Consider the following 72089-nt stretch of genomic DNA (forward strand, 5'->3'; position numbering starts at 1 on the left):
GAATCACTTATTCTTTCCTTTAACCAAAGAAAAAATAGATCACTTAATTCTTTCACCACAATGATCATCATCATTTTTTCTCTCGTCTTCTATTGTTCAAAGACAATTTAAAAGTCAATGCAGTAGGAAATTTTCTTCAGTTAAAATTTTGTGTGAAGCCGAAGTTTGAATCATTAAAATTTTACACAATTTAGATCCCTAAATAGAAGAGAAAGGCCGACTTTATAAAAAAAAATCGTGTCAAACTTGATGGCAAATCGTAATAATGCGGCACACCAAGTTTTTCTCCTTTTGATTTTTCACTAGTTCCTGTTAAACTCACTTCCCTTGTTTTACAAGAGATAAAAATACTGAAAGACAACTGAAAATGGAAACTTTTTTGTTAAATTTTAACCCCCAATACCCCAATAAATGGAATACATATTCACCAAATTTGAATCCTAACCAGACTGCCAAATGGCTGCTATAAAGGATTTGGTAAAAATAATCACTACATCTTGAATATAAAATAAAGGGAGAAAGAACGCCACCTGGTCATGCTTACGCCATAACACAGGGATGTACGAAATGACCGCCACACCCCTGGCCATTTCCAGGGTTGCAAAGGGGGTGGCATCGCACTTCTATGTCAGGGTGCAGCAGCGCTGTTCGCTGCGCGACCGGGTGGCATTCTCTCCCATAAAATAATAAAAAGGTCCCTACTCGATGCAACCCTAAAAAAATGTTTTCCACATGCAACCAACATACTCATTGAATGTTGAGTCCACTCAGTTGACCTTCTGCGTGAAGATCCAATATTAATGTCATGAAAATCTGAAGAATGATTTAAAAGGGTGTAATCATGCCTTAACAGCGCCCCCCCCCCCCCCCTCTCCCCCAACACAAATATCATGCCTTAAACCATCCTCCCCCCCCCCCCTCTCCCCAACAAACCCAGCGGTGTATATCATGCCTCAAACCACACCCCCCCACCCCAAAACCCAAAAAAAAAAAAAACTCAGAGATAACAAAACTAGATTTCTTCAAGGAAAGACAAATAATTCCACCTACTAGACAAATTCATATATTTCTGTGAAAATATTGAAGAAAGAGAGAAATGAGACAATTAGCAGTTAATTCACAAAAACTAAAGTAATTATTCCAGATTGAGGTGAGACACTTAACTTGGTTTCAGGTCTTCTTAGCACCATAGAGAAATGACCAAAGTATCATTCTGTATGCTAGATAAGCAAACAGCCAAATAATGGAAAGGATCCATCAATCAGACTTTAGAAATAGAGAAAAAATTATACTTGAAACTCAAATACCGAGGTGGTTGAAATAAAGCTCGAAGACCATATCTGCTTGAAACATAAGAGTGGCTGTTATGCTACATGACTAATAAGAAGTATTAGTGGCCACAAGGGTACAATGGCCCTGAATTACTAAGCTTTCAACTTCCCACTAACCCCACGCCTTGTATGCCAGACTCTCCTATCACCATTGATTTGGTTCTTCTTGGCAGCAACTGAACATTGATCAGCTCGGCCTCCCTTGGTGTTCATTTCAGTTTGGATTTTTCGCCTCCTCATCCGATTTTCTAACCGAATGCCCTTTAATGCTCGAACCCTCTGTTCAATTTCCAAGGCTTGCGAGAAGTTCCACACCCTGACTACGCCTTCATCACCACCACATACAATGCGATCAGCACCTATGTCCACTGAAAACAGATTGCAACCAAACCCATGTAGCATCCTTTGTGGAGCCTCCACACTTTCCACAGCCGGCCTGTTAATTTTTCGGGGATTTCCCGACCAAGAGCGCTTGCTTGCCTTTAGTAACTTTCTCACATCAATCAGTGAAAGCTTTCCATCACTAGAAGCCGAAACCAGCCAGGGGAACTCAAATGTGAGGGAGTGAACAGGACCAGAGTGAGGGATCCAAGTCGCAACTTTAGTAGCATTAGTATCCATGCAGTGGCTTTTGATCTCAAACATGTGTATTGCCCCATCATCTCCTCCAGTGAACAGAAGATCCCCCATGTTACTACGTGCCAAGGCACTAGTGTTACCAGCATGAACACTTTGAATTATGGTAAGCTGATCCCCACCATCAATGTCCCAGATGTAAACATCCCTGCCTGCCGTGCTTGCGATATTGGATCCACGAGGAACAAGGCTCCAAACCCAATCCCCATGCCTTAAGACTTTCACACACTTCAAGAGAGATCGGTCCCAGACACGAACAGTCATGTCCCATGAACCACTGTAAATCCTCATAGGATCTAATGCAAGGCAAGTTACAGGCCCTTCATGTTCCCACAGACGAAACTCAGAATTATGATTCTGAGAACCTGTAATGTCAAACAAATGAGGAAGACCTTCCAGTGCTCTCCAACACTGGAGGAAGCCATCAGTTCCCCCTGCCACCAAAAGTTTGGTATCTGCGGCAACTGCCCGGATGGTGCAACCCAAGGGACGGGAAGATGCAATTGACAACCCTTCCTCCATGTCCCACATGCGAATAATGGAGTCGTAACCTCCAGTAAATATAAGATTTGCAGAGGTCAAGAGGAAAACCGCACGGACTGCTTCAGTGTGGCCATAGAGAACATCAATACTATAACGACCCATGAAGGTCTTGCTTCTGTACTCCCTCTCTACAAAAAGCTCCTTCCACGATTTCTCATCTGGAAATCCTGAACATGCTGAACCCAATGGCAGACCCCATCTTTCACAATATAACTCCTTCCACCCATAGTGGTTAGATGCAAGCTGGTAGAGGAATGTCGACACACAAGAAACAATACCAAGCTCTTTAGCATCAAGGCAGTGGAGGATTTCTGATAACAAGGCCGGCGGAAGATCGGTAATATTACGTAGTCCATTAGAAGCAGTGCCATCTGATAGAGGAAGTTTCAGACTACCAGAAAATGCAATTCCCTTCGTGGGATGAAATTCAGAACTGGGTTCCGGAATTACAAATTCATGGTTTTCTTTTCTGGAAACAAATCCTGATATAACACAAGGAATAGAGGATCTGAACTGAGTAGGTGCAACCTCCTCGTCCCAAGGATTATTGTCTATAAAATCCAGAGAATCCTTCGAATTTCCAGTCCCCTGGCATTCCAATGCCATAAAAAAGAACAGGTAAAAAATGCCGCTAGAGACAACTACTCCCTTTAAATCAAACAAATATACAATATAACGAAAGACCTAAGTCCCTTTCCTTCGCAAAAATTTCAGAAAACTGAAATCCCTAAGCGTCCTATCTAAAAAGGTAGATACCCAGAAATAAACGCCCCAACTGGTCCCTGCGTCAATAGTGCTAAATACGATCCTCTGCAAGTAATTTCGTTAGGAGTCTCGTCAGAAACATACAAACCCTAAATGCTCTATTAGACCAAAGATAGAATAAAACCCAGAAATTCCGAGAAAGAACCCGATGTACAACTAACCAAAGATCCTCCAAGATGCCCCAAAACCTACAGAAGAGGAGAAGAAACCTAGAATTCAACTCCCCAAAATTATACCCAAAAAGAATCTCCAAAGAGGGGAAAAAATTATGTGCAAGAGTAATTAAATCCACCTGAATCGGAGAAAAGGGGGAAAAAATGGAAAAGAAAGGGAAATCTGTTCCTTTGAAGACCCAATGAAAGAAGAATTACGATTCAATAAAGAAACCCTAGAAACCAATTCTCACATTCAAAGGAACGATCATCGATTTGAAGAGAAATACTGTTTTATGCACCGTACCTCCGAACTTTCCCAGCGATCTTGTAGTTGGATTGCAAAGTTCCCCCACCCTTCCAGCGGTTGGAACTTCGAACTTAGAACTTAAGAAGACAAAATGGAAAACAAAGGAATTGAAAAAAGGGAAGTAGAGAACATTGGTGAAGCAACGAAGGACTTGCTGTTTCAGGCCGTATTATGCCAAAACCAAAAAAATTATGAATTTCAATTCCTTTTAAAGATTAAGCTCTAGATCCCAAACAGGTGGCGTAGATGAGTCTCCACTTTCCCTACGTTCGTTAAGAGATGAACGGTTTATATGCTGGTGGGGTCTTCCTAAACTAAATCTGGACCGTTGAAACTGGATACGATAGGTGAATCGGAAGTGCAATCTTCTCTCACGCTGTCTCATCAAGCCATCAACTAATCAAGTTGTCGGACCGGTTCTGGGTTGAACCTGGAAAGAAAGAGTTGGTTGGACCAGTTATAGCGGTGGATTTACCCAAAGAGGCTAGGGGCTGTCACGTGGAATCGTTATCCTCTCCTGTCCGCTGCCCGGACAGGACCATGCTGTTCCCTCACATGGGGGCACAAAATGACAACCTAACCCCCTGCCCGAACACACTGCCCGGACAAGATTAAGTCGTCATTTCACACCCCCATGTGAGGGGACAGCATGGTCCTGTCCGGACAACGGACAGGAGAGGAAAAAAATTCCTGTCACGTGGGCATAATAAGCAAGCGGCCTTTGGACATGAGTATAGAGTATGGCGGTAAAATAGTGACTAGGCTGGCTTGCCTGGCTCAACCCAAATATTCGTTAGGGTTCACCCAATTTAAGTCTATCTACAAGGGCCCAAAGTGCAGTTCGGGCTTGGCCTGGGCTGGAATCACCCTAAGCCAAGCCGGCTCAATGAATATCAACAGGACCTCACCCATTTATTTTCCAAGAGGGATGATTTGTTTTTTTTTTTTTCTGGGTAAGAGATTGTTGTCTAGTCGTGTAGCGTCTGCACTAGCACGAGAGCCAATAAGAGTACGTGTAAGAGCATTTGATTGGATGAGATTTTTTAGTTCTGGAGCGTAAGTGGTTATTTCGCGTAGTCCTATTTTTGGGCGCAAGAACCACATAACTAATTAGCATTCTTTTTTCTTTTTTTTTTGGGAGGGGGGGTTGGGGTGGAGAGGGTTCGCAAGTGAGGAGTGTACCAACCTGGGCTTGGGCAGTTCATCAATTTAGATACAGATACGAATTAAAATCCTCTGCAATACTAGCGGGGCAGCAGTGCACATCCAACGGCACAGTAGAGGCCAGGTGGCACACATGGCACACATGGCCTCTATTGTGCCGTCGGATGTGCACTGCCGCCCCGCCAGTACTGCAGAGGATCCTGGTCTGGAGCAAGGAGAGAGATAGAGATAGGAGCTGTGGGCATAGACCACACTAGTAGCTCATTAACCACGAATCTCCTTTGGCCGAAGTCTAAATCTCAAGGATTGCAGTCGGTGAGTTAAAAAATGTTTGGTTCCTTGAAAATCCCACCTTCTCATAAGGGAATCAAAATCAAATCGAATCGAACCATTTAAATCGGAACCAGTAAACCGTTTATTAATTGGTGTGATCTATTTAAAAATAAACCGTTAACCCCGTGAGCTTGCTCGGTTGGTTTAGGATGGTGTGCTTCAATTACGGGTTCCAAGTTCGAATCACCATAAATGAAACATTACACGGGGTAAGGGGAGGCTTCGTATAACCGGGGTTTTCCCTTGGGCCTGAACTATAAAGCTTGGTAGGTTCAAGGGTTTCCTCGTTAGTGAAAAAGAAAAAAAAAAAACTGAGCTCCTAGTATGGAATTCCATTTTAGAAATGTGTCTATCCATTTTCAATGCTACCTATCTTAGTGTCTTGGATTTACATTGGACGAGTTTTCTCACATTTTCCAAGTCCTCTTCAACGTTGGTGCCTCTCTAGGGCACAAAAACGGTTGGAGAGGCATAATGTGCACCCAAGCACACATCCCGGTGCACATCATCCCTCTCCAGCTGTAGGACATGCGCTAGAGAGGATATGGATCTTATAAATTTTGTTACTGATTTTGATGCTTCAAGTAAAACAGCAGGTTGGGCAACTCTTATAATTTATCGGAGCAAGTTTATTATTTAGGGGCTTGACTTTGGTGTGGCAGAAGTTGAGGGGAAGTAGATGCCAGAGCAATTTGGATCCTCTACTATCGAGCTGCCTGGCAGGATCGTGCTACCCGGACACGGTGTTGCGTTCAATGGCCGCCTTACCCCCACTCGGGCAAGGCGCTCGGGCTAGGGTAAGGTAGATATTGCACGCAGCACAGTGTCTAGGCAGCACGATCCTGTCGGGAAGTTCGATAGTAAAGGAACTGGATCCGATGCCACGGGGCTCTTTAAAGGGATTGAGGTATGTTGGAAAATGGGCTTCGAATCCGTAGAGGTTTGGACGGCTTCCAAGTTGTTGACTAAATACTTTCCATTGAAGAAGGATGTGATGTGGCTTTGGGAGTTCTTTAAACTATTGCTAGATATTTATTTGGGTTGTACTGTAATTCAATGGCAAAAGTTTTCATGCACGGTTGTGTATGTACACGACCTACATTAAAATGTAGTTAGATTGGCATAAATGCCAATTTGAAATGTCAAAAAATCCTTAGATCCCTTATTTGATGGACTTGATGAGAGAATCTCCCATGTATGAATACCTTCTCCTAATTCTATAATGGGGCTTGTGGGGTAACTTGCTCGGGAGGCAAGGGTTTGGGATTAGAGATATGATGTAATATTCGAGTGTTGGTGACCATCTGTATTCCCTTTTTTTTTTTTGTAAGGCCAAGAAATCCATATGAGGTGGTTAGTGGATGCCCCATCTCTCAATTATAAACAATGTTCGTTGGGAATTGGGACATATTTTATAATGCATAAGGATTCGATTCTCCTTTAAATGAAAATGGAGAAGGAACATTGTTAATTAAGATGTTAATGTATGTTATTGTTTGATTAACTTTTATTAATTGCACCATACATATATATGCTTAACGTACATAGTTTATATAGGCATTTGAATGGGTTGTTTATTTGAGTAGGTATGTGAACCATCTAAACCGCAACCACTAATGATGGGATGGGGAAAGAACTCCTTGCCGTCAGATTGGTTCTCTCTCTTCAATTAGGGGAGGTTGATAAGAAATCGTATCAGATGTTATTCCCCGCTCATTCATTGGAGAGAGAAACTATCCTAATTGAGCTTTAACCTCTCAATTCAAAAAGAGCTCGGAGATAAAAGGGGACTAAGAGATTAACAACATATAAATGTTTTCCAAATGAATCATGGGAATCTAGGGTTTTGCGAGGTAGGCCAGAAAAGAGGCAAGTCTGTACAAAGTTTTAGGGAAAAGAATGGGTATGTTAGTAGTATACTGTAAACTAGTACCTTATGTGTCTATCTCTCTCTTTCTCCCTTCGAGGAATAAGAGAGTCATTTTAAACCAATCATATAGATGGGACCACCACCCTAGATAAAACTATATTGAGTTTGGTACCATTTCTACTATAAGACTTGCTATATTTAGATTTTTACATTTGTTTTTTTAGTAGTTGAAACAAAATTTTCATAAATTTTAAAATATTAATTTGTTGATTAATTTTTGAATAATTTACATAATTGTTTGAGAGAGTGAATTGAGCAAAACTCTCTACAGTGATAGAATGATGATGCGAACAACATCTCTACAAAACATGAACACCAACGATTATGCAACACAGAAAATATAGTGGGGTCAGGTCATGTTGAATAGTCTCTCCACACGAAGCTGTGAAAATAATTTTTTCTAATGAGGACAAAAATGATATTTGATCAAATTTGAGTTGGCAAAGGAAATATTTCCGGATGCATTTAACAAACCAATAGTATCCCTTTGGTTTATTTTGTTCATATGGGCAGTGATGTCTCTTCTTATGTTTAGCTAATGAATTTTTTCGTTTCATACAAAAAAGAAAAGAAACTAGTATCCCTTTGGTGTCAGTCGTATCAGGTGGTTTTGCCTTCAAAGATACCAATAATGTAGGGACTTTAATCCGTTGTTGTAACTGCAGAGCTGCTGTACTCATCGTCCGGCGCTGCAGGTGCCATGTGTGTCATGTGGGGCCCATTGTGCAGACATGGCACCTGCAGCACTGCACGATGAGACAGCAGCGGATAAAAATTCATAATGTAGGGTATTCAATATGAATCGACTGATCTAAGCCAACACTTAAAACTATAACGTAATCTCATGTGAATAGGAAACCTAGAGCCCACCTACTCACAAGATTATAGCTCCATCTAATTTGTCACGTGACAACAAGAAGCTTGGCTGTATAATACTGGGCTGAAATTTTAGCCAGCACCCTAAGTAGGGGTGCAAATTTGACCCTGACGGCTCGAACTCGTCCTGGCCCGCCCTGAGCCCGAATAGGACCTGGGTTGAGATACCTTGGCCCTGAGAGCGGGTTAGGGTCAGGAATTCCCGACCCTGAGTCAGGGTCGGGCTGGGTCAGGGTTGAGGCCTCTGGTTGAGCCCGGCCTGTCCCAACCCGACCCTATCTTCTTCTTTTTTTTTTTTTTCCTCTTCTTCTTCTTCTTCCTAGCCTGGCTAGCCCATGCATCCCCCTTTCCCAAGCCCATTCACCTGCTTTTCCCAAGCCCAATCATCTCTCTTTCTCAAATTCTCCAACCCTTGCATCTCCCTTCCCCCAGATCAGAGCCAATCAAGGTCAGCCCGCCCTGAAGTTGAGGGTGGGTTAGGGTTCAATTTTCCTGGCCCTGAGTTAGGGCTGAGTCTGGCCTGGGCCCTGCTAATGGGACTCAAGGTTGGGCTAGGGTTTTAAAAGGCCCGGCCCAACCCGATCCTGTTGCAGCCCTACCCTCAAGGAGGAGGCTGGCTGTAAGGGTGTCAATTTGGGTCCAAAATTTGGAACTGTCCTGTTAAAACCCGAAAATGATCCGTTCTATTACTAAATGGGATGGTTTTGAGAGTTAGTTTTGGGACTGATTATTAAATGGGATAGGATAGTTTTGAGATGTGTTTCTCAACGGGTCCAAAACCGAAAACCCAATAAGGAACCGGTTAGAGTCGTAACCGTTCAATATGCCTAAATTATTTATATAGGATTAGTTAATATTTAATGGTTATAACTTATATAAGAGTTAAATTGTAATTAGAAAGAAAAACAAAGGAATTGAATATCAATTATTTTGGATTTAGTTGAGTGTTTGTATTCTTATGAATTGATGTTTGATTATTGGGAGAATATTCTTTGTGCCGCAGTGCAGCCTGCGCCAAGGCACATGGGGGCAACCTGTGCAGGGGGCAGGGTGGTCACTGCGCCCACCCCCATGTGCCTGGGCATAGGCTGTGTTGCAGCACAGAGAACAACGTCCCTTGATTATTTTATACTTGAGAATATATTCAATTATTTGTATACTATAAAATTTATTTGTATTGTTAAGAATTTTGTACATATTTGATTGTTCGAAACTTTGAATGCTTGAACCCTTAAGGAAACAAAACCGGACTGTTTCATTATTATACGAGACCGAATCCTAGTTTTGGGATTGACCTTTTTGGGACCAAAACCGATAAAAAACCATCCCAATTCCCCAAAACTGTCTGGTTTGATACCCTTAGTTGGTTGACTATCTTCCTATTTTCATGGATTTTCATTATCTCAAGTGCGGTGCATCCCTCGGTATACCTTTAAAGTACATCGGACGATATACTTCACTTGTTCACTTTTAAAGGTGAACCATCCAATGCACTTTATAGGCGGTGCACCACACTTGAGAGGATAAAATTTCATTTTTCATGATATGCATAGGTTGCTACTTTGTTTTTTTTTTTTTTTTGGGTCGAGGAAAGAAAGATTTCATTTAGGAAAACGAATTACACTCCTGCCGTATATCACATGAGGGGTAACTAAACAGGGATCGGAATTAGGCCAAACAATCCTATCTGTCACGGATTGGGCCCTATTGGCAAGGGTATGTGCTGCTGCTTATAGGGACGGGAAGGGTGAAAATTCATCCTCCCACTAATCATGCTTCCGACACGACTCGAACCGCTAGCTCAGCATTTTGCGAAGGTATATATGCCAATGGAGAAATGCAGTAAAAACTAGACTAGAGACAAGGACCTCTTCTCAACGTAAATATTGGCAACGAAACTCAGAACCCCAAATCCAACTAATAATAACTATACATAAAAGGAAGGGACTTTTCTTTTTTCAGTCGGTGTTGGTGATCCATGGGATAAGATAAATGGATTTCGTATTCGAATCCCAACTTATACTTTAATTTACTTCATTTGCTTCCTTAGAAATTAATATTCTCTCTGTTACATGCCGTGTTCTCTGATTTTTTCGACTTTAATGTCAAAATTGGAGGAGCCGGTGGGGTAGAAACTGGTTTTGGTTTCTGGGTATCAATCAGAAATCTCAGCAGGAGGTCTTGTTCTAGCTGTCGTTGCGAAGAATTCTTTGTATTCTTGTCTTCGCCTTCGGTAAGAATGTTTCTTCGTCTTATTTTGATTTCTTTAATTAAATTTTCTTTATATCTTATTGCTATTCTTATATATTGTTCAAGCTTGATTCCGTCTTTTGTGGTTAGTTTTTAGGATTTCGAAATGGGAATCTTGGTGCTGCAAATATGCTTACATTGTGATTTTTTTGGGATTTGATTTTAAGGGTCGGTCGGAGATGGTTTTGTTAAAATTAGTAGGGCAATAGAATGTGGGTTTGATGGCAATTGGTTCATGTGATTGTGTTCCTTCGGATAGGAGTTTTGGATATGGTTGTTGAGGGGAAAATTGGTTCTTTATATTTTTTCCACACTGTGGTGGGGGTAGACAATGGATGGGGCTTCATTGGGGTTAGTAGTCTGATGTTTAACAGGTTTAAATTTATAGACAAACTATGGAGAGATGGAAGGTAAGTTGTCTGTTAACTCCAGTTTCTGCTCCAGCCCATGGAATTCAAGCAGTTCGTCTGGGGTTTGCAACACTTAAAGAGTTATATATGTTCATGTTCAACTTGTAGTAGTTCATCTTCCAAGGGGAATGGGGAACTTTTTTGCCTCATAAATCATAATAATTCCTAAAATGCTTGTCCGGTTGCAATCATTCTCTTCTTATTTTTGAAACGATCTAATAGCCATTCGCTTGGTTGTTGATGATTCCCTCTTTCTCTGCTACACCCAGATTACAATCCTGCTTGTACTGGGAGGAAGAAGTGCATGTTTCTGTACTTCTCTCCAAGAGTTTTCTCATATCTTGCAAAGCCTAGGTTCTTAATATTCCTTTCTCTAGGTTCTTGCAAACTTAACAAGGATTTTGTCAGCTCCCTCACCACACCCCCCCTCCCAAAAAAAAAAGAGGGCTTTTGTCTGACTCACACCTCCATCATTTTTCCCCCATGACAAAACACACAGTCAACTTTTCTTCTTCAGTTCTTCCTATCCTTTGCCATTTTATTTTCAAAAGTATCTATCACATGCAACAGCAGCCCAGCTCCGGCTAATATCAACACACCTCCTTCAATTTATTCTCTGGTCACGTCCGGGAATATGCCCTAATTTTTCAATAATTTGTGATTTCGGAGTAGAATCTTTTGCTGAGTTTCACAATTCCATCGACTAATAGGCTCATCAAATGAATCGTTCGTACAATTGAATGATCGATAAAAATATGAGTTAATATATGTTTGAATGTTGAAAATATCATAAAAAATCTTAAAACTTCTTTCGTAGGAATAATTTAACGCATAAGACAAAAATGAATTGTTACAAAATCTCCGCCCAAGAGCGCACTTGAAAGACCAATATGTTGACTTTGGTGGATTGTGCTGATCTAAGGGGCCACTAGCTACGCTTGTGGAATTGGTTTGCCCAATAACGAAGGTCATCAATGATAAAACGGGAATGTACCGGTCCTTTGAGTGCCCAGAAAAACCTTTCTTTGAATGAGAAAGCAAAACAAGGCTTGTTCCCGGTCACAAAGGAAAAAAGAAGATGATGTTGGTAGTCTTAAAATAGCCTCACATTAGGAAAGTGGGGGAAAATATATAATTTTGAGTTTTGATTGAATAAAGTATGCCAAGTTGTATGATGGGTTAATGTATAGAAGAGGAGCTCTAATGCATTACTTTGACCTAAGGTTTAAAATTTTGAATTTTTTTATATTGTTTGTGCTTTTTCCATTGGAAGTTTAAAAAGTTCAAGGAAATTTGTTCAGGATGTTTAGAAATAATTGAAAAATTGGGGAAATTGGGAATTATTGGAAAGAGGCAGAATTTTTAATGAAACTCTTTGGCACATGGACTTAAGCATCGTTATTTTTTTCCTCTCTCTCTCTCTCTCTCTTTTGATAGGTATTAACTTAAGAATGATTGCACTCTTTAACTCTTAAGACTCACGAAATATCGAAAGCATCAGTAGGAATGGACGAGGACTTGCACATTTATTGTCTTGTTTAGTTTCTTTGAAGAAGATATGATATATGACAAGGAAATGTACTTTATATTTTTCTTAGTTCAAATAGTTATACTGTACATAACATGCTAAAACACTTGCATCATGGTATCTATAAAACGTTGTTTTTTCTTGACTCTGGAGTATAGGTCATCATTCTTTAATATTGGGACTTATACCATGGGAAACATTGCTGTTATTCATACCAATAGGTTGTACTTCAAGGAATCATCACCATTTAAAATATTCTGTCTGTTAATATGGATGTGGTTGTGTATTTCTCTATCCAGGATTTGCTTATGATATTGATTGCTTATATTTATTTTGTATTCTCAGATGGTATATTGGGTACTAGAATAATATCGTAAAGTTATAAAACATATGACTACAGAAAGTCTCTTTCTTTTCATTACTAATAATTTTTAGAGCAAATTACATGCACCCCCCTGGTGTTTGAAACAATAACAGAACACCCCCCGTAGTTTCACCTTTTACGTATAACCCCCTGATGGCTCATGGTGTTAGTGAGCTGTTAGTTTTGAAAGTGAAAAAGACAGTTTTACCCTTTTACTTTAGTGACTTATTTTAAGACCATTTTACCCTTATTCCCATTCTTCTCCAACAAACGTGAAAACCCTAAATCAAAGCTGGTGTTCTTCTCTTCAGATGTTCAAGCCGTTTAGCTCCTTCAAAACATGGTACCATTGAAAACCAGTCTGTAATTCGATTTGCATCTCCATATTTCTCACATTGGGTCTCCAAAACCAGACCCCTTTATCAAAGCCCTAGATTTTTCTCTCTTGAGTCATCATCTAATAGTCGTGATTCCAGTGACGAAGCTCATGGTTCATTAGATGCTTCATCACCTACTGACAGAGGTGCTGTTCTTCATGAAAAAACTGGTTTTGTTTCGCAAGAATCAGAGTCTTCTTCAGTCCTGGGAATGCAGTGTTCAATTCGGTCATCAGTATGCTTTCTAAAGCCAGGGAAATGGAGGAGGCCATGGAACTGTTGAAAGTGATGGAGAGTAGGGGGCTAAGACCTGATGTGTACACTTATAATGTGAATGAGTGGTTACGCACAGGGTGGTCATATGGAAGAAGTGTGTAGAGTTCTATCAGAAGCGAAAAAGAAGCATTGCAAGCTGACCCCTGTAACTTACCATATACTAATTCAGTAATTCGTGGGACGTGGGTATTGCAAACTTGAGGAATTCGATAAGGCTCTGAAGTTGCTGAGTGAGATGAAGGAATTTGGTGTAACTAGCTTCAAATTCTGATGAGTATAATAAGTTGATTCAGTCTCTTTGCCTCAAATCCTTAGACTGGAAGACATTAGAGAAGCTCTTGAATTTGTTTATCTATCTTTCTTTTTCATGGTAGCATCCTATACGAGGTCAAATATATATTAATATGATTTAAGTCCTGAATGTAGCTTTTGGTGAAGCTGGGTAAAGAAATTCGAGTAGTTTTTTTTTTTTCTTTTCCATCTCTTTATGCTTTTTATTTCTTCGTTTTTTTGGTTTAGTTTGGATAGAAGGCAAAGTAACTTGATCAAGTGGACATAAAGGTACCTTTTTTACCATGACTTCCAACTCTATCTTGTTTAATAAACCCAATAGCAGCAGCATCAGCACCGGCGATGATAAAGATACTTCGCAGTTTGCCAGAGAAGAAAGGGATAGAGGGAGATGGGTTTGGGCTATGATTATGTTCTATAAAGGTAAAATTGTCCATGGCAAAAATTGAAGGGTAATATAGCCATTTTCAAATATTTAACTACACCTAACGGTTTAAACTTAACGTAAGGGCTTATTTGTAAGCCTCCCAATCATCCAGGGGGGTGCACGTAAAAGGTGAAACTACGGGGGGTGTTCTGTTATTGTTTCAAACACCAGGGGGTGCATGTTATTTGCTCTAATTTTTATTGCATCAATAACTCAAAAAGAGATAATTAATATATTTAGTGCTTACACACCCCAAATAGGATTAGATGAAAGCACTAAGAAACAATTTGGGAACAAATGGATGATATAATTCAAGGAATTAGTCGAAATGAAAAGATTATAATAGGAGGAGATCTAAATGGGCATGTTGGAAGGGATAATAGAGGCTATGAAAGAATTCATGGAGAGTTTGGTTTCAGAATTAGGAATGAGGAGGGGTCTTCAATTTTAGTTTTCGTTGTGGCTTATGATTTAGCCATTGTAAACACATGTTTCGAAAGAGAGAAGTGAATCTAATAACCTTCAAAAGTGGACAATATAGTAGCCAAATAGACTTCTTTTTAACTAGACGAGCTGATAAGTTATCATGTAAAGATTGTAAGATTATAACAGGGGAAAGCTTAGCCACGCAACATAGATTAATCACCTTAGATATGTGTTTTAAAAACCCCAAATTGTAGGAGATGTGGGATTATTTGCCCTAGGATAAGATGGTGGAACTTAAAGGGTGAAAACTTAAAGACATTTATTGATAAATTAGTATCACATGAAAGGTGGAATTTAGATGATGACCCTAATATAATGTGGAACAAGATGGCTGCTTATATTCGAAATACAGCTAGAGATGTTCTAGATGAGTCTAAAGGAATATGAAACTCATCTAGGGAGACTTGGTGGTGGGGTGAGGAAGTTCAAACAATCGCCAATTATCGCTAAGAAATCCAGTTTTAAAACTTGGCAAAGGACAAAAGATGAAGAGGATTTCAAAAGGTTTAAATCTAATAGAAACAAAGTTAAGAAGATAATTGGGAAAGCAAGGGCTATGAAATATGAGGATCTCTATAACAAGTTAGGCACAAAGGAAGGGGAACAAGATATCTATAAATGAGCTAACTGAGGGAAAGGAAGAGTAGGGATTTCTACCATATTAGATGTATTAAAAGTGAGGATGGTAATATTTTATTAAACAGTGAGGATATTAAAGGGAGATGGACTAATTATTTCTAGAGTTTACTAAATGAAAATAATACAAGTAATAGTCTCTTACAAGGGTATAATAACCATCAAACAACTACAAATCATAGATATATATGTGAGATTAGGGTAGCTGAAGTAAAAGAAGCCTTGGAAAAGACAAAAATAGGTAAAGTAGTAGGTCCAGAGGGTGGACCTTGGTGCAACGGTTAGCCTGCTCCATTGTGACCAAGTGGTCACGGGTTCGAGTCTCTAGAAACAGCCTCTCTACGAAGTAGGGGTAAGGCTGTGTACACTATGACCCTCCCTAGACCCCGCAGTGGCGGGAGCCTCGTGCACTGGGTACACCCTTTTTAGTAGGTCCAGATGGTACCCCAATTTAGGTTTGGAAGGGTCTAGGATTTTGTGGATTATCGTGGCTAACCAGGTTATGTAATAAGATTTTGAGCACAAGGAAAATGCCGGATGAATGGAGAAGAAGTATTGTGGTGCCGATTTATAAAAATAAATGTGATATTAAAAGCTGTAATAATTATAGAGGAATTAGACTCATGAGCCATTGTATGAATTATGGGAGAAAGTAATTGAAGCTCGGCTGAGACAAGTGATGAATATTTCGGATAACCAATTTGGTTTTATGCCAGGGAGATCAGCCACGGAAGCTTTTTATTTACTTGGGAGACTAATGGAAAGATTTAGAGCATATAGGAAAGATGTACATATGGTCTTTATTGATTTGGAACAATCATATGATAGAGTTCCTAGGGAGTTAATTTGGCAAGTTTTAGAGAAAAAAAATTCTTCGAGTAAATATGTGGACATAATTAAAGATATATATCATGATGTAGTGACTAGCGTAAGAACTGTGAGGGGACAGGGTAGTGAATTCCCAATAACGGTTGGATAACACCAAGATTCAGCTCTAAGCCTGTATTTGTTTGCATTAATCATGGATGAGTTGACTAGAGACATTCAAGATCAGATCCTTTGGTGTATGCTTTTTGCAGATGATATTTTTTTGGTGGATGAAACAAATGCTGGGATAAAATTCAAAGTGGGGCTTATGGAGATCAACCTTGGATAAAAAAGTTTTAAGATAATTAGAACAAAAACAGAATATTTGATATGTAACTTTAGTAGCAATGAGCTGAGTGTGGGATGGTGAAAATTGATGATAGGGAGTTACCGTAAAGTGATAACTTTAGATACCTAGATTCAATCATGAATAAAGAAGAGAAATAGATAATATTATACAAAGAATTGGAATAGGGTGGATAAAATGGAGAGGTGCATCCGGAGTGTTGTGTGGTCGTCATATTCCTTTAAAACTCAAATGGAAATTTTATAGAACGGTTATATGATCAGCAAGCATGGTTCGAAATCTCGATCGCAACATGCAGTTTCGGCCGAGATATCTTGGTTTTGCAAGAAACTGAGACGAAACCCACGTGCAATACGATTTTGAACCTGGTTTCGACATGTTTTGATATGTTTCAACTTAATTTTGGACATTTTCGCAAGTTTCGACCTGAACTTGAGTTAACCATTTATATAAATTCAGGAACCCCCATCGAAACTTGATGAAACTTGAGCTCGAAATGGTATCGAACTAGGTTTGGCACTGTTAGAATAATTAGTTCTACCCGATAGGGGTATACTTGTCTTTTTTTTATGTTTATTCTCCCTTAGCTGATTCTTATTTAGGTATTCCTAGTCTGAATTGGCAAGGGTAGCTTTCCTATTCCTAGTAGGATTAGGAAAGCTTTCCTATTCCTAGTAGGATTATTCTAACTCTTTGAATATAAATAAAGGGGCTTGGTGATCCATATTGATCACTCAAGCATTCAGTTCTACAGGGCTTCTAACATGGTATCAGAGCAAAATCTGATCTAGGAAGGAGTTCTCAAAGTTTTTTTTTTATTTTTTTCTTCCCCCCTCCCACTGTTTCTGGTTTCTCCCTTCTCCACCACTCTCAGCTCCTCTCTTTCACTCAGGGCAGCACCTATGAGGTGATCTAATGGAGATTTAGATGCTGCCCTCAACTTCACCTCATTGAAGACTGAAGATTACAGGTGTGACCTACTGCCGGCAGATTCCCTCCACCATTGGAGATCGTGTTCTTCCCCCAAAAGCTGAAGATCGATTTCTATTTTTTCCTAGAGATTGGTTCCTGCTATTCCTGGTACACACCCCTTCCTGTTTGAAGACTGCAGCATTGGATCAAGTCAAAGACAGATTCAGCTCTGCGATTTCTCTCCAAAAAGTTTTTTGGCCCAATTTGCTGAAAATAGGGCTTCTTATTGGCTCATCAGAATCAGCTCATATTTTGAGGACTTGTTCTCTACTACAAGAGGGAACCTCGACCTCAGTTTCAGCCTAGTCTGACGGCTGGAATTTCTGGAAATTCAAAACCTAGTTCTCTGCTCGATTCTGACAACTGCCTTGCAAGGATTTTTTATTTACTCATCAGAAGTTGCTGATTTTTTGAGGACTTATTCCATAATACCTGCAGAGAATTCGATCTAAGTTTGAGCCTATTCTGACGGTTCAATTTGTGGGAATTTCAAAACCCGTGTCTTCTACACTTTCGACATCATGTCTGATCTTATTTTAGCTGACTCAGATGGATCTGCTCGTCCAAAGTACCTTCCTTTTGCTTCTCCCACTAAACTAGATGGGACTAATTATTTGATGTGGTCAAGGTCTACCTACCTTACTATTGCTGGCCGTGGCTATATAGGACACCTTACAGGCAGCCTTCCCAAACCAGTTGAAGAAGGACCTGCCCTGACTCGGTGGTTATCTAATGACTCTATGGTAATGTTCTATCTTATACATTCTATGCATTCTTCCATTACACCCGGTTCTCTTCTCCTTGACACTGCTGCCCAGATATGGAAGGCCACAAAGGATACCTATTCCAAGATTGGGAATGATGTTCAGGTATATGAGTTAAGGAAAAAAATTCATGACACTAAACAAAATGAGTTAACTATCTCTCAATACTATGCTGAACTTCGCAAGTGCTGGCAAGAACTTGATCATTACTCTGATTATCAGCCCACTACTGCCAATGACATTGCTGCGTACAGGAAGCATGTTGATAAAATTAGGGTTTATGATTTTTTAGCTGGCCTTAATGTTGAATTCGATCCAATTAGGGTTCAGATTCTCAGCAAGGATCCCTTCCCTACACTGGAACAGTCCTATGCATTGGTTCATATTGAAGATCGACGATGTGCAGCTATGCTTAATACTATACCTCCGGATCGATCAGCTCTACACATTGGGACTAGTTCTACTCCTCCTATTGCTGGAAATTCTAAGTCTGAAAAGGCAGCAGTCAAATGTGATCATTGTGGTAAGTTGTGGCACACCAAGGCCACATGTTGGAAGATACATGGAAAACCAGCCGACTTTGAAGCTAAGCGTGCTGCCCAGAAATCGAAAAACAAAGCTAATCATACTGAGGCTGTCACTACTCCTCCTCCTACTGACACTGGGCTATCCAAGGATGAACTTCAGGCTTTCCATCGTATGTTACAGGCTTCCGCTACTTCTACTACATCGACTCTTGCCAGTTCTTCCAACCCTCCAGATTCAAATTTAGCCCACTCAGGTATTTCTTTTGTTGGTCATTGTGTATCGGTAGTCTCTTTTCCCTGGGTCATAGACTCCGGTGCCACTGATCATATGACTGGATCCTTTAGCCTATTTTATCGTTATTCTCCTACTTCTGGTAAAGATAAAGTCCGAGTAGCTGATGATTCTCTCTCTTTTGTCTCTGGGAAAGGATCTATCAGTTGCTCTCCGTCTCTAAACTTATCATCTGTTTTACATATCCCTAAATTTACCACTAATCTTCTTTCCATCAATAGTCTTACCCGTGATTTAAATTGCAAAGTAACTTTTTTCCCTTCCCATTGTGTTTTTCAGGATCTGGCAACGGGGGCGACGATTGGATGTGGTAAGATGCATGGTGAATTGTACCTGCTTGATAATGGGAGTCCTACTTCACCACCACCACTTACTTCTCCTCTTCATCAAAGCTCATTAGTCTCTTTTGAACTTCAACAATGGCATAAAAGACAAGGTCGTCCCCCTGTAGGCACATTGTCTTTTTTATTTCCAGCTTTAGTTAAAGAGTGTAATAAGGACGAATTTTTTTGTGAGGCTTGTGTTTTGGCCAAACAACATCGTTCCACTTATTCTATTTCTAATAAAAGAAATTCTTATCTTTTTAATCTTGTTCATTCTGATGTTTGGAGACCTAGCCGAAAACCTTCCCTCAAAGGCCATCGTTTGTTTCTTTTATTGATTGTTATTCTAGGAGTACATGGGTTTATTTAATGCATAACAAAAGTGATGTCTTCACCTGTTTTCAAAATTTTCATAAGATGGTTCAGACCCAATACAATGCCACTCTCAAGATATTGTGGGGTGACAATGGCAAAGAATATATGGATGCTCGGTTTCAACACTATCTTCCTGCCCATGGAATCGTCCATCAAACCAGTTGTGTCGATACCCCAGCCCAAAATGGTGTGGCTGAAAGGAAAAACCGCCACCTCCTTGAGGTATCTCGGGCTATTATGTTTGTCCATTCTGTTCCTTCCCAATATTGGGGAGATGCTGTCCTTACTGCAGCCTATCTCATTAATAGACTGCCAACCCGAGTCCTTAACTCACAAACCCCTGCTACTTTATTACAGGGATATTCCTCCTTTGTCGTTCCACCTAAGGTTTTTGGTTATGTCTGTTATGCTAGGGATACCAGATCCCTAGGCAAACCTGAACCCCGTGGCGTCCATTGTATTTTCTAGGGATATTCTCTATCCCAAAAGGGTTATAAATGTTACCACCCCCCACCCATCATACCTTGGTCAGTATGGATGTTATCTTTCATGAAGTTCTCTCCTATTATCCATCTACACCTCTTCAGGGAAGATGTGTTGGTTGAGCTTCCTGTATAGAACCAACCGAATATTAACCCCACCCCTCTTGAGCCTTCTGCTCCTCTCCTCCCTCCTATTGAAGACAGAGAGGATTTTCCCCAGGGGGAGAACTTAGATGATGCTGAAAATCCCATTCAGGGGGAGTTAACTCCAGTCCAACAAACCATTAGGGAATTTCAGAAGAAAATTAATGATTCTAATCTCAAAACCTACCACAGGGGACATTCCAAAAACATGCAGCTACGATCCATTGCAGCACCAGTACCAATCCAGTTGCCGGCCCTGGAACCAGATCGTTCTCCAGGTAACATATCTTCTCCTTCTTATCTTGACTTACCTATTGCTCATCGCAAAGGTATTCGGGCTTGTACTCGGCATCCTATTTCTCATGTAGTCTCTTATGATTCCCTTTCTCCATCCTTTCGTACGTTTGTCTCTTCTCTCTCTCTTTTGTTCGTATTCCCCAAAATTGGCAGGAAGCTTTTACAGATGGAAATTGGAAGGCAACAATGATGGAAGAAATGAAAGCCTTACAAAAGATTGATATATGGGAGCTTGTGGTTCTTCCTCCAGGAAAGAAACCAGTTGGATGTAAGTGGGTGTTTATGGTGAAACAGAAGGTAGATGGCACTGTGGATCGATACAAAACACGATTGGTGGCAAAGGGATTTATTCAGACTTATGGGATCGACTATCAGGAGACCTTTGCACCAGTTGCAAAGCTGAACACTGTCAGAGTACTACTATCTTGTGCAGTAAATCTGGGATGGGAATTGCAGCAATTAGATGTGAAGAATGCCTTCCTCCATGGAGAGCTTGAGGAGGAAGTGTATATGGATATTCCACTGGGTTTCTCATGTGATAAAACCAGCGGTAAAGTGTGTAAATTGAAGCATGCTTAGCATGCTTTATACGGGCTGAAGCAGTCACCCCGTGCATGGTTTGAACGGTTTCACAAGGCTATGGTTTCTGTGGGTTATAAGCAGAGTAATGTGATCATACCCTGTTTATAAAAAGGAATGGTGAAAAAATAACCATTCTCATAGTCTATGTGGATGACATTGTAGTCACCGGGAATGATAATAATGAGATCAGCAAATTGAAGACTTTCCTTGGCCAAGAATTTGAAATAAAAGATCTGGGAAACCTTAAGTACTTTCTAGGGATAGAAGTTGCTCGATCTTCTAAGGGCATCGTTCTTTCTCAAAGGAAGTACATCCTGGATTTGCTGACCAAGACTGGAATGCTAGGGTGTCATCCTTCTGATACACCTATTGAAGCTACTACACGGCTTAAAGAAAAGGAGGGTGAACCTGTTGACAAAGGTCCTTATCAGAGATTGGTCGACAAGCTTATTTATCTATCTCATACACGACCAGATATAACCGTCGCTGTGAGTATGGTAAGTCAGTTCATGCATGATCCTCATTCTTCTCACATGGATGTTGTTCTTCGAATTCTCCGTTACTTGAAGTCAGCCCCGGGAAAAGGAATTCTTCTGTCTCCGAATGGCCATCTTCGTATTAAAGCATATACTGATGCTGATTGGGCTGGATCCTCTGATAGGAAGTCCATCTCTGACTATTGCTCGTTTGTTGGTGGAAACCTTGTTACATGGCGTAGTAAAAAGCAGAACGTAGTGGCAAGGTCTAGTGTCGAGGCAGAATTTCGTGCTATGACACGGGGTATTTGTGAATTGCTATGGCTCAAAGGCTTATTGGAAGATCTTGGTGTTCCTGTCCGTCTTCCCATGATGTTGTATTGTGACAACAAGGCTGCCATTAGTAGTGCTCACAATCTTGTTCAGCATGATCGTACAAAGCATATGGAGGTTGATAAGCACTTTATCAAAGAGAAGTTGGAAGAAGGGTTGATCTGTGTTCCTTTTGTGAAGTCTGCTGACCAACTAGCTGATGTGTTCACTAAAGGATTAAGTGGAAAAGTTTTTCATCCTATTCTTGTCAAGTTGGGCATGTTTGATATTTATGCTCCAACTTGAGGGGGAGTGTTAGAATAATTAGTTCTACTCGATAGGGGTATACTTGTCCTTTTTTATGTTTATTCTTATGTTTATTCTCCCTTAGCTGATTCTTATTTAGGTATTCCTAGTCTGAATTGGCAAGGGTAGCTTTCCTATTCCTAGTAGGATTATTTTAACTCTTTGAATATAAATAAAGGGGCTTGGTGATCCATATTGATCACTCAAGCATTCAGTTCTACAGGGCTTCTAATAGGCACTTATTTATGCCAAATATTATTTAAGTAAATGTTTTTATATTTGCTATTTCATTTACTTAAGATATTATTCATAAATAAACAAATACCCCTCCTATTTGAATCCATTAAAAATGGTTAAAAAAATCAAATTCCAAAAGGATAACCCCCAGTTCAAGAACAAAAGCTGGATTTTCGGTGGTAAGTGAAATTTTCAACTTTGAAATGCTGAGGTTTTTCTAAATCTAAAAATTCCATAAATCTTAATATGATAAAATATTCCTAAAAACTAAAAGAGCAGCAAAATAATCTTTTGTTTTGATGTCTAAAAATGTATTTCCATTCAGGATGATTTGAACAGCATTCGCGCATACCAATTAAGGTTTAACCGGAATATAACTCCAACATAAATCAGATTAAAGCAATCTTGGATTTTTTTGGAAAGCTGGTTTTGTGCTCTAGTCAATATAAATCAGATTTAAGCAATCTCGCGCAAACTTGGGTGTTGCCCCTATTCGTGATAAATTGCGCGAAACTCATCTAAGGTGGCATGGACATGTGCGACAGAGGGCCTTTGAATGCTGCAGTTCAGAGAAATGATTTATTTCAGATTGAAGGAGCTAAAAGAGCTAGAGATAGGCCCAAAATAACCATATAAGAAGTGGTGAGGAAAGACATGCATAACTTAAGACTGGAGAAACACCACCTCTATCTGCACCAACTGGATTTCCACTACTATTCCCAAAATTGAGCTTGATTGCCAAGATAATATCGACTTTGTGACTGTATTACATTGTGTTTTATCATTAATTGATACAAGCTTTTTAAAAGTTGAACTATGTTTAAAATTATCAACATATTACAAAAGGAAAAAAGTTCATTAGAAAGGTCCGTCTTGATAAGTTTATCAGGACAGTCTACCATTTTTTAGCAATGTGGACAGTTGGTTTTGGCCAACTGAAAGTTGGACAAGTTGTACACCTTATGGATTAGCCACCTGTATTCATTGTATTTTCTCTTGTCTTCCCTAGATTTTCGAAACTTTACTTTGCCACTTGGAGAACTCTGTTTAGGCTAAAACATGATATGTAGGCAGGGAACCTTATGGTCTACTTGTCCATAAAATCTGGGACGCATTCGATCTGCCATTTGGCAGATATTTGGGCTGCCGTGGCAAACTTATCACGACAGCCTATCCTGGATAACTTCGTCCATTATAATATTCTGCCTTAAGCAAATTTTATTTGATACAGAAATGTAATTGTTCATGTTTCATATCCCTAGGTACTTTATTTATTTCATTTATGGGAGAGGGATGTACACACTGCCTGCTTATATTGGCATCCTACACATCAAGCCAATAGCGGGGAGCGAAACAGTATATTTAATGAGGAAAGAGAGAGAGAGAGAGGGAAGCACACACTGACGGCGTATACTTCCTTTTTCCTTCATTTATATGTATTATTAAAGTTGTTTGAACGAAATAAATTGTTTACCCTTTACCACAAAGTTTTAAAATGGATCTATTTAAATTTATGATTTGGAATCAGCTAAATAAAGTATAAGCAAAAAAGGGAGAAATAGTATTTTGTTGGGTTTTAAGTTAATTATCAATTTTTCATCTAGAGTTTGATAACTGATGCTAGGGAAATTGGCTATTTCTGCCATGTGGAGGCTTGATTTGGTCATTCTGATTGTTTGGGTAAATGAGGAATCCTCTGGATAGGCCAGACCAATTTGATGGTTCATCTCAACTGTATTTCCCGTCATTTGTAGGGAACTTCCCTTCCATTTCTGTGAAGTTCGAAGTTCTTCAAAAAGAATTGACTTTTGGAAAAAATTTCAAATGATATTTTATGTCACAAAACCAGATTGGACTTAAAACTAACCCAGGGTCAGTTATAGGTGCACACTATGTCCACATAGTTTAAGGTTGCTGAGCACTGCCACGTGGCAGGTAATATTGGATTAAATTTAAAATTATTGTTAAATATTTGTGTGTGTATTGTTCTGAAGTTGGTAAATAAAAAGGATAAATCTCAGGTCTGGGTACGCAGACCATTCTACAGGCCTCGGGCCCTTATTACTTGGCACATGTTGAGTTTTAGAGAATTAGAATCCACTATTAGGGGGGCTCCACCTAAGTAATTGGATGTTCAGCTTGAGTGAATTAAAGATATTATCTGCTCCCAATTCTAATGCTATTATTTGGTAATTTTAACTCATCTTCATGAAAGATTTAATTGATTGAATTTACAACAGGAATTATTAGTGAAGCCTCGATAAGCTCATCTCATGAGATCAGGATCTTTGAGGAGAAGACTCCATCATGGAGATGTTGATGGGAGAGGGAATGAACATCTGGAAACATCAGGATTGGAAAGCCTAAGTGAGCCCTTACTAGGGAACTCTGACTATGACAGTAGGCCCACAGAGGTATCTCCTTTCTGTTATATTTCCTGTTGATTTAGATGTCTGTGATGGAACTAAAGATGAGGATCCATTTGGTGGATTGATATATTTCTGCCTTTTAGGTATACACTCTAGAAGATCTTTGGGAAGCTGAAAGAAGAAAGGAACGCCTCCACTGGACTTTTTTTTTTTCCCAGTTGATTGCTCAATGGGCACAATGGTTGGGTGAGATTTTTGTTCTTAAATTTTTTTGCCACTGTATATAAAAATATTCTCTGCCATTTCCCTCCTACCAATATCTGGGTGTTTGTTTTCTGTTCCACCCCATTGGTTGGACATGACTCCCAAGTCCAAGGTTTGATATATTGTTTATTTGGTTTATGTTATGCTTAAAAGATGAAAAAGAATAGGACAGGTTTTGGTGGAAGACTGGAAGTGTGATGTAACATTCAAAAATCTTGTTTGGTCTATCTGGTTGCAAGTGAAGTGAAATGAAGGGTCTTACCAAAAAAAAAAAAAAGGGGGAAATGAAATTAAAACAGAAATAAAAGGAAAGTTTTCTAATCATTGCCAAAAATGATATTGTAACTAACTCAAAATATTTCTGATTGAAATAATTAGATTTTGCTTCACTTTTCAACCAGATGACTTGGATTTGATAGGGCTGAGAAAAGAAAAAGGAAACACAACCAACCTGTCATCTAGGCATGTGGTGACATTGCTCAAAGTGGAAGAGCATCAATTATAGGGTCTTGTAGAGGCAGAGAGATAGGGAGGTTGAAGGTACATTGACAAATTTCAGATCCTCAATGTGGGAAGTTGTTGTTTTAGGGTTGAGTTTTTCTTTGAAGTTGCTGAGATTTTTTGCCATAGTGAGGGGTAGTTTTATCTTTTGTTGGGTCTAGTTTTTCTCATACTTGTTGCATTATCTCTTTTCTTCTAATGTGGGTCTTGCCCCTTTCGGATTGTGTACCTCCTTGAGTTTTGAGGTAATATTTCATTGCTGATCAACAAAGTACTACTAAAAACATTTTGGATGGATCCAAAACTTTCCTGATGAAGGTGAAAATACTGATGGGATTGGTTAGGGCTTGGGCATGTATTACTTGGAGGGTGTTGTTTCCTCGATTTATTTTATTTTCTTGGGTTTTCAATCAAGTTAAAGTAGAGAAGGATGTAAAAGGTTGGATAGATCTTTTACCATGTAGAAGTAGTGATAAGATGTTAGTGAGGGAGAGAAAATATGATTTTTAGAAAACTCGAGAGAAAAACGGTTGTGCTTAATTTCATCTCTTAGTTTAACATCACTATATTAGAGGATAATTATAAATGGATGAAATCCCCTTTGTTAGTAATTTTCTATACCTAGAAAGAAACGAAAAGGATTCACAAGAGTACCTCTACGAACAGTGCATTATCTTTAAATGGTATAAATGTTAGGAACTAGCTGCTAAAACCACCTGGGTGTTTTTTTGTTGCAGGACTGGAGAGTATTAGAATGGACTTCCCTTTGTCCAGTAATGCAGATATTACAATTCAGTTTTTTTTCCTTGTGGGGGGGGGGGGGGGGCATAAAATTGAAACCTTTATTAATTATGCACTTGAGAACAGTCTCCTGCCATGGAACAATATTTGTAGCTATGCTGTACCCTGTTTCTGTTGATTACAAGTATTTTTAAGAGGTCTTCTTTTTTTCTGTATATTGATATGTTTCATGTTGTTCTTTGTAGCAAATATTGTCCTTGGATCTGGATCACTTCTTGGAAGGTTTATAACTCTCCCTTCTGGCTCTCATAATGGACATGATTGGAGGATTAGTCCTTTACAAGTAAGACTGAATGACATACTTAAGTGATCTATTTATGGATTTGCTTACCATTTTCACCATATGCTATTTTCTTTGTCTTAATTGCTAGTCTCTTATGTTCTATATTCTGACAAGTATTTCTTTCTATGCCAAAATCTGTTAAACATTTGTGGTACTCTGTCTTGGTGAATTATTAGGGATATTGTATGTCCACCACTATGTTCTTTCCTTTCTCTAACAGCCATAAATAGCAACAAGAGAAGTTTATGAAAGAGTGAACATAGCTAAACACGTAGAAATTTTGCCGGATAGTGTTCATTAGCTCACACTGATTAAATAGTTACTAGACCTTTGTATCAATGCTGCATGTGCATGCAATTGAGTATGAGGACAAAACAATAGAATTGAAGTAGTTTTTTTTTTTTTTTGGGTGTAAAGGTCTCTTGTATTTGAAAAGACATATATTAATTGAGCTAGGGAGTGATGTGTCATTGAGGTTTTAAATATCGGGATTAGAGACTGAACTGGACATCGTTGATCCCAAGATAATCATCTGATCCGGCCCGATCCTGGCCGATATTTCACAGAAAATTGGGGTGGTATCACTGTATCAGCCTGGATCGGGCGGGTCGTCATTCTCTGATCCTGAGACAGATCAGCAGACATGACTTCTCCAGTCCCGAGAAATAAACCCATGCACTTCATTCTCTACTCAAATTTGCATCAAATTATTTGTACAAATAGGTGGAAATGGAGTGAACCATCTTTGTGGTTTAATCCTTGTATGCCTGGTTTTCTATCACTTATCTGTATGCAAGTTTAAGAAACTGATAAAGAGATGATGTGATTCTGAATATGGAAGGGATTCAAACATGTGTTTCTTGATGTGTATTCCTCTTGCACTTGGGACCTCTTGGATTCTAACTTTCTAAGATGGTGGAGTCTCTTGCTCCTCTCTACAGCTTGAATTATGTAGAGGAGCTGAACCTTCAATATTTAGTACTTGGAGTGGAGGAATGAATGCTAGAAGCAAAGAGGGGAAATCTAGGCGGTGGTCCATGGGGACTCTCTCATGTCCTTAAAGAAGTTCAAACTTTTCCACTCTTGATTATCTTCTTGTTTCAGTTGGTGACTATGTAAGCGAATGACTTGATCAACCTGAGTAACAAGGGTCACTATTCTGCTCTTCTAGATTTATTTTGAGTTTTTCAAGAACATTCTTCCTGGTAATCAGATTAAAAAAAAAAAATTTTTAAAAGGGTAAAAAGTAACATCAATATGACCTAGAGCCTCATTTACCTTTCCTCCAAAAAATAAAAATAATAAAAGGGACCTAAAGCCATGGTAGGTCTTATTGTTGAAGGGTTGACTAAAACTTCTGCGGTTAGTTTGATCTCCCTTCTCTGTTGCTTATCTTCCCTTCAAGGGTTTCCTATAGGAAAATCAACTTTATGTTGAGAGTTGAGACCCAAAAGAGAAAAAGGCACTTTATGTCAATTTTAATGTTCCTGATATTTGGTTACTTTCTAGGAAGAAAGACTCAGAAATATACAGCAAAGATTGGAAGTATCTTTTGATGGCTCTCATTTGGAACATCAAGTAAGCCTTCCTCCACCATATGTCTGTGAGCTTCTTTATGGTGTTTATATTCTGCCCCTGTTTCTTTGATGTCTTCATATTTTAGTTCAAATAGCGTAGTGCTTGTAAAGCATGAAACTTATGCATTGAATATGATGAATTAGACTTATATAAACCACCAAGGGGAATAGACTTTCCTATTGCAAGGCTTGAAATTCTCATTCTATCCGCAGGGTGTCATATGTTTCCTGCTAGGTTTTGAAGCTGCATCATAAGATTTTTCCACTAAATCTATTGATTTCTTAATTATTTCCAGTGCTGCAGAATTTGGACAGGCCATAACACTGAAGGCTGTACATCACCTTTAATGCCATAAGATATGTTGTTGTGTATTGATATACATTGTTGTGGCCCTTACTTAACAACTCAAGCTTTTGGGATAAGTGGTTGTAACATGGTATCAGAGCTGTGACAATATCAGAGTATAGAACCAGTAACAAGAGAAGAAGATCGAAGAAAACAGAATGGGGAGGCTGCTAGAGAGTCTAACAACCGATAGCTAGCCTCCCCCTCAATCAATATATTTATAGTGTAGCTGATTACAAAGGAAGTTTCCTATTCTAACTAGGAAAACTGAATAGCAAGTAAACAGGTAAACTAAGCAAACATAAAGTCCTAGACTAACTAGGAAAGAAGAAAACTCCCCCTATCATGGTGCGCATAAAATCCCACGGTTTAACACTCCCTCTCAAGCTGGAGCATACAGATCACCCATGCACAACTTGGAACAGCCTTTCCGGAATGCAGGGCCAAACAGAGGCTTGGTAAACAAATCGCCAAGCTGATCAACAGAGGACACAAACGGCGTAGCAATTAGTTTCTTCATGATGGTGTCCCTCATAAAAAATCAACTTCAATATGCTTGGTTCTTTTGTGGAACACTGGATTACTCGCAATGTAGATAGCAACTTGATTATCACAGAATATCTTCATAGGAGAGTGATTGTGTCACACCCCGGCCCGGTTATTAAGGGCCAAGTGTGACGGGATGTCTCTGACATCCAACCAATCCCCAAGGATCACAAGTGCAGTACCCTATTCACAATCATTGCTCACAGATACAGTAATCAGAGGCAACGGAAACAATTTAATTAATAGAGATAACATCATTAGTAAGAGAAGTCTAAATGATATTTCATTTATATAAATGATAAGGCTTGTGATACAACTATACAGTTCTCAAAGGTACTACAGAGTAAAAGTATACAAGAAACTATTCTATAACTATATGAAGCATTTATAAAGCATAAAAGAGTGGGGAGGTAGCCTGGACTATCAGGCCAAGATCAGGAGGTTGCCCAATCATCACGTGCGCACGAAGTATCGTGCACTTCAAACTCCAGCGCCGTAAATCCAACATTAGAAGTGACTAAATCACCTGGAAAAAATAAGGATATCCACAGGGGTGAGCTCTCAACTGAGCCCAGTAAGGGGGGTACAAGCATACAAACACATTAAATCCATGATGCATGTGCTAAACTAGCATGTTCCTAGCATAGTTACTAAGTCTCATGGGGTATAAGTATTACTACTAGTGGTAGATGCTAACCTCGGTCCCGGAACTAACCCTTCGGTCACCCGAGCGAAACCATTCTACCACGGTGAGGACCCGCCAGTTCCGGAACTAACACATCGGACCCCGACAGACCCCCAAATGACCAACCCTGCCTGTTTATTCCCACAACGAAATTAGGGACCCGCTAACATGGGACAGAAGATGGCATCCCGGAACTAACACATCGGTCTCTGCCACGGGTTGTCCAACACCTTTCTCCCTGTTGGTAAGGGGCACAGTACTGGGTAATGAATATCAACCTAGCCCAGTGCAGTCTAAACATGATGAGGCAAGCATGATCTGAGTTATAATTTACCGAATTCCATCATCATAAATTCACATCATATAAATAATCAATGCAAATGCAATGCAGTATGTCTTTGTGCAACCTATTTTACATGCAGTCTAATGCATTAAATAAAAGCTAGAAAACTACATGCTTCAGGTATAGAGGTAATGATGCATGAGCATGGCATTCAGCATAAAGTTAAAATTAATGTGATAAACACGCAGGAAATTAAGGTCGAATCCCCTTACCTGTAGTTGTAGCTAGCCTAGGTGAATAAACTCTAATAGGCAGGTAAGAACAGACCAAGACAATCCTAAATATGAGACAAGAATATTATAGATTAGTTATAGAAGGAATTCTAGGTCAGTTACCCACCAACAATCCAACAAACTGACTAGAAAACAGTAGAAACAGCCCTAAACAACATATCAAACACCATGCAATAGGTTCTGGGATGGTCCAAGGTCAAGTCCCAAGGGGTCTAGGTCATAAGGGCACAAAAATGGGGGAGCCGGATGCAGACTTCCAGGGAGCCGGTCAACCGCCCCTGGGCCTGCAACTCCATCCGGGAGTGTGTCCGAATTTGGGGTTTTTCCTATTTTTGGGTAGATCTTCACATGCAAGGAAGAAACTAAGTGTTTTAACATTATATAAAGGTGGGTCTACCTATATGGGAGTTCAATTTCATAAATAACTTCATAATTTTGGTAATTATTCAATTAAACCTAATTAATTAGTTTAGGGTTTATAAATTGCCATCAAGAACAGCAATACAACTTTCAGACTTGGTAATTTCCCAAATTTCAGGTCTTAGAGAGTCAAAAACTGTTTCAAATTAGTCTAATTATGCTCAATTTCACAAACCCAAGCTTGGTCTCCAAGCTTTAATGGCAGAAATTCTTAATAGGTGAACTAGAGATGGAGAAGAAGGGAAATAAAGAGGAAGACAGCAAGTATCCAAGGCTTACCTCAGTTATAGGAACAGATTTAGAGTGCAGGACTTTCTAATGGAGATTCTTGGTTCAGTTCAGTGTTGAAGACAAGCCCTAAGGTAAGCTTCCCTTTTTCCCTCTCTTCTTCTCTTCTCTTTTCTTCTTTCTTTCCTTCTCTCCCAAGCTGGAACGAATTTCTTTAGCTCCCTTAGACTTGTGAATAGTGATCAATTGGAAAGGCTTTTGATATTTATCTAACTACTTAAGACTAATTTCTAAAATAGTTTATAAATCTGAATTCTTATTTATTGGTCTATTCTATCCATAACTTGATGCCGGGCGACATTAAAGGTCATCCGAACACGGGTAATTGTCTGGAACAGCATTCCCCACTGGGGAACTGGGTCCCACAACGACAATTTTACTAAAATACCCTTATAACCCTATTTGGTCGTACAAAACGTTATATAAATATATTTTAAATTATACTTACATTGAGTTTAATTAAGGGGGAGGTCCTGCAGCCTGTCCAGCCAGCAGACCCGACACAAGTAGCTCTGGTGCGGGGTCCCACAAGGTAAAAATTACTATTCTGCCCCTAATACACTAATTAATTAAAAATACAACATACATACATATAAAATGGGATTCTTACCTGGGATTCGGCCTAAGACAGAGAGAGGCTTCGCAGGCCATCAATCTAGCATGCCAAGCTTATGTGTTGTCTTCCGCTAGACGCCTCAAACTCATTTAAGGCCACGGTAGTTGGCTGATCGGAATGCCTTTACAGATGAGTCATGAGATAAGTCTGAATTTCTTTATCAAGACGGCCCACAACTTAGAGGCTAGTATGGGCAAAGTTGAACCAGAACTTAAAATCACACAGATTCCAAAAGTTCAAATTTATTATGAAATTTGACCGGGTTTCACAGATTGGAAACCCCAACTCTTGGAATAATGACTTCAACCACATAAGTTCGGCTGCAGTATGAGCCATAGCTCGATACTCAGCCTCGGCACTGGATCTAGCCACAGTTGTTTGCTTCTTGCTTCGCCAAGTAACTAGGTTTCCTCCAACAAAAGTACAATATCCTGTGGTAGATCTTCTATCACCAGTAGCACCAGCACAATCAGCATCAGAGAACCCTACCAGATCACCATTTTGATGAGGTCTATAAACAAGCCCCTTTCGTGGAGCCCCTTTCAGATACTTTAGAATTTGATAGGCTGTCTCCCAATGAATCTTCTTAGGTCATCGCATAAACTGACTAGTGACACCAACTACAAATGATATATCCGGCCTAGTAACAGTCAAATAAATAAGCTTGCCTACTAGTCTCCTATACTGGTGCTTGTTTTCAAGGTCTTCGCCATCATCAGTGCCAAGCTTTTGGTGGAGGACCATAGGAGTGTCGACCTCAATACCAAGAAAATACCTGAGAGGAATTAAGTCAGTACTATGTTTTTTCTGGGCAGAATTGAGATATGATTTTTCTGTGCATTGAGCCAACAGATCTGCCTGAGATTTTGGGGCTTTGTTGGCCCTTTTGGTAAGGACACTCGATGCTTACTTGTGGCTGATCCAAGCCTCTGATGCTGAGTTATTGGTTCTCTCCACAGAGTTGGCGATACCTGTTTTACTATAATTTCTGGCTAGTTTTAAATCTGGAAATCTTAGACATCAGACCATCAGATCTATCTGATGTTTTAATTGATTATTGGTCCATCTGAAAGTGTCACTGGACAATTGTTTGGTATCCATCTGACACCCTGATTTTCTGATTTTTGAAATCATCCAAATTTTGGGTGGTTTATTTCAGATTCTTATTATATTAATGCTGCATACTAGTTCTTCATTAGATTGCTTTAATACTGTGGGGTTGTTCTTCCCCATTATCTCACTACATCTCTCCTGATTTGGAGACCTATCAGAAGAGGTCTTATTATTATATTTTGGTTACCTGCTGTTCCGATCAGAATCTGCCCATCTGTAGCTGCCGCTGGTTATTGTTCATATTTATATCCTCTTCAGGGATTGCTCTTTGATATATCTATTGTGCTTTGCTGCTAGTTATTTTATTGGGTATCGATTGTTGGGTGATTCAAAACCCTCCACGGACTCTTTCAATGTCCATATCACATCTATTAAACTCAATGGAGCGTCAAACTATTTAATCTGGGCACAGGCAGTTAGAATGTATATCACTGCCAGGTGAAAAACGGATTATCTGACTAAGCCACCCCCTGCTATGACTGCTGCCATAGTTGTCATGTCGTCTAGGTGACCCAAGACATTGGAAGGGGCCTGGACGGAAGGCGACACTGCCTAGGCGACGAAAATGCCCACCTAGGCGACACTAGTTGTCAAGGTGCTTGGATGCCCAGGCAATAACCTAGGCGATGCCTTGACAATTATGACTGTTGCTGAGTATCCGGAATAGACATAATAAAAAATGCCATAATCCTTTGTTGGTTGTGGAATAGTATAGACCCTTTTGTGACTTCCAAAGAGATTTTTCATACCATAGCTAAGGGTGTCTGTGATGACCTCAGAGAAACCTATTCTCAAGATAAGAACATGTCCAGGGTATATGACTTATATGAAAAATTGTTCTCCTTCAAGCAGAGTGGCAAATCCATTGGTGTCTACTATGGTTCCTTGGAAGGCATGTGGGAAGAACTCAATATGTACAAACCTCTCTCTACTGACACTAAAGTCCTTAAATCTCAACGTGCTGAGTTCTTAGTTGCAAAATTTAGATTAGACTCTTTCAACCAGTGAAAAGCCAAATTCTTACTGGCGAGAAGATTCCATCCATTAATGAGGCATTTTATCGGATCCAGCGAATTGTGTCTCCCTCATACACCAAATCTGACTCGCCCTTATCTAACAATAATTTTGCCCTTGTTTCAAATAGTGGGGGCCGTGGCCGTGGCACTGGTTTCTCTGTAAGTGGTCGCGGTTCATGGGGAGGCCAAGGCCGTGGCGGTGGTTGAGGCAGAGGACAATCACTACATCAAGGTACACGTCAGTGTACTCACTGTCATGGAACTATATCTCGGTCAAAACTAACCAAAATCTTTGAGTTGTCTCGGTTTCAAGCTTGGCCAAAACGATATCCAGGGTCGAAACCAAGGCACCGTTTGATTACCTTTCTGCCGTTTCTGTACTGAGAAACAACGGAAACAGCTTTTTCCGTTTCTGTGCTGAGAAACAGTTTTTGGGGTGTTTGGTAAACCTGTTCCGAAAACAGAAAACGGTGGGGTAAGAACTCGCTTCCACGAAATAGTAGAAGAGGAAGAAGAACTCCCTGTGTAGGGTCAAGAAGAAGACATTCAATCCCCATCAAAGAAAAAACAATTTGATCAAACGGAAATTCCCTTTCTTTTCCCCTTTGGGTTTAAAAAATGTCATTAAATACCAAAAAATTTGGTGGAGATGGACGTGGTGTCGGCGTTGGTGGTGGTGGTGAAGGTGGACGTGGTGGCGGTATTGGTGGTGGCAGTGGTGAATGTGGTGGCGGTGGAGGTAGTGGTGGTGGTGGTGGTGGCGGTGGCGGTGGAGGTGGTGGTGGTGGAGGTAGCGCTGAGTTTCTTCTTATCCCAAACGATTCTCCCCCCCCCCCTTTCCTTATTTTATCGGGCACAATTTCATTCAATTTGTTTCAAACAACAAAAAAACAAGTCATACTTGTTTCTTCAAACCTGTTCTCTAGCCCATAAATTTTAATTTATGTTTCAAAAAACAGTATAAACGAAACGAGTTTATCAAACACTATTTGGGGTGTTTTTCCGTTTCTTGAAACAGAAAAACGGAAGAACGCGTTTCTTGGAGTGTTATCAAACGGCCTCCAAGTTGGAATTATGGAGATCAACCTTGGAATCAAAAGGCTTTAAGATAAGTAGAACGAAGACGGAGTATATGGTGTGTAACTTTAGTTACACCAGGATGAATAATGAGATGGTAAAACTTGATGTGAGGGAGATTGTTGCAGCTAAAAATTAAACGTGAAAATATAAGAGATTTCTTGCCAAAATAAGAAATCAAGTACAAGATAACAAGGGTCGAAGAGGACTGCTTAATTCAAGGGTCAAAGAGGACCACTTAACTCTGGGGTCACTTGGGGACTCACTCAACCACAAGAGGACCTCAAACTCAATTGGGGACTCACTCAACCCAAGAATGGGATTCACTCACCACAAGGGGATATGTTGGACTCACATTCTTCTTCTCTTCTCTTCTACACTTAATAATACAAATATATATAGGGGGAAGGGGAAACTAGCCGTTGGAAAAGAGTTGTTGAAATGTAGCCGTTGTAATAGAGCCATTAGAATATAGTCGTTGGAAACATCTTGGAAAGAGTGCATGGGACAAAGTGGAGCGGGTATTAAATGTAAGATCATGACTACATCATTCTTCCCCGCTTTGAAAGAACTCGTCCTCAAGTTTGATGCAGCCATCTTCATTGTCCAAGTGTCATGATCAAGCTTCTTGAACTTATGCTCTACCTCTGACATTGTGCTCAATATCTGAACTTGCTATGATACCAAGTTGATGCGACTCAAAAATAAACTGAAAATGTATAAGAGTTTTACTGCCAAAATAAGAAATCAAGTACAAGATAACAAGGGTCAAAGAGGACCGCTTAACTCAAGGGTCAAAGAGGACCACATGGCTCTGGGGTCACTTGGGGACTCACTTAACCCAAGTGTGGGACTCACTCAACCCAAGAGTGGGACCACTTACAAGGGTCAAAGGGAGACTCATTAGACCCAAGAGTGGGACTCACTCACCACAAAAGGTTTCATTGGACTCAAATTCTTCTTTTCTCTTCTACACTTTACAATACAAAAATATATAGGGGTAGGGGCAACTAGCCGTTGGAAAAGAGTCGTTGAAATATAGCCTTTAGAATAGAGCCATGGGAAACATCTTGGAAAGAGTACATGGGAGAAAGTGGAGCGGGTATTAAATGTATGATCATGACTACATCAGAAATCCACAAAGTGATTATTTTAGGTATCTGGGGTCAATCATAAATAACGAAGGTGATATAGAAGATGATGTTTCACAGAGAATTAAAATAGGATGAATGAAGTGGAGAGGTGTGTCCAGGTGTTGTGTACATGGTTTAAAGTATCGGCCAATATGATACAATACAGACCGATACGTATCGGTATTAGTTGGTACCGCTACGATACATATTGGTATCGTATTTTATCAGCCAATATTGTCTGATACAATGCGATACAGATCGATACTAACAATACGTACGTTAAGGGTTCTGTGAGAGTATTGGTATGTATCGGCCGATACATCTTGATACATACCGATACGAGTTTTCACAGAAAAAGGAGATTTCACAAAAGAAGGTAGGTTTCAGAATAACATGATCTTTGTGTGTAAAATTTAAATCATGATTTTTAATCCTATTTTGTGCTATAAATCGATAGATTTAGGTAAAACTAAGTTAGTTGATGCGTTAAACTTGATTATTTGCAAGGATTTGTACTCAAATCAATGAAACTTTCTTGTGTCGTTACCCGTTGTTCTCCATTTTACTGTTTATGCATGATACATGCTATATATTGCTTACTTATATTGTTTTTTGCTCCAAAAGTGTATTTCCATGTGTATATTGAGAATTTCTATGCGTATTTATAGAGTACAATACATCTCTTAAAATCACCCTTCCGATACGATACCCGATACTGATACTTTAACCTTGGTTGTGTGATCAACGTATTCCTTTAAACCTTTTGTAGGACAGTTATACGACTAGCTATGATGTATGGTGCGGAATGTTGGCCAGTTAAGAAGCATCATGTAGATAAACTCAGTGTAGCTGAGATGAAGATATTGAGATGGATGTGTGGCAAAACTAGGAAGGATAAAGTAAGGATTGATCATATTAGAGCTGATTTAGGAGTGGCTCCGATACATGATAAGCTACGAGAAAGTTGTTTGAGGTGACATGGCCATGTTTAGTGGAGCCTTTGGATAATCCAGTATGGAGGAACGATTTGATTCAGATTGAAGGAGCTAAAAGAGCTAGGGGCAGACCTAAAATGATTCTAGGAGAAGTGGTGAGGAAAGACACGCATAACTTAGGAGTTGTTTGAGGTGGCATGGCCATGTTTAGTGGAGCCTTTGGATTCTCCAGTATGGAGGAACGATTTGATTCAGATTGAAGGAGCTAAAAGAGCCAGGGGCAGACCTAAAATGACTCTAGGAGAAGTGGTGAGGAAAGACATGCATAACTTAGGAGTTGTTTGAGGTGGCATGGCCATGTTTAGTGGAGCCTTTGGATTCTCTAGTATGGAGGAACTACTTGATTCAGATTGAAGGAGCTAAAAGAGCCAGGGGCAGACCTAAAATGACTCTAGGAGAAGTGGTGAGGAAAGACATGCATAACTTAGGACTTGTATCAAGTATGACCTCGAACAGAGCTGATTGGAGGGTAAGGATCCATGTGGCCAACCCCATTTAGGTTAGGGAAAGCAAAGGATGGAACCTTCTACCATAAAATAAACTAAAGAGAATTCTCGTGAACTATCCCTTCAAATATTACATTAACCTATGGACGAGGATTGGGTGAGGCTGGGGGGCATGCTGAGCCCAACCTAAAGATTAAGGGGGCAGGCCCAGCAAAGGCCTGCCATGACTTTGGTTTGAGCTTGGCTAGCCTGAGAGCAACCATGGCAAATTTTTGAAGCATTCAATGGGCTCAGTTTGGGTCTGGCTCAGGCAGAGTTCTTTGGTTTGTATCTTTATTCATTTTTATGTGTCCAAAAAATGTTGAACAAAACTTTGATAACCTGTATAACTCTCATTATAAGATATAGAAATCATACAATTTCATTCCAAAGTCTAAAAAAGCTAATATAACCTGAGATATATCAACAAGCTATCTTTATGTGATAATTTACCATCACTAAATATCTATCATTCATTGCATAATCCAGGGTTAATGGTATAACTATGTATAATATATGTTAAATATGTACCTCTGGGTAGGCTTGGATTTTGGGCAATGTTTGAAACATGGGTGGTGGGTGGGTATAGGGGTCCATTTGTGAGAACAACTTCATAGAGTGATTTGGGAGGTAATTGCTCAGCCTCTGTGCTGCCTAGACCAAAGCGAGACAAGCCTTTTCTAAAGATACATGGCTCAGAATTACCTAATGGTAGCTCTCTACTCCCTCAAGGGCCAAGGCTTCCTACTTATTTTTCCTTCACCCTTCCATCTGTCTGCAAGCTGTGAGCTATAGAGCTGTGCTCCAAAAATAAAAGAAGCCAGCAGGTCCTTTTCTTCTTCAGTTACATGAAACCTCTATGGGAGCCCATCCAGATCTAACCCGGGCTTTTGTTTTTCAACCTGAGACCTACCTGTAAATTGCCCTACAACTATAATTGGAGCTATATGAAAACTCTATTGCAGCATCTGTTTGTGATTATATTATTCTCTATTATTGACATTGTAGTATGTGATATAAATTACCATGTATAATGTAGTATCTTTCGATAAAACACTTCTTTTGCATCCTAAATCCTCACCGATAGGTGCTTATAGTCATTAAATTGAATTACATAATGCCTATTGTTAGAAAGGTACAGTTTTCATTCCCCCCCCCCCCTTTTTTTTTGGATGATTATAAAATGTATTAAAGCCCCAGAAAGGGAAATGATGAAAGTCCATTATGGACAACAACACAAGCCTATATGGGCATCAAGAAACATGGTGACACACAAGCATGTCCAATGCAACACAAATGCACACATGGGCTTAAAACAAGAGCAATGAAGCCCATAGAAAGAAGAAGGGCAACAAAGACAATTCCAGGTAGGGTCCCCGAAAACCCTAGATGACAAATCTCAACACAAAAACTTCCAAGCTGCCAAGACGAAGTCAGAGAAACGCTGGCGAGAAGACAACCAAGGCGGAAAGGCGCTGGCCTTGCAGAGGGTCACGGCCAAACGGGCAGCTGTCCTAGCGAAGGAGACCGCCATGACGGAGGGGTGCTGGCCTTGCGGAGGGCAACGGCGATGAGGCTGCCGGCCGAGCAAAGAAGGCAGCCTTGGGGGCTGCGGCCTTGTAGCTGGCAGCGAAACGGCCGAAGACCGAACGAGCCAAGCGGAACCGGCCGGAGGGAGGCCGAGGCTGGCGGACGCAAGGCAGCAGGCCAAATAGGCAGGCGACCGAGTGGCGTTAGGTTGCGAGCGCCAGCGATGCAGACGACGACGGCGGAGATGCTGACGAACGAAGGAGACGCCGAGCCGAATGAGCAGTTGACGGAGAAGCTTGCCAAGCAAAGTGGCTACCAAGCTGGTGCTGCCAAATTGAGCCTGGGATCCGGTGAGATGTCGGCCAAGAGGGGCCGGCGGCGACCCGACAGAGAGAGTGACCAGAGACTACAGTCCAAGAGGCTTCAACCTGTGCAGTTAGTATCAAATATAGGAAGAAAAAGTGGAGAAAGGGGGTGGAGGAGGAAGAAGAAGAGAGAGAGGGGGAGAAGGGAGGGAGGGAGAGAGGAAGGAGCAGCCCAGCCATACGACCAGGCTGCTCCAAAGAGACAGCCAAGTGACTAGCGGTTAGGGTTTTCGGCAGAGGAAAGCGATGATGATGCTTTCCGTGTACCCAATCTCCAGTTGCTGTTTTCATTTTTCCTTGGATGACCATATAGCACAAATAAGGCCTTTATGTGACCATTTTAATTTTGGAGAAGAAAAAATAAAATTTCAACCATTTTGTTAAAAGGAAAATAATTCATAGAGATACAAAACGTTGACCAATCCAGGGTCACTTATTCAATAAACATTCTCTACTGGTCAGTCATCCCTTCATGCAGCAAGGAGAAGGTACCAGGATGGGTGCCTGGAAATCCTCTGAATCTATGTGTGTGTTTGAAGTAATACTAATCAGAAATTGGACTTTATTTTCTGTACAACTAACTAGAAGTGGCATTTGGTTGCAGGATGCACTTAAACAACTATGGAGGTTAGCTTATCCTGATAGAGAACTCCCATCTCTTAAATCGGAGCTTTGGAAGGATATGGGTTGGCAAGGTCCAGATCCTTCAACAGATTTTAGGTATATGGAGCCTTCAAACTGAAATTGGTGTTCTGATTGGTCTTTGTGAATGAGTTGGGTTTGATATTGTTGACTTGGTTATCAGGGGTGGTGGATTTATTTCATTGGAGAATCTGATCTTCTTTGCGGGGAAATATCCGGTATGTTCCCCTATCTTGCATATGGGCTGCCTTTAAGTTTTCCCCAACTGCAGGGCAAACTTATGGTTGTACTTTAAATCCAGAAATAGATTCTCAACTAAATTGCCTATATATATAAAGCCCCTATGAGAAATTGGAACAAATCCCATATAGAAATGAAAGTGGGAAAGGAGTCAAGTCAGACTCTTTTCGAGGGAAAGACCTGCTAACTGCCGACTGTGGTATTGCAACCCTGATATCCAAAGTTTGATTGCTGTTGTAAATGAGTTGCTCCTCTTTGCATGAGGAGTTTCAATTCAGGGGTATTGAGAGATAACATCATTTCAATCCGAGAAACCTGTATTTCCATTCAATTCAGTAACCTTTCTAGCATTACCTTACTATAATCTGTGTTTGCATTTCCTTGTACAACGAATCGAAGGATGGTTTGCTTCTTATTATATACATGGGGACGCAAAAAGGAGAATTTAGGACTTGAAATATCTTTTTAAAATATTTTTGAAAGGGAAGTTACTAGAATGTAGTCCCTGAAATGTTGTTAAGTGTATGGCGTGACTGCTTCCAGTCTTCTTAGTATGGGAAAACTTCCATATTTATTCAATTAATATGAACAGAGGAGTTTGTTAGAAATAAACAAGTTGATCATTTAAAAATAAATAGAATTAGGTACATCCTATATCTTGCAAAATTCTCAAGGCAAGATGTGCATGCATGGCACCAGCACATCCTAGTGCCGGAGGTGCAAATTCTAAGAAAAGGCATATTCCTGACTGAATTGAGGTGCAATATATATATATATATATATATATATATATGAACACTAAGAGATGGTAGTACACTTGAATCATAAGTTTGAAATAGTTTTTTTTTTTGTTTTGGTAGAAAGTTTGAAATAGTTCATGACACTTCACACTGTCATGTTGTGCATCCTCCCTATCCCCCCTATAGGACGTAGATGTCATTCTTAGATTTTAATACAAAAAATGAGAAAAATAAAAAAATTAATGTGCACATGCTGATTCTATGGTTTGTAATCATATATTATAGCATAACCCACTGTTTAGCATGCATTTGCATATGTGAATCATTTTCTTATCGTTTTAAATGTATTTATTTAATATCTCTCATGTTTTACATAAATAGGGTAGATTTGCATCATAAAATCACCATGACATGTCCATGCTGAATTTTGGCCATCTCAGTATTTGTATATGACATATCAGTAGGTAGGATCATCATGCATATTTTTGTGCATTTTAAAAATGTCCATGCTATTTTTAAAAAATGCATTTCTATTTTTGCCCCTCATGCATACTCTCACTAGAAAAATATAAAAAAAAAAATATTTCCTAAGGTTTCCTTAACCCAATAAAATTTGTGGATGTCCCCTAATGTGTTTCACATGACTTGGGACAATCCCCTTCAGTGGGTGATGTCAATTCGCATGCCATTTTTGCATCTTTCCACTTTAGGGGCATATTGGTAATTTCGAAGTGAAAATCCAAAAAACATGATAAAATCCCAAAAATCATAAAAAAGGTTTTCCATTCTGTTTCAAGTGATTTTAGAACATTTCCATATGCATGTATGTTCATGTGCAGAAGACATTTTTGCTCTCCGAGGGCATTTTGGTCATTTCACTAAATGCAAGACCAAAATAATTTTTCAGCACAAAAACTTTGCACCTTGCCATATTAGGGTGTTTAATATCTTTTTCAAGATTTTTATTGATTTCAAAATGCATGTCTAGTACTTTTACCATTTTACCCTAGGGGGTATTTTGGTCATTTTGTGGCCAAATTTTATTTAAGGCTCCAGAAAGGGTCTTGTCACTCACTTGCATGTTTTAACCTTCATGAACAAGTTTCAAACATAAGATGGCATTTTCACAAGTTTTCAGCATATACCATGCATCTTTGCTTTACAGGGGCACTCATTTTGCAATGATCAGGCCTAATCTCTGTTTTGGGGTCATATGACCTTCCATCTTTGCATTTTAAACCATTGGGGACCATCCCCCATAGTTTCCTTGCATCATGGGTCCATTCCCATGCATTCTTGCATTTTTTGCCCTAATAGAGCCATTTCGGTAATTTTACCATCTTGCACTGTTTGACCTTGTGCATATTTTCAATAAGTCATGTGCATGTCTAGTGTTTTTGGGTTATGTTTCAGTCATCTATAATATTCAAATGTGATTTTATGTCCTTGTTCATATTTTGGCACTTCATGGGCAATTTTCATAATTTTGGCTATTTTCTCTCAAAGATAATTGCCATCATGTTATATGTCATTTTTTTTTTGGGTGAATAAATATGTATTACCATACCCCAGGAGGGGGCAGGAAAGAGGAAAGAATATACAAGGGAGAGGGAGGGGGGAGAAACAGCAAACCAACCTACGCAGAGGTGGAAGAAAAAAGAGAGGGCAGGTCAAGGCCCCAATAGACGGCAATGTGCGTATTCCTAGGGGTGTCCCTGACAGCACGAAGATGGGCACGGCTGAGTTTGGAAGAGACTTCAAAGGAGATGGCTTTCCAAATCAGATCGAAGGATCGAGAGTTGGAAGTCCATCTCCTAAGGTTTCGCTCCATCCAAATATGATGAATAGCAGCTCCAAAAACCAGCTTTCCAATGGTGTCACAAATCGAGGACCCAGAGAAGGAATTAACCATCCAAAGCCATTCTTTGTTGAAGTGAAGGGGTCTCCTGTTTCGGTGCCAGATGGAGGAGAGGGATTTTTTTCCAAATGGTAGAGGTAAAGGGGCAGTCAAAGAAGAGGTGGGGAAAGTCCTCAAGACCATTCCAGCAAAGGGAGCAGGCAGGGGAAACAGGGATGTGACGGTGAATGAGGAAGGCTTGGGTGGGAAGGCAAAGGCGAAGGGATCTCCAGGTAGTGATACTGTGGCGGGGTATGTGGCCTTTGAACCAGACTAGGTTGTGCCAGGGTACAATGGGGGCGGTGGTTCGGACAAAGTTCCAGGCTGAGCTGGTGTTGAAGAGGCCATTGGGGGAGGGCAACCAAAGGATTCTGTCCTCATGGGGGGGGGGGGGGGAAGGGAGAGGGAGGGAGAGCAGGCCAAATCCGAGAGACAATGGAGGAATTGAGATAAGGGGGGGACCAGGATCCAGAGGAAATGAGACAGGAGAGGGGGGCATTTTTTGGAAGGCCCGAAGAGTAGATCGACTTGGGGCCAAGGACACAGTAAAGGATGCCAAGGGGGTGCCAAGGGTTGAGCCAGAGGGAAGTGGAGGAACCGCTAGCAATGGAGGAAGAGATACCTCGAAGGGCAAAGGGGCGGAGGGCAAAGATCTTTCTCCATATCCAGGAGGCGTCAGAGGGGGTGGAGACAGTCCAGATGGAGTCGGACTTGAGAAGGTGAGAGTAGACCCAGTTAACCCAAATGGAATCATGAGGGGATTAGATTTTCCAGATCAGCTTAAGAATACCAGCAGTATTGGAGTCTTTAATACGCCAGATCCCAAGGCCACCCTCGGATTTTGGGAGACAGATAGACTTCCAGCTAACAGGATGGAGGAACCTAGAAGCGTCAGTCCCTTTCCAGAGGAAAGCACAGAAGAGGCGATCCATCGCCTAGGTGGTGGCTTTGGGTAATCCGAAGATCCCACTCCAATAGATGTAAGAAGCTTGGAGGACAGAGCGGATACAAACAAGGTGGCCAGGATAGGAAAGGGGTTTGCTTTCCAGAGCTGGAGGCACTTGCGGATGTTATCCAACATAGGAGTGGAATGGTGATTGGAGAGTCTGGCTGGAATGAGAGGAAGGCCAAGGTATTTAACTGGGAGGGAGCCAATGGAGAAACCAATCAGGTGCAGAAGGGAATCTCTATCCTGATCAGAAATACCAGCAAGGAAGATTTTGGATTTGAGGAGATTAATGCGAAGGCCCGAGAGGGTCTCAAAGAGGTGGAGGGAATCCATAATAGCAGAGATGGAGGAGTGAGAGGCCTTGGAGAAGATCATCAGATCGTCAGCAAAGGCGAGATGGGTAAGGTTGATATGCTTACATTTAGGAATGGGAGAGATGAGATGGAGATCAGTCTTGGATTAAAGGCTGCGGGAGAGGACTTCCAGAGCGATGGAGAAAAGAAAGGGGGAGAGGGGGCAGCCTTGGCGGATGCCACTTTAGAATGGAAGAATCCAGCCGGAGAACCATTGACAAGAATAGAGAAGGAGGGGGAGGAGATGCAAGCATGAATCCAGCGAACAAAGGCAGGGGGGAAGCCCATTTGAGAGAGCACTCCGCAGATGAAATCCCAACGAAGGGAGTCAAAAGCTTTGTGGAGGTCAATTTTCATAAGGGCAGCCGGAGAGTGAGATTTGCGGTCGAAACCCCGCACAATTTCAGAACAAAGGATAATGTTATCCGCAATGCTTCGCCCTGAAATGAAGGCGGATTGGTTGGGACTGCCCAGAGAGGGGATTACAGCCTTGATTTTGTTGGCAAGGATTTTGGCAATGAATTTGTAGATGAGGTTGCAGAGGGAAATAGGCCTAAAGTCCGAGAGAGAACTGGCTCCCTCTTTTTTAGGGATGAGGTAGATGAAGGTCTGATTGACCTAAGCCAGCTGACTAGGCTTGTAAAAGAAGCTGCGAATGGCTTTGAAGAGGTCTCCTTTGAGGTCTCCTTATATGTCATTTTTCATCATGTTAAACCTAGTTTAGGTTCTTAACCATTTTGTATAGTTGTCCTAAGAATGTCGACCATAGAGTTAGGATTTTCTAACTTAGAAAAGTGCATCAGCTAGATCAAAATAAGATCCATAATGTAATTAATCACCCGACCTAGAATTAGTAATTAGGATTAAGGCATTAATCTTGATTAGCCCAATTAGGTTCATAAATCTCAACCAAGATAGGTTAAACCATTCAAAAATTAGATTAATTGCGTGCATAATACGTATACCAACAAGTGTATAACAAATAGTATGGTCTACGAAGACCGGCCGTTGATCGGGCGGTTGTTAGGTGCCTAACACCTTCCCAGCCCATAGCCAACCTTCTATGTAGGAGGGGCACCATCCATGGGTCATAGACCCCAAATCTAGTTGGCGATTCCCATTCTCCATAATAATTCTCTTCTCCGTCTCCCCCCCTAGGGGTGTGCACCGTCAGGATTTTCACCCAATACACCCACAACTATGAAATTATAAGAGGGGATTATTGAAACCTACCTGAGACAAGATTTTTTTTTTTAATTAAAAAAAGATCCACGACAAAAGCTATTTACTTAGGAGACTCATGGAAAGATTTAGAGATTGCAAGAAAGATCTCCATATGGTCTTTATTGACCTAGAAAAAATTTATGACAGAGTCCCTAGAGAGTTAATCTGGAGTTTTAGAGAAGAAAAGTGTTTCAAGTAAACATGTGAACATAATTAAAGACATGTATGATGGTGTGGTGACTAGTGTAAGAACTGTGGTGCATCAAGGTAGTGCATTCCCAATTACAATTGGGTTACATCAAGGATCAGATTTAAGCCCTTATTTGTTTGTGCAATTGCGCTTAACATTGATGATTTAACCAAAGACATTCAAGATGAGGTTCCTTGACGTATGCTTTTTGCCGATGATATTGTTTTGGTGGATGAGAATCTTAACAAGACAAAAGCGGGATTAACGTCAAAATGGAGTTATGGAGATCAGCCTCGGAATCAAAAGGTTTTAAGATAAGTAGAATGAAGATGGAGCATATGGTGTGTAACTTTAGTTACACTAAGACGGACAATGAGGTGGTGAAAATTGATGAGAGGGAGATTCCGCAAAGTTATTATTTTAGGTATTTGGGCTCAATCATAAATAAAGAAGGTGATATAAAGGATGATTTTTCACAGAGAATTAAAATAAGATGGATGAAGTGGAGAGTTGCGTCTAGCGTATTGTGTGATCGATGTATTCCATTAAACTTAAAGTTTTGTAGGACAGTCATACAATCAGGTATGATGTATAGTTCCTAATGTTGGCCAGTTAAGAAGCATCATATAGATATACTCGGTGTAGCAGAGCTGAGGATGTTGAGATGGATGGGTGGCAAAACTAGGAAGGAATGATCATATTAGACCTGATTTGGGTATAGCTCCGATACGTGATAAGCTACAAGAAAGTCGTTTGAGGTGGCATGGCCATGTTCAACGGTGGCCTTTGGATACGGAGGAGTGATTTGATTCAGATTGAAGGAACTAAAAGAGCCAGGGGCAAACCTAAGATGACCTTAGGAGAAGTGGTGAGGAAAGACATGCATAGCTTTGGTATCAAGTATGACCTCAAATAGAGCTAATTGGAGGGCAAGGATCCAGGTAGCTGACCCATTTAGTTGGGATAAGGTTTGGTGGCTGTTGTTGTTGGATATGTATGTATGTATAATAGCTGAGTTGTTGTTGTACATGTATGTAAGTATAATATCTTTTTAGCTTTTGTATATTTGCTGATATATTCATGGAAAATTTAACTAAATTATTGGAGCACTGAAATGTTTCGTTTTGAGAGCAATCCAGAAACAGCCACTTGAACAAATTTACAACTAAGATTGTAAGTTATGATGTGATCAGTACTGCATTAGGTCGTTGGTATGATGTGCTTGGAATTTTGATTGACTTATGAGGTATTATTGTGATAAATGTTGTAAATGGTGGGTCTCTGGAGGTATATATGCATATACACAATCCACCCAAGTCTCAGCCCCAACCATTTGAACATTTGAGTAACTTATGAGGCCCAATGGTGAAATTGAAGATTTTGAAGTTATGCGTGATATGCCGAGTTCAATCCTTACGCTTGAATTTGTTCATTTGGCAGGATGCGTTTCAAAAGCTGTTGCACAAAAAAAAAGGAAAAAGAGCTGAGTGGGAGTATCCTTTTGCAGTAGCAGGCATCAATATATCTTTTATGTTGGTTCAAATGTTGGATTTGCAATCAGGTAAAGAGCTCTAAAATAAACAGCTATCTTGAATGAAGCTGCAGTTATAGTGTGGTGTTGGTCCGGATTGCTGCCATTATATGTGAATGCAGCATGAGTTGTCTATAAGATGATACAAGTCAATGCGATATCCAACACATAGCTTTCATGACAATGGACATTGTTCACCATGTTACTCTTGGGACATATACTTTTCACAATTTAAGCCCCTCAAAAAAAGGAACCACTTTGTTGGCCCTCTGATAGACCAAGCCATAACCTTGCTTATAGAGTGGCAATAAGATCAAAGTTAGGGGACTAAAGATTCCTAAGCAATCAAGAGTATGTTAACCATAAAAGTAGATGGGATTGGGACCTGGTGTTCCCGTTAGTTCTTTTTATTGTTTATGTATGGTTCCTTCTTCTTTTTTTTTTGTTCTTATTTTGGCTCTTTTTAACTGCAAATGTCAAAAATTATGATGGCTGGCAATCAAAAGTGGAGAAATTCCATACTTGGTGGGCCATAGGTTGGAGTGGCCAAATCAGGCCTCCACATGGCTCGGATAGGTGGTCCATCTGTTCCACCCTTCTTGATGGCTACCCTGAACCTAGTTATGGCTTCATTGATGGCCCTAGTATCTGCTAGATGTAGGTTTGATGCTTAAATTTGTGGACATGTCCACATCTTCGCAAGGATTCAAGTGTTGGGATTTGGGATCAGCAGACACCAATCCTTCAAATACTTGCTGATACCTCACAATATCAGCCAAAGATTGGACGGGAGCTGATCAAGATTGTGATTGATGCAGCCCAATCCTGTCTCGGGTAATTAGTTTTAAATCCTTGCATCTAGCCACATGACTGTATAGAACTTTGAGAAATGGTAGAAAAGTCATCCCTAGGACAAAATAGTTGAAAGGCTGATAAAAACGGAAATAGCAAAACTATGGTGGAAAGTCATATGGGTTATGTGGGCCCAGAATTTTTTATATTTTGTGAATCTAGATATTACCTTCTCTATCCAACAGTCAAACTTGTTAGATCAGCTCTCCTTGTCGTTTAAGGTAAGTTTCCCTTGACAAGCTCTTTTACTTCTTTTCCTATATATTAGGTGTTCTGCCTAGCAAAGGTTGTTAGGTGTGGCCATCATAATTGCCAAGGTGACTAAGCAAGCCAAGGCGTTGGAGGGGCGCCCTAGGCGTGCAGTATATGTAATATAGTAATGAATATTTTATATAATTATGCTTATATGCAACATAGAAGCCATATCAATGCAATATGATATAATTATGCTATTAATGAACTTTTTTTTTTTAAACCCGAATATTACCTGGGACCCGGGCCAGCCCCTAGAATTTTATTAAAAACTAGTCAATGAATAAAGAATACAAAAAGGGGGGGACATACCACCTTACCCCATCCCATAGGAGCAGAGCTCTCACCTAAACCTTGAACCCGACCCATAGAACCAATAAACAAGTAAAACGGAACCTATTTCCTTAGAACTGGCAATCCGGCCCTGTCTTCCCGGAGTATCCGCTGGAAATCCGCAGGCAGCTGGTTGCCAACGTGGTAACTGATGCAAGAACCAGTATCACAGGCTAGGTTGGCCATCCAATCCGCCGCCCTGTTACTCTCCCTGCAAGCAAAGGTAACCATAGCCCGAGTACAATTAATTAAGGCCAAGACTTCCTAAAAGTAGTACCATCCCCTCCAGAGAGCACCTCTTACGGTTAACCATTCTAACAGTGGAAGCAGAGTCAGAATTAACCACAACATCAGCAAGGCCCAAATCAAGACACAACTTCAACCCATCTCTCAATGACCTAATATGAGAAAACCGACATATAAAAAAACGATATGATATAATATAAGCATATTTATCAAAAAACAAAGCAATGAATGTAAATCAACATAAACTTGTGAAGTGTAAAAAATTGATAAGGTGACGCCTAGGCGTCCATGGCTCGCCTAGGCAAGACCAAGGCATCCAAGGCAACTGCCTTTCTTGCATCAAGTAAGGCGTGCAGGTGCCTTGGACCCAAGAAGGTGCCTGGATGCCTAGGCTGCACCTAGACAACTAAGGTGGCCATTCCAATTGTTTAATAGACACTTAGAATGGGTACCTTCTGTACTGCCCACATGTCAAATTTTGGAGACGTGCATCCGATGAAGAACGGATTTCTTAGATAAGGGACCCTGCCTTTTAGACTCAGAGGTCTTGTGATCTTGTCTATCCTCCAGCTAATATTGTGAATCACCTCAAAGAAACCAAGGGAAGTGACCTGGGAAAATTACCAAAATGCCTGGTAGGGTTGACTGGTCAAATAACCTTGACATTGGTCCAAACTTCATGGTTAGATCCATCTCCAAACTCACCCCTCCTAGGACCCTGCATAGGCGGGACCAACACTGGGTAATGGCCCTTTATGTTAATTAGAGAGAGGAAGATACAACAAGAAACCTAGATGTTCTTGCAAATTACTAAGAAATGTGGTGCATAAAAAACTTGAGAAAATCGAATTTCAAGCAGAGAAAGAACCAAAGGCCTCCTTGACTCTTTCCGAAGTTGATGCAAACCTTCTTGTAGGTGCCTCTCTCCCCACCCTATTAATATCTGGTGAGACTAGCTTTATGTATTATGAAGATCTCAAAATGCATTGATAAAAGAGCAAGGGACAGGCCTAAAATGACTTTGGGATGATGTGGTGAGAGAAGTTTTTGTCAGAAGTGATGAGAGTCATGCATGGATTAGAGTTGACAAGAAGTATGGCTTTGAATAGTTGAATGGTGAGACAGGATCCATGTAGCTGACCTTATAATGCCAATCTAGCTGAACCCATAGGCCATAGGGTTGACAACTAACCCCCTAAGGCTTAGTTGAGTTGTATGTTGAAATGCCCAGTGAATTAGCTTCTCTCTTTTATTCTACTTCTATCTTTTTTTGGGGTGGGGCTGATTGGGAAGGTTATCTTAATACATTTTCCAAGAAATGGAAATTTTTTAAGGAAAAGTAATGTTTGAGCAGGAAGATATGGGAAATATTTGTAGAATTGACATAACCATTTGCTCTTACAGCTAATAGAATTGATTTCCATAGTGGTGATTTCTTGTATAGGGATTAGGGACCTACTCTATATGAAGCATTTATCCATATCTTTTTGAAAATTTTATATGTAAATGGCAATTGGTTGTGGTGTAGCAACTTGCAGCCTAAATTGAGCGACAGGGAGCGCTGAGGTGTCCCGTCTGAGCTATTTGATGAATAGGGTAACTAACTGGGTAACCTTCTATAATGGCCTTACGTCAAATTTCATGGGCTATTTCAACCATATGGATGCTGTGTATTGGATGTCTCCCTTATATCTTTGAATCAGCTAACTGTTTTCCCAGCATGAACAATTTTTTTTTTCCATCAATTGTTATTGCTGGAGTCTGCTTAAGGTTAAAACTGAACATGTTTTTGGAGAGGTTGATGCATAGATGTGCTACAAATTTGGGTGCAATGTAAGCTGCCATATAACAGCTTTAAGCTTCTAGTTGCCACCTTGCCAACCCTCTTCCTCTATTGATTCATTTTAAATGCAATAGTTCTTGTATTTAGGTCCATGTCAGTCGCATTTTCAGATAGTCGAGATTTCATTTATCCTAATCCTCGTGCTTTGAAAATCTTAACCATTCTTTTTTCTTTCATTTGTCTTCTGTTGCAAGAAAGAAATGTATGATGTATTAGATGAAAATAAATATAAATATAGATAAGCTCGGGAGAAAATTAGTTGGAAAATATACCTGAAGGGTTTTGATTTTCTTGCAGGAAAGCCAACATCTCTGGCGGGAATCCGGTTCTTAGATTTTCTAAGAGAAGATGAAATGGCTTTTGATAATCTTTTCTGTGTTGCGTTTGAGATGATGGATGCCCAATGGCTTGCAAAACGTGCTACTTACATGGAATTCAATGTAAGTAGGTCACCAACTTGATGTTGCCCGTTTTTCTATGATAGGGTTACATAATTTTTCTTTCCTAATCTTTCATGCTTTGGCCTTATCTTTATCTGTAGGAGGTTCTGAAGTCCACAAGAACACAGTTGGAGCGTGAGCTTGCTCTCGAAGATGTCACCAATGTGAAGGACTTACCTGCATACAACTTGTTGAAATGGTAGCCAGCCACTTTTTGTCTGGCTTATGAAGGTATAAAACATTTTAACCTCTGTAATATATGAAGATTTTAATTCAGCTTGATGTTTTCCCATGATATATTATATTTATGTGAGAATGTTTTTAGTTCAATTACCATAACCCCATTTTAATCTGTAAATGACTACATTATAAAAGAAAAATTCCCTATTGAGTTTCCATCAGTAACATTCCCGGTGGGCCAAATTGACCTTTACAACATGGAGTGAACTTTAGCGTATACTTGTACCTGATGTTTCTATCATTTTCCATGGTAAAAAATTCCCTTCATAAATATGAGGAATCTGTATCTGTCCTTATTGGTCAGGCGAACGTCAATCTGTGACTAGTTTTATTAATGTCATTTAGGATCTCCATCCTTTTTCAATATTTTGACTGTTTCAAAGGTTTGGCAACCCATGTGGTGCAACAGCAACATATATTTTTTGGCATCCAGTAGTTTTCAGTTAGAAGACTTGGTTGTTCTTCATTGCTTTTTCTGTAGCTACATGTATAAACAATTATTGACTATTTATTAGGTTCAATGTATAGAAATATGATAGTTCTCTCCAATACAAAAGCACTCAGTGCAGTGAGAAGCTACAGCAGGAGCAAAAGTGTGAGAGCAATAGCTAATGTTAAGTAAATTGATGTGAATATACAATTTGGGAAAAATATCCCCACATTGACAGTGTGGGGATCTTTTCCCATGCCCTCTAACATCTTGACCATGTGGGATCCACGCTAACATTCGCTCTCCTTTCTGACTATGTGGGCCCCTTGTTGACGAAATCATTTCCTGCACTGTAACTGGTGCGATGTGGGAGCATGGGAGATTTGTCCTACACTAGTGCCATGAAGAACCATCTCCCAAGCAATTTAAAATTCTTTTGTTACAAGTAATAGAGAAATGTTTCTAAAACCATGGTGAAGAGAAACTTGGAGAATCTGAATGTCATAATTATTCTTTCCCCACCCCTATTTTATGAAGTCTAAAATGCCCTTAGGCTGCCTAAAGAGTCTCGTCCAATCACAATAAAGGTAGTAGGTAAATAGATTCTTGGTTTAGCATGGTTGAAGGAAAACTCGATCCTAAGTAAATAAGCAACGTGTAGCACTAGCAGTATTTGACCCAATATGGCTTCTAGCCTATATGTTTAGAACTTCTCATTTAGTTCACCTCCAATATTTGACCCTGACATGCTTTCATGGAGAATTGGAAGGGCTTTTACTCTCAACACTGATTACTAGTGTCATCTCTATATTGACTCTTCTTTTTTTTTGTTTTTTTTTTCGGGCCGGGTGGGGGGGGAGGTGTAAAAAACCTATCTATAAAACATCACAGCCGACCAATAAACCCCCCCCCCACATATATATAGCTGTCCCTTCTATGTATTGTGCAAACAGACCTTTATCCCCTGAGGTTCGCTGACCGGTACGGTTGTGCGGTTCCTCTCATAGGGGGGACTGAAATGACCATTCCACCCCCTGACCAAACACACTGCCCGGGTGGGGTCCACCCCCCTTTTATTAGAGGCACTAAGGAAACGTACTAGGCAGGGGAACCGCAGGTGAAAAAAACTCTTGTGCAAACTACATATTGGCTCCATTTAGTGTTGCAAGGGAAATTAAAGGGAAGGCAAGTGAAAATTTGTAAACCTAAAAAGGAAAATTTAGTAATCATTATCTAACATTGTTGTATAAATTACTTAAATTTCTTACCATATTTAGTAATGGTACTCTTTAGATGTGATTTTTATTTCACTTTTCAAATTCAAGGGACTTGGATGCAAAGTAAATTGAATATTTTATGACCAAACAAAGAATGATTTGAAATTAGTGATATAATTGTGGGGTAATGATTACAATAGTTTCTTTTTTAGGTTTAAAATTGTCACTTCCTTGGCTTTAATTTCCCTCGTAACCAAACGAAACAGAAATATTTCTAAATGCCGACCTGAATTTATAAGAATTTTGAGTACTATGTCCAAATGGACTTACATCTTTTGTCCATATCCCTTGAGTTTCTCCCTAATAGGGTTTGTACTATTATATGTGATTGAAGTTTTAACTTTGAAACATCTGAAGCAGGCTGGGCTTTGTTAATTGCTTATAATAAATGTTTTGTACCTGTTTCCATGGATTTTGGTCATACAGGGAGCGCACAGGTATCAAAAGCAAGGGTGTTGCTCCAGGAACTTCAAAAGCAAGAGATTTGGGAGTCGCAGTCGTAAAAGTTTGGACTGACTGTCAAAATTTAGTGGATTGGGTTGCTCAGGATATGGATAGTTGGCCATGGGAACTTATTACAATCCTAGTAGATATAAAATCTGTAATTAAGTTGTTCACAAATGTTTGTGTTGAAGTAGAGTAGGGATCGCATATCAATAGCCCGTACTATGACAAATCGGGCTAGGGTCGAAAAACATAGTATTTGTATTTGAGACTATTTGTCTTCTTTCCTCTCATAGTTACAGTTTTTTTTTTTTTTTTTTCTGCATAAAAAAAATCCTGTACCATGGATTTGGGTGGGGGAGGATCAATTTAGTGCATTTATTTCTATCCAAATTATTCCAAGGTTTCATTTTAAGGATCAAGAACTCGGTTTTGGACCTGGTTTTGGTCAAGCCTGAAATTGAAACGTGTTGGATTTTGTTGTGAGGTTTCGCTCTAGGGCCTCAAGGTTGAAACTTGGATTTCGACCTTGAATTTCGATCTTGGGTATTGTTTCGATCAAGCTCAAAACCAAGATTACTTGGAGATTTCGGTCAGTTTCAACTGATATTTAATTCCATGGGTGAAGAATTTTATTCTGAGGTTCCACGTTTAAAGTGGTCCCATGGGAGAACAACATGGTAAACTCACTACTATGGCTGTCAAGTGTCAACTGTTCAGATTCAAGTTGGATCACCCCACATTCTGTTGATATACATTACAAAGAAGCGCATAGTTAATATGATTATTTCAATTCACATTTTGTTTGATGTGGGAAGGCATGTGTGTGATGTTTTACCAAAAACAAAGAGAAATGTATGTGATTGAAGTTGATTGCCTATCTCTTTCGTAAAACCCACATATTTATAGTGTGTTTGGTATGTATTCTGGGAATAAATTCTGAGTTTTGAATGCATTTTGACACCTGATTCTTCTCTATAAGAAGACTTTAGAATGTATTCTAGACCCAAAATTTATTCCGAGAATGCATACCTAACAATTGTCCAAAGTGAAGTCTTTACTGTTCTTGAATTAGTACAGGTTTTCCCCCAATCACCTCTGAAATTGGAAGTGCACTTCGGTCCCCATCCAACAATTTGCAGGCACTTAGGGGGGTAAACGGTGTATGAACTCCAGATCAGAATTCCATTGTTGTGCACATGCGCAATGCTCCCATAATCAAAGGGGAGTAGTGAGTTCTTCATGCCAACCAAGTCTATTAAGGGAGGGGCAATACAAACTGAGGACCTGGTCCCCTTGAAGTCTGCATTTAACTTTGAGAATTTAGCAAAATTCAAACAATCTGGTTGAATTTTGTAATTGAACAAATAAGGAGAAGAGAGATAATAGGGGAAAAATCTCTTTCCTTGAGAAAATTGTTTCTTGGATTCCAAACAATGTCAAGTTTATCATAGCAAACAATTTGGTTGGGCGCGCTGTTAGCTTTCCTGGAGCTAATGGTTGTGCCCAATGGAGAGAGTGGGAAGGAGAGGGCAGGGGGTCATTTTCATAGGGGTGAGAGAGAGACAGATTCAGTCTGGGATATGCTGCAAAATCCAATTAAGTCTTTTAGGGCATTTCTCAAATACCCCTCATACAGAACATCATTTTGACCTACTCTGTCGCTGCCTGGGACATAGATATGCAAACGATTCCCTCGCACATGGGTTTTTATAACTGTTTTCTCTCTCCTATTTGTGTTGCCATTGGTGTGGCGTGGGAGATTCCCCCACACTGGTGTTGGGGAGAACCCTTCACTTATTATAAATGACAAAGGTGCAACAAAATTTCTTCAAAAGGTTGATGTTGAAGGAGAAAACCCATTAAACTAAACCAAAGATAGTAACTAAATAACCACTTTTCTCTATGTTGTAATAGACGGCAAAGGTAAGGGAAGAAAAATAAAGAAAGAAAAAAATATGTCAAATGCCTTTCAAACTATGATTTCATTAGTCTTAGCTCCCTATGAATCTGCTGCATTCTTGTTTTAGTAAAGTTAATTCCCTTGTCACAATCATATTGGATAAACTGAATCTCTGTTTTCCTCTGGAATGGATCATAGTAAATTCACAACAACCACAACCTAACATAGAAACCTGGTCAACCAAGAGGATTAATCTTCATAACAGCAAACAATTTTGATGAAGATGCTGTGATTGTCCAGTGATGGATTGAAGGTATAATTGTTATAATGCCCAAAATTTCTCTACCTGAATCAATGCAATTCCCAGCCATTTGGATTTCTACAAAACAAACAGAGGTTAGAAAGAGAAATTAGGGTCAAGCATGTTATGGTATCAAATATCTTCAAGTGAGAGGTCACAATTTCAACCTATAAGCTGGGTCCTAGCTAAGATAGTATTCTAGTCTCATTCAGTTCTCCTCCAACCAAATTAACATTAAAACCATTGCCTGGGAAATAAGAATAACCTCCCTGAATGTATTAAATCATTCAAAACTTCCTTTATGTAGAGACATCTTATTAAACCATTAGGTGATGGCAGATCAAAAAGTCAACTCCTCACCCTATACATGAGAACTGTCCTCATGTTCTGTTTAAAGGTATGGATTACTGCCAATAACACTTAAATAGCAAATGTAACCTTTTTAAACCAAAGGCAAGAAGCAAACCAAGTGAACTGAAATCAAAGTAAACTGATATCAGAGTGAAGAAAACTAATGCTGCCACAAAGCTTGAACAAAACATGTAAGTTTGTAACTGGAATTCGGACCTTCTTAAAGAAGACTATGCAGTAATCAAAGGAACAAATACTCAGGCACACACATTACTATAAGCACATTAACATGTAGAGAACTTCAAAATCCTAACAGTCTCTACTCAGTCATACAATCAATTCCAAAGAATATTGGAGAACCCTACACTATGGATTGATATATTGCAGAAATCCAGAATAAAACTAGAATCACAGATTAAAGGAGCCACCAGATTTCGAGAGAAATCAAATAACATAAATATGATCAGATTAGGGCCATATGCTGGCCGAAGATCAGATTATTACAGAAGAATAATTCCTCAAAATTTGACTAGAATCTGAATTTGAAATTATGGTCCAATCTCACCCTCCAATCATATTGAAATCAGGATTCCATAAACAGAATCTCAAAGTAGCAATTCGATAACAGATTTTAGAGGAATCACACTATGTTCGAAATTCATTTCATCCGGATGCAAGAACTGATCCAAAATCATGAGGATGTCGAGGAGGATAAGTGACAAGAAAAGGATTGATTATATCGGAGATGAACATTATTCAGGTTACCAAAGAGTAGCTGATGAAAAATAAGTGAAGTCTTTGTCTGGTGATTTGGGCTTTTGCATGAAGAGCAATGGGGACACCAGTTAACAGTATGTTGAGGTTGTGAGAGAAGGTGTTCTGGACATAGATTGGACTTGCAGAACTGATCCATTCACTGGCCTGGAATAGGTGGGTTAAGGTTTGGATGATGGTGCTGGGGTTTGTACCATTTTTGGTAGAGGCACTGATGATAATTTGATCAAACACCTTGATGATTCTAATCCAAAAGTTGGGCACTTTGCACCATAATCTTTCCGCACCATAGGTTTTGGGGTTGACTTTACATGATTGTCTGATTTTTGCAATCTGGGAACCTGACTGGTTACCATATTTTGTGAAGTGTTTGCTCCATGTTTAAACTTCCTCTTTACTTTGGTTTGTCATGTAAGAGGGTGCAATATGTTTCCTATATTTCTGTTTTTGTGGTCTGGATGTCATTGCAAGTGAGTGAAAGTCATTGAAAAGAAAGAAACCCAATAAAATGTGAACTTCTTGATGTTTTTGCTTCTTATAAAGAGCCAGAAGTACCACACACCATATGGGGCAACATAAATAGTTGAAAACTGTGTACAACTATCATTTTTTCGTTATTTTGGTTCCCCTGCTTTTATGAACAGGAGTAATTAGGAGAAACTTAAGCATTCTGCATCTTTGACTTTGCTCCAGTATACAGTAAATGTTTGCAAAAGTTTATTGTCTTATTAGTGGATGATGATGGAGAGAAAAGGCTAAAGGAGGAAGAGAACCATGAAGCCACTAGCCTGCTGCAAAAAAAAAAATTAAAATGGAAAGAAGATATGGATGCACAAAATTAAGGATACTAAAAGGCAAAATGGCCAAATGCACAATGGAGTGAAAGGGCAATCTGGTGGTGATGGGGGCCAGTGAAGGAAGCCGGAGAAATTTCGTCCCAATAAATTAAGTCTAACAGGTCAAAATATAATGAACTAAGGAGATAATGAGGGGAACTGATGAAGCTCAGGAGGATATTGAGGGCCAAATGCTGTGATCTGAGCAGAGATAATTTTAGGCTAACACACTCAAAGATGATCAGAATAGCAACAAATTCAACAGAAATAATAGAATATCAGAAATAACAAAAACTTCAGCAACCATACCAGAAATAACTTCATTGAGAATCTTCTGGAGTTCCTAGACCTCTTTAAGTTTAAAAAAATAAATTGCAAATAAGCGCCTTAAACACTTAAGGCTGCTCTGTGACCAAATCTACAATGGTATAATTGCCAAAACTCACTATAATTGTTGTTGGAGATGAACATGCATTCCAACTAGCCAAGATAGTCTCAAGTTCACCCTTTTTATTTCCCCAACATGTGTCTTTTACAGCACGAAGTCACTAGAGATAATGGTCAATTTCAAGGACCAACAAATCCTATTGATGTCTAAAGAAAGGTAAGCGACAAAGACATGTGGGATTATTGTGTCTAATGTGGATAAAGGTGTTTCACACAACATCTGCAGTGAAATTTTCACAAGAGACAACAAAGGGATAGTCAGAATCACTCACTTCGGCCTTGCCATCCACAGTATAGCTATTGCAGCCGCTGAAGCAGTTCACTAGCTTGAACAGCGGGCTGTGCTGTATTTGACTTGACCTCCTCATACCTCGGAATATCACCCTATGGTATCACCCTGCGTCTCTACCTTGTGATATGTCCTGGTCGCCCAAGACAGGCAGGAGTAGCCGGCATATGCAACGGCTGATCTATCAAGGGCAGAGGGAAAGGGATTCACAAGGGATCAATCGAAATCTTCTAGATAGAAATTAAATAGAAAACAGACAAAACACAAGTGTCAATGTCCACATCAGACACAGGGTAACTCCTATATCATATTCAATTTTGATGACTAATAAGAGTTCAATCCTCCTTCTTAACCCACTGCAGCTGGAAGCCTACCTGCTTATTGAGCACCATTCTAGTCTGCCCCAAGGTTTCAACTGTCAATTCAAATACTCAAATTAAAATCTAGAAGATAGGCACAGAAGTAACATACAGAAAGAAACCTGCAGAACAGAGCAGTCTAAATTAGAGAATTAGTTTTTCACAAACGTAGGATCAATAGACAGTAACATATAATCTAATACGCATTTTTATATACATTCTTGATTGTTCACAACCAATCAGGGGTTTTGTAGAGTTCACTCTCAGCACAGGATTTACCATTACAAATTTACAATTGTGAACTGACAATACTAAACTCCAAGAATGAAATCATAGGCAAAAAAAGGGGGGAGGTTACAGAAAAAGGGTGATAAGGGTGTGCGCAGGGGATGAAATTTTCTGATATCATGGTGGTAGATAAACATACACTCAACAGAAACAACTTAAAAACTGAAGAAGATGCTCAATAATCTATCACAGGCTTGGTCCACGAGCTTGCAACCTCTTCCTTTCAAATTCTACCTGCAAAAACAATAAGCTAAAATCTCCACCTAAAACCTGTGTAACAGAACCTCAAATTACCAACCAGAATCAGAAGAGAATATAAGAAAATGGTGGAAAGGGGGACTGTCTAGAGAGCTTATATCGATAATCAGCAGTCCCCCCCCCCCCAACCCAATGTCTTATTTATATCCAATAGATTACATAATTCAAGAGTCCTATTTGTAATGGGAATCTTAGATAAAGTCTAAATACAACTTCAGGACTAAATTAGAAACTAATCTAAAGACTGACTAGGACTCCAAAACCCTAACAGATTCAAATCTCAATAGAGGAGAAATCCCTATCGAGTTACACTTCAATATACCAACAACAACAACAATAAACTCAGCCTTATCCCAACTTAATGGGGTCGGCTACATGGATCCAAACAGAAAGTAGGGAAAACAGAGTTAAAAATAAAAATGTGAAAAATAGTAAGGGGAAGTAGGCACAGCCCAACACGTCAAGAGAAACTTAGCTAAATGGGGTCTACAACATGAATCCTTGCTCTCCAATAGGCTCTGTCCAAGGTCATACTTGGTACAAGACCTAGGCCATGCATGTCCTTCCTCGCCACTTCCCCTATTGTCATTTTAGGTCTGCCCCTAGCTCTTTTAGCTCCTTCAATCGGAATCATATCACTCCTCCTTACTGGGGCCTCCCTAGGTCTCCGTTGACTATGGCCATACCACCTCAAACGACTCTCACAGAGCTTGTCATTGATTGGAGCAACTCCCACATCCGCTCTTATACTTTCATTCCGAACTTTACTTAACACTTCAATATACCACTCAGTACTAATATTTAACAACCTGAAACACATTAAAAAATGAAAGTGCAAAAAAACAACTGAGCATCACTCAACTATGCATATGCATTACCACTATCTTCACCCACTCGTTGCCAACAGGGGTTCCACCAGTTACATTGTCAGGGAGATATGGACTACAAACGCGGACTTCATTCATCACCAGAATGACAGTCTGGTCCCAGTGAACCAGAAGCCTGATCAGAGCACATGGATCGTTCAACAAGAATATATGCATTTGAAAGCTAGGATATGATGTCATTTTTAAGATAATGACATAAAGAATATTTCACTGTTAATGTTATAACTCCGCATACTTTTGGCATCAGAAATCTAAGAGAAAACCCAACGATTTATTATGAAGTAAAGTTGTGAGACCTTAATGCAGTTAATCCAGAGCTAAAACTTAACACATAGTTCATAGGGCAAAAAGATTGTGAGGAAGAAAGTCTAGATAGAGGAACTGAGTCATAAAAGGGTTAAAAGAGTAACTAAATAACCAGTTTTCTCTATGTCGTAATGGATGGGCAAAGGTAAGGGAAGAAAAACAAAGAAAAAAATATGTCAAATGCCTTTCGAACTATGATTTCATCAGTCTTGGCTCCCTGTGAATCTGCTGCCTTCCTATTTTAAAATGGGTAATTCCTTTATTACAACTATATTTAATAACTGAATCTCTAGTTTCCTCTGGGATGGATCGTAGTAAATTCACAACAACCACAACCTAACATAGAAATCTGGTCAACCAAAAGGATTAATCTTCATAACAGCAAACAATTTTGATGAAGATGCTATGATTGTCCAGTGATGGATTGATTCCAAATCCCTATCTATGAATTGAACAAACTAACAATCGAGTTGAATTGAATGAAGTATAGGAGATAGAAACAGAAAATTTTCTATTAATATCAAATTGTGGTTCTGTACAATTACAGAAATCTTTACGGTAAGTGTATGTAAATAGCCTACACAGGGAATAAAAAATTGAACAGCATTTGCCTAAGCAAACCACTGCTCGTAATTGAGCTAATACAGCAACAATCTGAGGAGACCTATTACTGTTATTACCAAACTAAGAATTCTTTAAATTTTGCAGTTGCAATGAAACCTTCAAAATAGAAGAAGGAAGTCAAACTAAATAGAAATGAGTCCATTCTTCCAAAAACTTTTACAGTTGCAGAACCCGTGATTGGGAAGATCCTTCAACTCCTTGACTCATGCCCGGCGTTGTTTCTTGGCATTCTCGGCCCTTTGATACCCTTCTTTTAGCTTCCGCTTTGTAGCCTCCATTTTAGCTTTCAATCTTTCTTCTTCTTCAATGAGTGCATCAGAGGTTGAGGAACCCTTAACTACATCCTTCGTTACTGTTGATGTTAATGCCGATGTTGCTGCTTCGGATGCAATCAACCACTCATCCACCCTTCTTCTCCACTTAGTGATGAGATACTTTGCAATGTCACGAACTCTCTTCGAGCTGTGTTTCGTCAGACCTTTCACAGATATTCCGATCTGGGTTTCCTTCAAAGTATCCACAGAAACTGCTATCAACTGAAGCCTCCTTAGACTTTCTAATAATGCCACTTCAGACTGATTAAAGTTTGCTTTAATAACTACTTTGATTCTCAGAACCTCCTCAAGGATCATAATGTCTCCTCCACGGTTGATTCTGAAAATCTCTGCAATAATCTTTTTGTTTTGTTCTGCGTTCTCCTCAGAAAATGCCTCTGTATCATCACTACCACCGTCACTCCCACAAAACCCATCCTCGTTTCTTTTCAGTCTTTCTTCTTCATCAATGAGGAGTACATCAGAGGCTGAAGAAACAGTAACTACCTCCTTCGTTGCTGCTGCTGTTGCTGCTTCGGATGCAATCAACCACTCATCCACCCTTCTTCTCCACTTAGTGATGAGATACTTTGCAATGTCACGAACTTTCTTCGAGCTGTGTTTCGTCAGACCTTTCACAGATATTCCGATCTGGGTTTCCTTCAATGTATCCACAGAAACTGCTATCAACTGAAGCCTCCTTAGACTTTCTAATAATGCCACTTCAGACTGATCAAAGTTTGCTTTAATAACTACTTTGATTCTCAGAACCTCCTTAAGGATCATAATGTCTCCTCCACGGTTGATCCTGAAAATCTCTGCAATAATCTTATTGTTCTGTTCTGCGTTCTCCTCAGGAAATTCCTCTGTATCATCACTACCACCGTCACTCCCACAAAACCCATCCTCGTTTCTTTTCAGTCTTTCTTCTTCATCAATGAGGAGTACATCAGAGGCTGAAGAAACAGTAACTACCTCCTTCGTTGCTGCTGCTGTTGCTGCTTCGGATGCAATCAACCACTCGTCCACCCTTCTTCTCCACTTAGTGATGAGATACTTTGCAATGTCACGAACTCTCTTCGAGCTGTGTTTCGTCAGACCTTTCACAGATATTCCGATCTGGGTTTCCTTCAATGTATCCACAGAAACTGCCATCAACTGAAGCCTCCTTAGACTTTCTAATAATGCCACTTCAGACTGATCGAAGTTTGCTTTAATAACTTCTTTGATTCTCAGAAGCTCCTCAAGGATCATAATGTCTCCTCCACGGTTGATCCTGAAAATCTCTGCAATAATCTTATTGTTCTGTTCTGGGTTCTCCTCAGGAAATGCTTCTGTAACATCACCACCGTCACTCCCAAAACAAAACCCATCCTCGTTTCTCTTCCGCTTTGTAGCCTCCATTGTATCTTTTAGTCTTTCTTCTTCATCAATGAGTAGTACATCAGAGGCTGAAGAAACCGTAACTTTCTCCTTCGTTGCTGCTGCTGTTGCTGCTTCGGATGCAAAGAACCTATCCCTATTAATCTTCATGATAGCAGAACCCTCAATCACCATGTCTCTTTCTCTTCAATCAGAGTCTTATAAGAAGAAGTTGAAGAACGGACGAAGAAAAAAAAGGCGCGCACTTTCTTTCCAACCTGTTTTAGGATTAGGATTTCAAATCATGTTCTGAGTTAAGGTTCTGATTCCTCACATGGTATTCAGTCCCTGTTTCTAATTCCTTGCATACCTACCAACGGTAGGAATCAGATCCACGTAAGCTTTCTAATTCCTTACACAGCTACCGTTTTACCTAGAAAATTAGAGTTGGGCTCACGTTCACGTACGTTCACGTACAAAAACAGCTCCCAGCTGTACAGATGGAATCCGTCCATGTGGGTCCCACAAAGTGGATTCCATCTGAACAGCTAGGAGCCATTCTCGTATGCTCATATACGTGAACGTGAGTTGGACTTGAAAATTATCAATTTGGATCCTCTATGGCGCACTGCCAGTCCTGCCTCATGCTACGTAGACACAGGGCTGCACATAATGACTACCTTACCCTTGCCCGAACACCTTGCACGAGTGGGGGTAAGGTGGTCATTGCGCGAGGCCCTGTGTTTCCATAGTATGAGGCAGGACAGGCAGCGCGCCGTAACGGATCTAGATCCGAAAGTTATCTCCTCTAGTTCCCTACTTGGCCCAGTTCCCCAGTGCCTCTAATAAGGGGTGGACCCCACCCGGGTAGAGTGTTTGAGTAGGGGTAGGGTGGTTATTGCGCCCCCCCCCCTCTTGTTAGGGGCATTGGGAAACGGGTTGAAGGCGGTGACGGCACGGGTTTTAAACGTTTATATTTCAAAATAACAGAACAAAAAAAGGAAGGCAGTGGTGGCGGTGGAGCACAAAGAGATGGAATAATTAAAAGTTTACAAAATCAGAGGAGACTGATTTACAACTTTGATGGATTTGGAGATTTTGATTTCGGTGTTTCATTAGATTTTTGTTCTGAATTGGGGGAGGGGAGGCAGAGGTCGATGGGCATAGGTGCAAGCGGCAGAGGTCGGAGGGTTCACGGTGCAGAGCAGTAAGGGGTGTGAGTGGGCTTTCCTGCCTTTCCGACTAGGGTGCTCATAGCAGGGAGGGAGCACAGTAGGTGGTGGGGAAGGGGTGCTACAGGGAGTGGGGGAGATAGAGTGGACGAGGGGAGGGAGAAAACAAAGACCCCTTAATGGTTTTTGAAACAGCAGCCATGACTGCTGGTTTTTTTTTTTTTTTTTGGTTGCAGGAGAAGAAGAAGAAGAAAAAAGAGAAGGGGGTCAAATATGTCACTTCACTACACCTTAAGGGTAGTTTAGGCATTTACAAAATATTTAAGCCATGGTAACGGTGATTGACTAACGGACATGGCTACTTGAAAGAAATGGTAAACTACAGGGGGTGTTCAAGTAATTGTTTCAAACGTTGGGGAGACTAAGTATTTAGGCCACAGTACAGGGGGTGTCCAAGTAATTTTCTCTACTATTTACCACTAGTACAAAATTAGTAATCTGCATTCGATGCAAAGAAGCCACTCTACACTTACCATGTGTGGGTAAAACGAGATCTTTATCTTCTCCAGTTCCCTGCTCGGCCCAATTCCCTTAACAAGGGGGGCGTAATGACCACCTTACCCCTGTCGAGACACTCTGCCCGGGTAGGGTCCACCCCTTATTAGAGGCACTGGGCCGAGCAGAGAACTGGAGGAGATAACTTTTGAATCCAGATCCTCTACAGCATGATGCCCGTCCTGCCTCGTACTTGCACAAACACAGGGCCTTGTGCAATGACCGCCTTACCCTCACTCGGGCAAGGCACTCAGGCAGGGGTAAGGCGGTCATTGCGAGTAGGCCTGTGTCTATGCATTACGAGGCAGGATGGGCAGTGTACCGTAGAGGATCCAAATTGATAATTTTCAAGTCTAGCTCAAGTTCACGTATGTGAGCGTACGAGAACGGCACCTACCTGTTCGGATGGAATCCACTTTGTGGGACCCACATGGACGGATTCCATCTGAACAAGTGGGAGCTGTTCTCTCGTACGATTCCGTACGTGAACGTGAGCCCAACGTTAATTTTCCGGGTAAAACGGTAGCTGTGAAAAACACTAGAAGGCTTACGTGGATCTAATTCCTACCGCTGGTAGGTATGTAAGGAACTAGAAACAGGGTCTGATTACCGTTGCTATGTGTGTAAGGAATAAGAAACTTAACTCCTACGAACATAATTTGAAATCCTAAAACAGCCTGGAAAGAAAGTGCGCGCCTTTTTTTTCTTCGTCCGTTCTTCAACTTCTTCTTACAAGACTCTGATTGAAGAGAAAGAGACATGGTGATTGAGGGTTCTGCGGTCATGAAGAGAAATAGATATAGGTTCTGTGGGAGTTACGATGGTGATGGTACAGAGAGATTCCCTGAAAAGATTCTTACGGAGGTTTTCAAGATCAACCGTGGAGGAGACATTATGATCGTTGAGGAGGTTCTGAGAATCAAAGCAATTATTGAAGCAAACTTTAATCAATCTGAAGTGGTATTACTGGAACTTCTAAGGAGGCTTGTGTTGATTGCAGTTTCTTTCAATACATTGAAGGAAACCATGATTGGGATGTCCGTGAAAAGTTTGACGAAGCACAACTCGAAGAGAGTTCGTGAGCTTGCGAGGTATCTCATCACTAAGTGGAGGAGAAGGGTGGATGAGTGGTCGATTGCATCCGAAGCAGCAGCAGTGGCAGCAACGAAGGAGGTAGTTACGGTTTCTTCAGCCTCTGATGTAATACTCATAGATGAAGAAGAAAGACTGAAAAGAAACGAGGATGGGTTTTTTGCGAGTGACGGTGGTAGTGATGATACAGAGGTATTTCCTGAGGAGAACGCAGAACAGAACAATAAGATTATTGCAGAGATTTTCGGGATCAACCGTGGAGGAGACATTATGATCCTTGAGGAGCTTCTGAGAATCAAAGAAGTTATTAAAGCAAACTTTGACCAGTCTGAAGTGGCATTATTAGAAAGTCTAAGGAGGCTTCAGTTGATGGCAGTTTCTGTGGATACATTGAAGGAAACCCAGATTGGAATATCTGTGAAAGGTCTGACAAAGCACAGCTCGAAGAGAGTTCGTGACATTGCAATGTATCTCATCACTGAGTGGAGAAGAAGGGTGGATGAGTGGTTGAATGCATCCGAAGCAGCAACATCGGCATTAACATCAGCAGTAACAAAGGATGTAGTTAAGGGTTCCTCAGCCTCTGATGTTCTCATTGAAGAAGAAGAAGAAAGACTGAAAGCTAAAATGGAGGCTACAAAGCGGAAGCTAAAAGAAGGGTATCAAAGGGCCGAGAATGCCAAGAAGCAACGCCGGGCACGAGTCATGGAGTTGAAGGATCTTCCCAGTCAAGGGTTCTGCAACTGTAAAAGTTTTGGGAACAATGGACTCATTTCTGTTTAGTTTGACTTCCTTCTTCTATTTTGAAGGTTTCATTGCAACTGCAAAATTTAAAGAGTTCTTAGTTTGGTAATAACAGTAATAGGTCTCCTCAGATTGTTGCTGTATTAGCTCAATTACGAGCAGTGGCTTGCTTAGGCAAATGCTGTTCAATTTTGTATTCCCTTTATAAGCTATTTACATACACTTACTGTAAAGATTTCTGTAGTTGTACAGAACCACAATTTGATCTTAATAGAATATTTTCTATTTCTATCTCCTATACTTCATTCAATTCAACTCAAATGTTAGTTTGTTCAATTTACAGATAGGGATTTGGAATCAATCCATCACTGGACAATCACAGCATCTTCATCAAAATTGTTTGCTGTTATGAAGATTAATCCTTTTGGTTGACCAGGTTTCTATGTTTGGTTGTGGTTGTTGAGAATTTACTACGATCCATCCCAGAGGAAAACAGAGATTCAATTATTAAATATGGTTGTAATAAAGGAATTACCTTTTTTAAAATAGGAATGCAGCAGATTCACAGTGAGCCAAGACTAATGAAATCATAGTTCGAAAGGCATTTGACCTATTTTTTGTTTGTTTTTCTTCCCTTACCTTTGCCCATCCATTACAACATATAGAAAACTGGTTATTTAGTTACTCTTTTAACCCTTTTATGACCTAGTTCCTCTATCTAGACTTTCTTCCTCACAAGCTTCTTGCTCCATGAACTATGTGTTAAGTTTTACCTCTGGATGTTACTGCATTAAGATCTCACAACTTTACTTCATAATAAATCGTTGGGTTTTCTCTTAGATTTCTGATGCCAAAAGTATGCGGAGTTAATATTAACTGTGAAATATTCTCTGTCATTGTCTTAAAAATGACACCATATCCTTGCTTTCAAATGCATATATTCTTGTTGAATGATCCCTGTACTCTGATCAGGCTTCTGGTTCACTGGGACCAGACTGTCATTGTGGTGATGAATGAAGTATACATTTGTAGTCCATATCTCCCTGAAAATGTAACTGGTTGAACCCCTGTTGCCAGTGAGAGGGTGAAGATAGTGGTAATGCATATGAATAGTTGAGTGATGCTCAGTTTTTTTTTTTTTTTTTTTTTTGTGGTTCTTTCATTTTTTAATGCATTTCAGGTTGTTAAATATTAGTAATGAGTGGTATATTGAAGTGTTAAGTAAAGTCCGGAATGAACGTGTATAAGAGAGGATTTGGGAGTTGCTCCAATCAATGACAAGCTCTGCGAGAGTTGTTTGAGGTGGTATGGCCATATTCAACGGAGACCTAGGGAGGCCCCAGTAAGGAGGAGTGATATGATTTCGATTGAAGGAGCTAAAAGAGCAAGGGACACACCTAAAATGACAATAGGGGAAGTGGTGAGGAAGGACATGCATGGCCTAGGTCTTGTACCAAGTATGACCTTGGACAGAGCCTATCGAAGAGCAAGGATTCATGTTGCAGACCCCATTTAGCTGTGTTTCTCTTGACGTGTTGGGTTGTGCCTACTTCCCCTTAGTATCTTTCATCTTTTTATTTTTTTATTTATTTTTTTATTTAACTCTGTTTTCCCTACTTTCTGTTTGGATCCATGTAGCCGACCCCATTAAGTTGGGATAAGGCTGAGTTTGTTGTTGTTGTTGTTGGTATATTGAAGTGTAACTCGATAGGGATTTCTCCTCTATTGAGATTTGAATCTGTTAGGGTTTTGGAGTCCTAGTCAGTCTTTAGATTAGTTTCGAATTTAGTCCTGAAGTTGTATTTATATTTTATCTCAGATTCCCATTACATATAGGAGTCTTGAATTATGTAATCATTTAGATATAAATAAGACATTTGGGGGGCGGGGCTGCTGAGTATCGATCTAAGCTCTCTAGACAGTCCCCTTTTCCACCATTTTCTTCTCTTCTTTTCTGATTCTGGTTGGTAATTTGAGGTTCTGTCACACAGGTTTTAGGTGGAGACTTTAGCTTATTGTTTTTGCATGTAGAATTTGAAAGGAAGAGGTTGCAAGCTTGTGGACCAAGCTGGTGATAGATTATTGAGCATCTTCTTCAGTTTTTAAGTTCTTTCTGTTGAGTGTATGTTTATCCATCACCATGATATCATAAAATTCCATCCCCTTCCCACACCCTTATCACCTCTTTTCTTTAACCTCCCTTCCTTTTTTCCCTATGATTTCATTCTTGGAATTTAGTTTTGTCAGTTCACAATTTTAAATTTGTAATGGTAAATCCTGTGCTGAGAGTGAGCTCAACAAAATCCATGATTGGTTGTGAACAATCAAGAATGTATATAAAAATGCCTATTAGATGATATGTTGGTGTCTATTGGTCCTAAGCCTGTGAAGAACTAGTTCTCTAATTTAGACTGTCTGTTCTGCAGGTTTCTTTCTGTATGTTACGTCTGTGCTTATCTTCTAGATATTAACTTGAGTATTTGAATTGACAGTTGGAAACCCTGGGGCAGACTAGAATGGTGCTCAATAAGCAGGTAGGCTTCCAGCTACAGTTTGTTAAGGAGGAGGATTGAACTCTTATTAGTCATCAAATTTGAATATGACACAGGAGTTCTTGTAGACCCTGTGTCTGATGTGGACACTGACACTTGTGTTTTTGTATGTTTTCTATTTAATTTCTATCTAGAAGATTTCGATCGAGCCCTTGTGAATCCCTTTCCCTCTGCCCTTGATAGATCAGCCGTTGCATATGCCGGCTACTCCTGCCTGTCTTGAGCGACAAGCACATATCACAAGGTAGAGACGCAGGGTGATACCATAGGCTGATATTCCGAGGTACGAGGAGGTCAAATCAAATACAGCACAGCCCGCTGTTCAAGCTAGTGAACTGCTTCAGCGGCTGCAATAGTTACACTGTGGATGGCAAGGCCGAAGTGAAATAGTGATTCTGACTATCCCTTTGTTGTCTCTTGTGAAAATTCCACTGCAGATGTTGTGTGAAACACCTTAATCCACATTAGACACAATAATCCCACATATGTCTTTGTCACTTACCTTTCTTTAGAAATCAATAGGATTTGTTGGTCCTTGAAATTGACCATTATCTCTAGTGACTTCGTGCTGTAAAAGACACATGTTGGGGAAATAAAAAGGGTGAACTTGAGACTATCCTGGCTAGTTGGAATGCATGTTCATTTCCAACAACAATTATAGTGAGTTTTGGCTATTATACCATCATAGATTTGGTCACAGAGCAGCCTTAAGTGTTAAAGGCGATTATTTGCAATTTATTTTTTTAAACTTAAAGAGGTCTTGGAACTCCAGAAGATTCTCAATGAAGTTATTTCTGGTATGGAAGCTGACTAGATTTGCAGAAGTTTTTGTTATTTCTGATATTCTATTATTTCTGTTGAATTTGTTGCTATTCTGATCATCTTTGATTGTGTTAGCCTAAAATTATCTCTACTCAGATCACAGCATTTGGCCCTCAGTATCCTCCTGAGCTTCATCAGTTCCCCTCATTATCTCTTTAGTTCATCCAATGTTGACCTGTTAGACTTAATTTATTGGGACAAAATTTCTCCGGCTTCCTTCACTGGCCCCCATCACCACCAGATTGCCCTTTCACTCGTATATGCATATGGCCATTTTGCCTTTTAGTATCCTTAATTTAGTGCATCCATATCATCTTTCGATTTTAATTTTGGTTTTTGCAGCAGGCTAGTGGCTTCATGGTTCTCTTCCTCCTTTAACCTTTTCTCTCCATCATCATCCACTAATAAGACAATAAACTTTTGCAAACATTTACTGTATACTGGAGCAATTTCAAAGAAGCAGAATGCTTAAGTTTCTCCTAATCCTCTTGTTCAGAAAAGCAGGGGAACCAAAATAACGAAAAAATGATCAGTTTGAGTTTTACACAATTTTCAATTATTTATGTTGCCCCATATGGTGTGTGGTACTTCTGGCTCTTTATAAGAAGCAAAAACATCAAGAAGTTCACAGTTTAGTGGGTTTCTTTCTTTTCAATGACTTTCACTCACTTGCAATGACATCAAGACTACAAAAACAGAAATATAGGAAACATATTGCACCCTCTTACATGACAAACCAAAGTAAAGAGGAAGTTTAATATTGTAACCAGTCAGGTTTCCAGATTGCAAAAATCAGACATAATCATGTAAAGTCAACCCAAAACCTGAATCTCTGTTTTCCTCTAAAATGGATCATAGTAAATTCACAACAACCACAACCTAACATAGAAACCTGGTCAACCAAGAGGATTAATCTTCATAACAACAAACAATTTTGATGTAGATGCTGTGATTGTCCAGTGATGGATTGAAGCTATAATTGCTATGTTGCCCAAAATTTCTCTACCTGAATCAATGCAAGTCAATGCAATTCCCAGCCGTTTGGATTTCTACAAAACAAACAGAGATTAGAAGGAGAAATTAGGGTCAAGCATGTTAAGGTATCAAATATCTTCAAGTGAGAGGTCACAATTTCAACCTATTAGCTGGGTCCTAGCTAGGATAGTATTTTAGTCTCATTCAGTTCTGCTCCAGCCAAATTAGCATTAAAACCATTGCCTGGGAAATAAGAATAACCTCCCTGAATGTATTAAATCATTCAAAGCTTCCTTCATGTTGAAACATCTTATTAAACCATTAGGTGATGGCAAATCAAATAGTCAACTCGTCACCCTATACATGAGAACTGTCCTAGGGTTCTATTTAAAGGTATGGATTACTGCCAATAACACTTAAATAGCAAATGTAACCTTTTACAACAAAAGGAAAGAAGTAAACCAAGTGAACTGAAATCGAAGTAAACTGATATCAGAGTGAAGAAAACTAATGCTGCCACAAAGCTTGAACAAAACATGTAAGTTTGTAACTGGAATCCGGACCTTCTTAAAGAAGACTATGCAGTAATCAAAGGAACAAATAGTCAGGCATGCACATTCCCATAAGAGCATTAACATGTAGAGAAATTCAAAATCCTAACAGTCTCTACTCAGTCATACAATCAATTCCAAAGAATATTGGAGAACCCAACACTATGGGATTGATATGTTGCAGAAATCCACAATAAAACTAGAATCACAGATTAAAAGGAGCCACCAGATTTCAGGAGAAATCAAATAACATAAAATATGAGGATCAGACTAGGCCAATATGCTGGTCGAAGATCAGATTATTAGAGAAGAATAATTCCTCAAAATTTGACTAGAATCTGAATTTGAAATTATGGTCCAATCTTACCCTCCAATCATATTGAAATCAGGATTCCAGAAACAGAATCTCAAAGTAGCAATTCGATAACACATTTCAGACGAATCACACCTATGTTCGAAATTCACTTCATCCAGATGCAAGAACTCATCCAAAATCATGAGGATGTCAAGGAGGATAAATGACAAGAAAAAGATTGATGATATCAGAGATGAACATTATTGAGGGTACCTAAGAGTAGCTGATAAAAAATAAGTGAAGTCTTTGTCTGGTGATTTGGGCTTTTGCATGAAGAGCAATGGGGACACCAGTTAACAGTATGTTGAGGTTGTGAGAGAAGGTGATCTGGACATAGATTGGACTGGCAGAACTGATCCATTCACTGGCCTGGAATAGGTGGGTTAAGGTTTGGATGATGGTGCTGGGGTTTGTACCATTTTTGGTAGAGGCACTGATGATAATTTCATCAAACACCCTGATGATTCTAATCCAAAAGTTGGGCACTTTGCACCATAATCTTTCCGCACCATAGG

General features: G+C 39.9%; 2 protein-coding genes across 2 annotated transcripts; one reads left to right on the plus strand and one right to left on the minus strand.

Annotated features, from left to right (window-relative positions):
* Positions 1-1244: 1244 nt before the first annotated feature.
* LOC122669780 (F-box/WD-40 repeat-containing protein At5g21040) lies at positions 1245-3513 on the minus strand. Its single transcript, XM_043866634.1, has one exon. It carries the CDS (start codon positions 3114-3116, stop codon positions 1425-1427), a length of 1692 nt encoding a protein of 563 aa, XP_043722569.1. The 5' UTR covers positions 3117-3513; the 3' UTR covers positions 1245-1424.
* Positions 3514-10039: 6526 nt separating this feature from the next.
* On the plus strand, positions 10040-51468 carry LOC122648825 (ELMO domain-containing protein C-like). The gene is made up of 10 exons (XM_043842067.1): positions 10040-10267; positions 24589-24762; positions 24861-24963; positions 26469-26566; positions 28076-28144; positions 39939-40054; positions 40140-40194; positions 47010-47130; positions 50924-51066; positions 51168-51468. The coding sequence occupies exons 2-10, from the start codon at positions 24622-24624 to the stop codon at positions 51267-51269; spliced, it is 948 nt and encodes a 315-aa protein (XP_043698002.1). The 5' UTR covers positions 10040-10267; positions 24589-24621; the 3' UTR covers positions 51270-51468.
* Positions 51469-72089: the final 20621 nt, after the last annotated feature.

Source organism: Telopea speciosissima, chromosome 1 (genome assembly GCF_018873765.1).
Source record: "Telopea speciosissima isolate NSW1024214 ecotype Mountain lineage chromosome 1, Tspe_v1, whole genome shotgun sequence".
In the NCBI taxonomy this organism is placed as follows: domain Eukaryota; kingdom Viridiplantae; phylum Streptophyta; class Magnoliopsida; order Proteales; family Proteaceae; genus Telopea; species Telopea speciosissima.

What these genes read in the sequence shown, in the direction of transcription:
- LOC122669780 (XM_043866634.1), bottom strand. Translation starts at nt 3,116, where the DNA reads ATGGCATTGGAATGCCAGGGGACTGGAAATTCGAAGGATTCTCTGGAT.
- LOC122648825 (XM_043842067.1), top strand. Translation starts at nt 24,622, where the DNA reads ATGAGATCAGGATCTTTGAGGAGAAGACTCCATCATGGAGATGTTGAT. An exon ending in AATGTTGGATTTGCAATCAG is followed by an intron (nt 47,131 to 50,923) that starts GTAAAGAGCTCT and finishes ATTTTCTTGCAG; the next exon opens with GAAAGCCAACATCTCTGGCG. An exon ending in CTACTTACATGGAATTCAAT is followed by an intron (nt 51,067 to 51,167) that starts GTAAGTAGGTCA and finishes CTTTATCTGTAG; the next exon opens with GAGGTTCTGAAGTCCACAAG.